Here is a 70,480-nt window from a genome sequence, read left to right on the forward strand (position 1 = left end):
TGTGTGTCAGGCATGTGAGGGCCCTCATGGGGTTCTCTGCCAGGGAGTAGCTGGCTGTCACTCAAAAACGCATGGGGTCTTGGCTCTCCTACAAGTGCCAGACAGTGCCATCACCACCTCTCAGCACTTTTTATATAGTCTCTAAATGGACTGACCCTGCACCTGTTGGCACTCATCCGTCCCCTGGCCTTCCTATCTGTGCTAGCTAGGGGACACAGTCTGTCCTGTCAGTCTTGATGATCACACTGTAGAGGAAGTAATTTCTAACTTTCCAGGCACTGTATCAGTTGAGGATCAGCTGGAGCAGCAGCAGAAGAAAAAAGTAAGATTAGCACAGAACTAGCAGTAGGGGTGAAACTCAGTAGCACTGAGTCATTCCTTCTCTGTACAAACCCAGGAAGACCAGAGAAGCCTCTTCGGCCCGGTGGGGAAAAGGGTCTCCTTCCTGAAGGCAGAGGGACAGCTACGACGACCACCAGCAGATCAGATCAGGGTCACAGAAGCATGTGTGGCTTCTCGGTTGAATTTTGCAGCCTTTTAGCCCAGCAGCCTGCAGCAGTGCCAACCTCTGGACAGCAGGGGGAGCTCTTGCCTAACCTTTCCCACGCGGAGGTTCGGGCGCCCAAACTTTGCGAGCCGCGAGGGTTCTGGTGATTTCCTTAGATTGTCCCGGTGACGACGGAGGAGGGATTGGCGAGGGTAGAAACAGAGATGACTAGGGGCTCATAATTTCCCCTTAGGCGCTCGTCCAGAAAAGGGAGTGGCCTCCTGCGGGGCCCAAAAAGGGCCCTTTCTCCCCCCCCCCCAACAAACAGAGACGTGGGGTGATCCCTTTCTCAGCCCCACCCCATACCCAATCCCTGAAAAGAACGTCGTCGGCATCTACGCGTCCCAAGGAGGAGCTCCCCCTACCCTCGCGCCCCCCCCCCCCCGCAGTCGTTCCTCTGCTCTTCCAGCGGTGGCCCTCAAGTGAAAAGTGCTCGCGTAAGGGCTTGTGGTGAGAGAGCGGGACTGTGTCCCTGTGACATAGGGGTTCCAGGTGGGGTGGGGGGAAACCGGAGGCTGAAGAACGCGCGCTGCTGTTGCGAGTCTTCACAAGTGCCGCTAGGTGGCGCTCGAAGGCCGCATCACAGAGAAGCGCAGGCTTTGGAAGACCCTGGCTCAAGTGGAGGGGGTTGGCTTTGAGACCTAGGCAAGGCGGTAAGAAGTTGCCAGCTGCGGTCCAATGAAACAGAGGGTACTTGGGGGCCTATGGAGCAGCCACGGTTACCAGGAGGCTTGGAAGCGCCAAGGAGAAGAGGGGGCCAAAGGCATGGCATGCATTTGGAGGGACAGAAGATGGATCGATCCCCTAGACCTCCCCAGGAGCTGGAGAGGGGTGGAGGATCCTTGGTCTTTTAGTCTGTCACTGGCCCACCTGCCTCTCCGGATTTATGGGTTCTATTCTGAGGCCACTGGGAGAAGAATTCGGGCTCTTAGAATCCGAATTCGGCCCAGGAATAAAAAATCCAAGAGCGTGCCAATGTCTGTCCATCTGTTCGTTTTTCTCCCAGGATTTGTAGGTCTGCGTATCACCTCCTGCTCTGAGCCTTCCAGACTCCATCTCATTCGATGGGGGAGGGGATCTAGGGAGCAGAGGGTGGGTGTAGATGTCTGGACTTTTGGCTTTCCTTCCTTTGCTCTTCCTTTGGATATCCTCAGTGGCTTCTCCTGACTCTGGGAAATTTGCCCCAATTTTTGCAGAACTGCCCCCACCTCAGGTCCCAGGAGTAAATAGGCAGGGGCTCTAAATGCCTCTGACTCAGACCCATTCCTCAAGTCAGAATATGTCTCAATGGGACACCTCAGTGCCACAAGCCCTTCTCTGCCTAGGCCTTCCCTGAACAGATCCATTGGGCCCCAGCTTGGCTTCTCGCCAACTCCTGCAAATTACTCAGATTCTGATGCCCCAAACTTGTAGGGTCCTCTCTCCAGACCAACCCGGTCCCCTGATACTTGTCTCAGAGGTCCCATCCTTCACCACCCCTCACACTCCGAGTTCAATCGGGAGCCTGTGTAGAGGGAAGACTTGGAGAGGCCGAGGGGCCGCGCTGCCAGCAGCCTCAACATTAATCCCACCCTGCGGTCTAGGAATTCGAGATCTGATGAGGGGCGGTAGAAGCCTCTCGCTGCAGTGAAGCACTGGAGGACTGGAGCTCCTTGGTGAGGACCCAGACCCGCCGACTTCCCCCTCTAAAACAGGGGCGCCACTGGGGAGGTTGTGTTCTCGTGGGAGGGGAAATGGAAATCTGGAATCTGACTGACTGGGGAGGGAAAGGGACCCAGAGAAGTGGTGCTTCCCCGCTGTCCAGGCCTACTCCAGAGGCCTCAGCAGCATGCCCGGAGGTTGCCAAGCTCCTGGGAAGGGGGTAGGTGGGCTTGAAAGGGCGCTGGATCTGCCTTTGGGGCTGCAATGTCCCCTCAACTCCCCAGGCCCTCACCCCCAGTCCACACCAAGCGCCAGCGTGGCGGGGACTCCAAGCCTAGCGCGCTGGGATGAGGGAGAGTGGGGCCTGCCGAGTGGGGGGCCCAGGACGGAACGAATCCAAGGCCCTGGGAAAAATAGGGGGGAAATGGGAGAAGTGGAGGACTGAGCGTCTGCCACCCCAAGGTGCCCCACCCTTCTCTAGCTTGAGCACCACCGGCCTCCGGGCTTCTGGGAAACGGGACCGGCTCCTGAGTGCCCGGCCCCTCCCCGAGACCCGAGGTATTAGTGCTGCTTCATCAGACCTCATTTCCTGCGAAAATGGAAACATATCCAGGGTCCTTAATAAAGTGAATGACGAGGCTTCGAGTGTAACTGGACTTCCGGTCGGTGGCTATATCCTTAAACTGACAGTGGAAAAAATGCAAACCTACAGTGTCCAGGTGGAATTATGTGATTATCAGAAAGAGGTGCAGGTTGGATTTGCAGAGACCCGGAGGCAACAACCTGAGAAATGGACACAAACGGTTACCCAGAGCAAGGGACCTAGGAATCCCGGCCCAAGGCGCGGACCCCACATCCAAATGCGAGCCTCCGCAGGCTCCGGACTCTCCTCCCACCCAGAGACCCGCCCAGCCGCCGCGGAGGGAAAACAAGGGATCCTTATTTAAACGATTGGGCGGGGTGGGGGTGGGGATGGGGGTGGGGTGTCTTTTCCTTCCTCTGCGAGGAGGAGTGTCCTCTAGCGCAGGGGAGCGGCCTAGCTGAGAGCCCCCGCACCGATCTCGGCATCTCTCCACAGCGCACGCTGCCTGCGTATTTCTGTGCATAATCCAATTTTCTCCGTGACTATCTAGTTAAACTCTTTAACAACAGCTACATAATTAGAATTTGGATTCCCATTAATTTTCCCTGGGCCTCAAACCATTTGCAGCTCACACTGGTAATTAATGCGATACATCACTAACTTTACCCAGCGCCGGCCAGCCGGGCTCAGGTCGCTCGGCCCGCGCCAGGCGCCCCTGCGCGGTGCCCTGACTCCGGACCCCGCTTCCTGAGTGGGGCCATTTCCCTCCCGAAAAAGCCAAATTCCTCGACCCGCGTACCTAAAGCCTTCTTTCCAGGAAATTTCACAATTAAAAAATATTTATCGGGAGCAGATTTACGTTTCTGGGTTTCCAGTCTCGGGGCGTCTGGGTAGGCTATTAAGAGTAATTAGCATCTTTTGTGCATGCAGATTTACTTCGCTCATTGCCACATAACTCATCCCTAAAAGCCAGCGCTGGAGAACACAGGCTCTTCCGCCAAAGCCGCGGCCAGAGCTACCGCCCGCCTGGGTGTGAGTCCCCGGCCCCGAGCCCCCAGTACGCTGCTTGCTCCTAGTTTCTCTGGTCCAGCTGTCCACGATAGGCCAGGAGACTGAATGCCGAGCGAAAATGTTCCTACCCTGGAGACGAATGACGCTAGGGCGACCTCACGCGGCGGGGGGAGGCCTAAGCGAGCTCTCCCGCTGCCCAGGCGGCGCAGATTGGACCTGAGGCTTCGCGACCGTGCACTCGTGTGCGCGAACGAGTGGGCGTGTCTGTATGCACGCTCGCGTGCGCGCCAGTGCTTGTGCTAGTGCGGGTTCCCGAGAGTGAGCGAGGGCGCGCTTGTAAAAAGACGTGATCTCTGCCCGCCCCTTCCCAGGACCGCAGCTCAAATGCCAGCCTCAGGTCACCCAGCTAGGGCACTGAGGTTCTGCGGGAAACTCTGGCCCCTACTTTGCCCCATTTCCCTTCTACAGAGCTGACCCCGTCCAGCTAGAGATTCTGGAATGCGCAGCGCCTGGCGGGAGGGAAACTGGGGGGCCCGGCGCCCAGTTGGGGCCCAGCGCAGGTTGCCTGGTGCTGGTGAGAGGCCACTAGCGGGAGGGCGATCGGAGCAGAAAGTCCCTGAACAGCGGCTCGCCGGACCGCTGGGTGGGGCGCAGCCGCTGGAGACGGAGGGACCAGGCTGGGATAGAGGTGGGGGTGGGAGTGGGGCGGGCAAAGCTACGAAGTGGTGGGGGGGGGGACCAGGGCCAGGAAGCGCGACAGTGGCTCCCGCGCTGCAGTCCGAGGAACCCACTCCGGGTTCGTTATTAACGCGCTGGGAAGTCCGCGAGCCTCCCAACTTTCTTCTCTTTAATGAGCCTAGAAGAAGAGGCTGCCCTGAAGGGGTTTGTTCATTAAAGATGTAGCTGGAGGAATATTGTCTCATTAATTATCTGGTTTTAATTACACTCCTACCCTTTGAATCCAGGGATGGGCAAAGTTGATTCCGTGGTGCCGCCCCCTTTAGCTTAGAGTCGGGCGGGCGTAGGGCCTGGAAAGGGTAGTGGGTCTGCGTGTGCCAGGAGGGTGTGAGCAGGCATTTGGGGCGTATCCAGCCGCTAATCCCCCTGCGAGAGAGAGCTTTATGCCTGGGGGATGTATGTGTGTGTAGATGAGGTCTGCCTCTGGGTCTGAAAATGTGCGTGTGTCTGAGTGTGACCACGTGCGCCTGAAAAGGCCTCTGGACGTGACTGGGGTGTCTATGTAAGCTCCCCGCCTATGTGCGGTTCTGCATGTTTGGGTGTTAGTGTGGGCAGCTGAGTGTGTCTACAGACAGACCCAAGAGCGGGTATCTAAGTGAACAGGAGTGTGACTGGGTAGCTGTGTCTACGCGTGTCTAAGAGGATGGCTTCCAGCCCATCAGCTCAAGTGACAGTGTATGACCTGTCTCTGGGTCTGTGCTGTGTGTGCATGTGCCCCTGGGTCTGTGAGTGTTGCGGGGCACTCTGTGGTTAAAGAATTGCAGGAGCTGGGACCTCTCCAAGGACATGGCTCTGTTTTCAAGGGTCCCCAGAGCTGGGGTGCCATCCAGAAACCATGGGTCTTCTGGAAGAGGGTTATTTAAGGGGGTGCTCTCCCTTGTCAGGCAGGCGCGGTGCTAAAGCGGGGGCCGTTTTCCCTTTAAATCGCGGACACTTTGACAGGGGACATTAAGGACCCGGCTGCTCAGGCTGAGCAGATCATAAAACCGGACAGGCAATTTCTGCTCCCGCCAAATAGCCGGGCAAACTCGTTCTGCATCTTTGGTTTTAATGCACTAAACTGGCAGCTAAGCAGGGAGCGAGCAAAGGGGGGTGGGGAGCCCCCACATACACCAGCTCACACACCGGCACAAGCGCAAACACCCTTTCACACCCTCTGGCCCCATGCCCCGCCCCGGACCCCCCCACCGGTGGAATTATCAACTAGAATTTGATTAATATGCAAATCGCAGGCAAACAGCTCCATATAATTCTTTCAGTGGAGAGTAATTAATCACCAGTTAAAGCAAATTAATACATATATCAATTTTGTCAGAAACATGCTTAGTTCAATCGCCCGTAAAATTGAAGTTTGAAGTATTAAGAGGCTCTGCAGAAACGCCAGGACTAAAACTTTCAAATTGATCCTATTTAGTAATCAATCAGGCTCTCCCCTCAGGTTAATCTGCCTAATTTTTCATCTCAAATCATACACTTTACTGACACGCCATCTAGCAAACAGTCGATAAAAAGTTAACAAAAATGATAACGACTCCAGCCAGAGCCATTGTGTAGGGCGGTGGGCGGCGGGTGGCTTTGATTGAATTTCTGGGGTGGTTGGGGGACTTGGTTTTTTCCTCGGCTAAGGGCTGGGAGCTCCCCCAGACAGCCTGAGCCTCCCTGCCTCACCACCCTTGTCTGCTATCCCTGCCCTCTGCTGCTGTTGGACTTCTCTCAGGACATCAGAACATTGGCAGCATTTCCCCCAAAGTCACCTAAACCAGCCAGCTCCCTCCCCACCCTTGTGGTTGCACAGAATGCCTGGAAACATGTGCATTGTATGCTTGTGGTAACTATGGGCTGTGCCTCTGTCAGTGTGTCTGTATTGTGTGTTCAATAGTGAGGATGATATATCTGTTTAACAGCAAGGATTTCTCTGTTTCACTGTTGTGTGTACTACTGGCTGCCTATATTTGCTGGGTGTGCGTATCATATATGACCGCACTGTGTATCTGGGCATCCTGTATGTCTGTGCCACTGTGGGGTGTATTGGGCTTCTGCATTGTAGGTCTGTGTAACTTGGTGCCTGCTTTGTGTGTGTTTGCAGTTTCTGGGATGTCTATGTCATACTGTGTGCCTGTGTCGTGTGTGTGTTCTGGATCAGCGGTAGGCCTACTTGAGCTTACCCTTTATTTACATGTGGGGAGGTGGTCCCAGCAGGGCCTTTGGGCAGCTGAATCCATAGGCCCCATCACAGACATCAGGAGAGAGGGGACAGTCCCTATGGAGACCTAAGCACTTCACTTTGAGCAGCCTCTGAACGATGACAAGGGTCATCTCATCCCAGCTTCTGTGTTGGGGAAGGGGTGGCGAGTTAGGAAAGGAAAAAGAAGGCCTCCATTTCTTGGCTGAGGAGACTCCCAACCCAGGATCCCTCTCCACAGAGCCCTGGTCCCACAGCTTCTGACTTGGGCCCCTGAATTTGCCAGGGGTGGGGGTGCAGACACCCAGTTGGGAATGCCTCCATCCCATGTATTCAGATGTAACAATCACAACCAGATGTGGTGACAACTCATCTCAAACCTCTATATACGGGTGCTGATAACTAAACTCACACAGGTCCCAGGATACTCACGGGCAACTAATTTCCTTTCCTGATCATATGCACCCCATCACTGCAAACTAGCTCCCTCCAGCTCTCCATGGGAAAGCCTGCACAGGTCCACATGCACACACCAGTGCGCAGCAATTCCTATGTACACTCACACATACACAAACCAGGCTCCACAGTGGGCAGGACTCATTCACTGTCAGCCCTTAGAGCAGCAGCATCCATTCACCAGCCACACATGTGCATTTTGCCATTTGTCCTCACCCCAGTTTGGGCAGGGCTGAGCAAGCGCCCCCCACCTCCCCAGGAGAGGAACTTCTCTTGAGTGAGCTAAGGGAACTTGGGCCTTCGAGGGTGACCTAGTACTCAGGCAGCCACAAGTGAGTCTGAAGATTATTTTAGAGACAAAGGTTCAGCCTGGGGGTCCACTTGAGTAGGAGGGGGCAGGCAGGGCAGCCTGGTATTACCCAATAGCACAGGAGAGAAAATCCTCCACCCCAGCCTGTTCTCAAAGAAGCAGAGTACACACCGACATAGTGTTTATTCACTGGCCTCAGCTGCTTCCAGAGTAGAGGCACGCCCAGGCTGAGATCCTCCATCCCACTTTCTGCCACTCCTCTCATGAGCCCCTTCCCTTCACGCCACATGCTCCCCCCACCCCCACCCCACCCACTGCAAGTGTGAATTTGAGTAGCCAGCTTGGTCAAGCTGTTTGGAGCGAGGAGTCTGGTGTCTGCAGCTTCAGTTCCACATCTATGCTTGTTCTCCTGGTTATCTGCTCACACCAGCTCCCAGCACACATCACACACCCCAGCGGCATCACTCACCCGCTGGTCATACCTACCCCGTGACAGCTTTACTTCTTTCCTCTCCATTGCACAAACTTAGTCACACCTAGTTGCACACACTAGTTCACAACAATTGGTTACACAAACACAACAGCACACCCCCAGTCACCCCCCAGTTGTACATGCTCTGTTTCCATCAATCAGCCACACAGCACAAACCCCGTCTCTCAGTTGCACGACTCTCTGACACACTCAGTGACACACCCCGTGGATGCACTCAAAGCTGGCCACACACACCCTCAGTCCCAGGTCTCTCCCAGGACTGGTATTGGTTAGGAGGAGACAAGCTGACTTGCTCCTGGCAGCCTTGGATCTTGGAGTGCAGGGGTGGGGCCCCCAAGGAAACCTGGGCGGGGATTCTCCTCCCTACAGAGTATTGCCCCCCTCATGTACATGCATTAGGCAAAGGTACCTTCACCTTCCTTTGCTCCAGTCCCAGGCTCCTGGGAGACACGCCTGTGAACCAGCTTGGGGGTAGGCTCCCAGCTGCCCCAGGCCTGCCAACCTTTGCCTGAGACCTCCAGTCATGCACATGCATCCTCTGGAGATGCACCCATTTCCCACACAATCCAACCACCCACTGTTCTACAGACTAACCCCCACCCACGCACCCACAGTTCTAACCCCACTCACACCACCTTAAAGCCAGCACATGTGCTTCTCCCATTTACAACAGCAACCTCCTACCTGCTGCCCCTCATGACCCCAGTTCACATGCCTTTGGCAGCCCTGGACCCTGTCCACTCTGGGCCTCTTATCTAGTCACTCCCCCTACCCTTCCAGCACTCACTTATGCCCCTTCACAGGTGTGGGTATGAGGGGAACATCTTTCTTATCAGCACAAACCGCTTTCTGGGCCCCAAGAAAGAGGGGTTGGCTATTGGGGTAAAGAGAAAAGCCAAGGTGCCCCTGGTTTGAGTGGCTGGGGACACGCGAGGCGGGGTGAGTGGGCTTCCCTGTACCTGAAGGCTCAGAAGGGTGGGGAGGAGGGGGGGTCCCCGCGGCAACCCGCAGGGGCGGAGGGGAGGCGCGCCGCCCCAGCCTGTCCCTTTCAGGGGGGACTCATGCATCAAACTTCAATTTTCCGGACGATTGAATTAGTGATTTTTTTTCTCCTGAACTAAAATACACTTAAGTCTTTGGGATTAATTACCACGTTCTGGTCCCTCAGACTGGAGTATTACTTATCGGAGCTACGTCTGACACCGGCCCGACACCTCGTAAAATAAGGAACTGCGCCTCCCGGCCTCACCCGGCGCAGCCCGCGGGCCCCGGGTCCGGGAAGGCGGAGCGGGCACGGCGCGCCGGCCGGATCGCTCGGTGGGGCCCGGCGGTGAGTCGGCGCGCTGCGGGGTCCCAGGCCCGCAGATCAGAAACGGCCCTTATTCAGGGACGCGGCCAGCCGGGCCCGGGCGCGGGACCCAGCGCGGAAGGAAAAGACAAAGCCGGGCGCTTCCCCGGGCGGCCGGAACCGAAAGCGGGTCAGCAGAGGGACCGGAGTCCTGGGTTCCCTCGCCTGCAACGGCCCCGGGCGGTGAAGCGATTCCGGGCACGGGACGCGCGGCCCGAGAGGGTCCTAAACCTTAACGAACTTCACCCGAGAATGGGCCCAGGGCCCAGGGCCCACACACGATCCACGCCGCACTCACACGCGCGAGCGCACACACACTCAGAGAATAACACGCGTAACGCACACGCCCCGCTCCCACGGCGCGTCCACAGGCGGTGCACACACCACGCGCGGCCGCTCCTAGGACAGGACAGGCGGGCACCGGCGGAGGTCCAGGCCCGCGCTTGCCTTCGAGGCCCTCTCCCGTCGCAGGTCCCTTGGTAGCGCCCGAGGCTCGGCCAAAGCCAGCCGAGCGCTGTGGCCCCCGCGCGAGGAGTAGATCCCGTCGGAGCCCGGGCTGCGGAGGGGAAGGTGGGCAGGAGCCCAGCCCCGCCCCACCCAGCTCCGCGCTCTCGCTACAGTTAAGCCCTCCGGCTTGGCCTGCGTCGCCGACGGGGACAGAAAAGCAGCCCCAAGCGGCGGTGTTCTGTCGGGCAGAGTCGGGCCGCAACGGCCACACGGGCTCCGGAAGCCTACGGGCGACCGGGCAGCCGTACAAAATTAGCGGAGCCGAGGAGACCGCGGGATGGGTCGAATCCGCTCCGCGAACTGTGCGGGACCTAGCGCGCAGCGCGCTTTCCTAGGGCCTCCCGGTTCCGTCTCGGCCCGGAGCCCCTGCGTTAGCCTCTCTCCCCCTCCCTCTGCACTGTCTGGTCCTTCTTTCGCCGGCCCTTCTTTCTGGCCTACAGACGCAACGAATTCCTTCTTGTCTTTCAAGGCCGGGTCCAATGCCACCTCCTCCGGGAAGCCCCCACTCCCCGGAGCCCAAAGCCGTCTCTCCGAGTTCTGCAAAGGCACTTTGCCTGCCCCGCCGCCCAGGTCTCCCGTCACCGCCGGGGGTGCCGCGGGGCTGGTCCGCGGCTAGACTAGGAGCTTCTTGCGGGCAGGCCCTGGGTCGGGTGAATTTCCATTTCCCGAGCCCCCAGCGCGGCCTGGCGCCGGGACGACACACCATAAACACTTGCTGGAGTCAAAGCATCTTTCCCTTTATCTCATTAACCTTCCTCTTCCCTTCTTTCTTTCCCTCCTTCCTTCCTCCCTCGTTATTTTTTATTTCTTGGTTATATTCAATTGTCATGTTTTTCAGGCTCATTAAATCCATTTAGAGACAAAAGAATAAAAGGCAGAAGAGGAAGGAGGGGGAGGAGAAGGAGGGGAGGGGAGGGAGGGGAGGCCGGAGAAGCAAACAAATAACCCGCTTTAACTAGACGGGCGGATAAATGGCCCCGTTTCTCCTCAGCCCCGATGCGCCTGCTTAGCCGCGCGCCCCGCGGGCGCCGCAGCTCGGGTGGGCTCAGCCCCGGGGCCTCCGCCCCCAGCTCGGAGGGATCCAGCAGGGCCCGGCCCGGGGCCGCGGAGCGGGCGGTGGCCGGAGGTGCCGGGGCCGCTTCATTGGGATTCATGGGCGTGTTGGGCGGGCGGCCTGGGGATCCGGGCGCGAGGCGGGGGCCTGGCGAGGGGAGGGGGGGCGCGGCGGGCGCAGATGCCCGGGTGACCGCCGCGCCGCGGTCCCTGCGCCGCCTTTGTGCCGGGGAGACGCGCGCGGGGACCTAATCCATCAAATTGTCTACAAATTGTGAAGAAAATTCAAAAACCATATGGTCGCCAGCGCCGGCGCGCTCTGGGCTGCGGAGGGCCGCGGCCGCGCCCGCACCCGGAGCCGCGGGGGGCTGGGCCGGGCTATTGTCGCTTGTCAGCGGCCGCCCGGGTCCATTCGTCCCGGCCTTCATGGTCCGCGCTCCGAATTACAGACCCATCCATCCTGAGAGAGGGCGATTTATGCCGCCCAGGAGAAACGGCCGTCCGCGGGCCCGGCTGCCGGGCCGCCTCTCCCCTCCTTCCGTTCTCGCCTCTACCTTCTTTTTCTCCCCTCCTTCCTGCTCTCTCTCTCTCTCCCCCTCTCCCCCTCTCCCTCTTTCTCTTTCTCCCCACTGTCTGAGGCTTTCCACTTTCTCGCTTTGCTTTTGGCGTGTCTTTCTGTGCTCCCTCTTTCTGTTTCTCTGTCTCCTAGTTTCCTCCCGGACACGCACGTTCCCGACTCAGGCCCCGGGGCCCCACCGCCTGCCCGAGACCAGATGCGCATTTCTCACATCAATTTTGCGGAGAAAGGGAGCTGAGCGGCCTGGAGGCGGGACCCTCCTCTGGTGACAGCGGCCACTCGCCAGCCCAGCGACAACAAAAGCCCAGAGAGAAACTAGCTCACTCCGGAAAAGTGAAAGCTGCTTGCTCCCCTGCCCCAGCCCCCCCGGGGGCGCGGGCACCCCAGAGAGTCCTTGGGAGATTGATGTCTCTGCCCTCAGCCAAGTTCGGTGCCCAGAATTTGTGAATGTCACCAGAAAATTCACCCCAACTTCAGACGCTTTGGGCTCACATATCCCCGTGCCTGTGTGCGCAATTCAGTCTGCCCTTAGTGCCTTCGGCCTCATTTTTCTCCCTCCCCCAAGGGTGAGGCCCTCTGGCAGAACCGAAACTCCCGGAGCCTTCAGGCTCCACCCTGCTGTCCAGCTGAGCTATACCTGCGGGACACCCGAGGCTGAGCCGGGCTCCGGGGAGCGCAGGAAGAATGCCCTTGGGCCCCGGGTGGGATGCACGAACTGCAGGGCTAATACCCCTCCAACCTTTGCCTCAGGCAAATTAATTTCATATCCGTGGCGCCCCCAACGTACGCACGCATTTACTCCCAGGATTGCACGCCCCACTTTTTACCCCGACCTGACGAATGGGGTAGGGGTTGTCTTACTCCCCCAACCCCTACCCCATTTGGAGCCTGCCCTGTGTTTGGGGGGCCAGAAATGCCTCCTCCCACCACTCCCCCGACCCCTCATTCTCACGCCTGCCCTGAAACTTCTCCAAACCTCCAAGGCCGGTGCAGCCGACAAGGAGCAACGGCGAGACACAGAGCTGCCACGGCTTCCCTGAGTAGGGCCCACTCATTTAGACACCGTCACCACCGCTTCTAGTAAAATGGCAAAGACTTTATTTATCGGAGAAAGAGGCCTTGGGTACAGTCCGGGGAGGAAAAGGCAGGGCAGGAGCAGGGAAGGGGCACGTGGGACCCACCCTCATCTGGCCACCCTTGTCTGGCCAAGTCGAGCTAGGAGCAAGGCGTTGGAGACTGCAAGACAGACCCAGAGCTGTGGAGGAGGTGGGGTGAAGGCTTAGGTTGGCCTCCTCTCAGTCTCTGTCACATGCAAAAAATTCTAAAAAGAGTAAAAAATAATTCTAGGGCTTTGGGTTCCTTTTTCGTTGGTTGCTTGGTTGGTTGGATTTCCCCGTTTTGTCCCTAAGACCCGGACCCCAGCAGTCAGTCCGAGGAAACCGAGAGAGGGTGGGGAGGAATCTTAAAAATAGCGTTAGTGGGCATTGGGAGGCAGAAATGGCATTGAAAACTGACTTCTCTCCGCGCGGGGGGGAAGAAAAGATCCATTTGAAACTTGCAAGTCGGGACCTGGCTGCCCACCTCAGCCCCTTCCCACGCGGGAAAAAAATGCAGAAGGAAATAAAAGAAGTCAACTGCAATAGGCCTAGGGAGGCGAGGAGGAAGCGGGCCGGTGCATTCGGCACATGCAGAGAAAAATCAAAACAGTCGGGGCGGCCCCTCCTCCAGACCGCGGGGTTCAGTGTCCGTTACCCTCGGTTCTGCCTCGCCCTCAGCAAACCCGGCAGCCTGAGAGCTTTGAAGACATGAAAATCTCCGAGATTTAAAAAAAAAAAAATTCAGGCTGCCGTGGGAAGAACCCGCTATATAGGTTTAAATATTTATACAGAAGCCATACAGAATTGCACGGCGAGGGCTCCCGGGCGGCGGAGGCCGTGCGCAGCGGCCGGCCGGGCCGGCCAGCCGGGTTTATTGCTTCGAGAGGGAAGAGGCGGCTGCTGGGAGCCGAGTCCGGGCCAGGGACGGGGGAGAAGGCGGGAATTGCAGAGGAGGTCCCAGCTCCCCTCAGCGGTCCGGTCCCGGAGGCGCAGGCCTACGGGCTCCAGGGGCCCCGGGCGGCGGAAGATTCTGCGCTCCGCTCAATCGTCCACGTCGATCTCTTCGTCTTCCTCGTCTTCCGAGCAGTCCTGGCTGCTGGCTGGCTGGTCCGTGAGCGGGGAGGCGGGCGAGAGCTGCAGGGGCCCAGCGCCCGGGGCCTGCGCAACGCCTGGAGGCAGCGCCGGAGAGCCAGGCCTCGACTTGGCCCTGCCACAGCCGCCGCCACCGCCGCCCGCAGCCTCCGAGTTCTGCTCCAGTTCGGCCAACGCCACGATGTCCATCTGCCCGCTGGGGCCCAGTTTCTTGGCGGACTCCACGTCGGCCTTCATCTCCTCCAGGTCCCGCTTGAGCTTGGCGCGCCGATTCTGAAACCAGGTGATGACCTGAGCGTTGGTGAGGCCCAGCTGCTGCGCGATTTGGTCGCGGTCGGCAGGGGACAGGTACTTCTGGTAGAGGAAGCGCTTCTCCAACTCGTAGATCTGGTGGTTGGTGAAGGCCGTGCGCGACTTTCGCCGCTTCTTGGGGGTCTGCCGTTGCCCAAAGATGGTCATCCCGTCTCGGCCTGCGAGGAAATCATAGCATAGGCTTGCGCGAGGGGAGCAGAGAGCCCACCCGGTCTCTCCCTCACCCCACCTCATCGGGTTTGCGGTTTGCCACTGTTTCCTTCTCGGTCTTGATTAAGCTTCCCGGGCTATTGCAAGCCTCCGCAATGGTAAACCCCCTTCCCCGTCTCTCTTCCACCGGAAGTCCCTAGGAAAAATTGTTTTGTTTTCTCCCCCCTACCCCCCCCCCCGCCAAGAGTTGGTTTGAAAGACCCAAGGTTGCTAGAGCAGGAGGGAGCCAGATCCTGACCGGTGTGAATGCTGGTGTTCCACCTCTTCCCAATCTCCCCAACTCTCCCCTTACTCAAAAGTTCCCGGCAAAAGGCTCGTCATTCCTCATCCTGGGAACACCGCTAAGAGCGCCCGGGCCACTGGGAACGGGAGGGAGTCAGGCGGAGCAGGCCGACTACAGAGAGATCTTGTGTTCCCGCCACCCCCTCCCGGTCACTCCGGCCTATCCAGAGGTCCCTAGGAAATAGGGTTTGGGTCCTGTCCCACCCATCTCCACTCCTAGCGGCAGCGGTTTGGGCTGGAGGGCCCTAACGGCCAGCGCGGGAGGAGGCGTGCCGAGGCACAGGGCACCAAGGGCGTTGGGCACGGGAAGCCGGGCTCTGGGTGCTGGGCGCAGGGGAAGCCAGGGGCAGCACCTACCTTCGGCTGCCTGAAGGACGCTGACCTCCAGTCCCTTAAAGGTCTTGCTGGCAAGCTCCTCCAGCGCGCACAGCGGCGAGGTCTGCGAGAGCAGCGCGCGGCCCGCCAGGGGCAAGCCGCCCGGCGCGTGCTTGTCCGCGGCCGCCAGCAGGTGCGCCGCCCCGCACAGCGAGTAACTTCTCCGCACAGACGGCTTGTTGAGGATGTCCTCGATGCTGAACGGCGTCAGCGGTTTGTTGGAGTTGGCGGGTGGCGGCAGGTGGTCCAGCGGGCTGCGCCGCCGCTCCTCCCCCGGCGCCGCCTTGCCGTCCTCCTTGGAAGTCATCTCGGCCTCGTTTGGGGGCCCGGCCGGGGCGGCTCGGGCCGCGGGGACCCAGCCCGCGGGCAGCTCGGGCGCCCGGTGGCGCGGGAGAGCGGCAGCGGCGGGCGGGAAGGAGGCCGCGCCGGGCAGGGCGCTGGCCAAGCGCCGGCCGGGCGCGGGGCCGATTAGCGCGGTGGCAGAGGCGAGCAGAGCCACACGGGGCCCCGGTAGAAGGGCGCTGACGCGGGCGCCGCCGCCGCCGGGGCTTCCAGCAATCCGGGGCCCGAGCCGGGGCGCGCCGCGCGGGGCTCCAGTTTCGCCGGCCCCGGTGCTATTTAAAGGTGTCAGGTGGCTCGGTGGCGGCTCCTGGCCCCGGGTCCTGGAGGCGGCAGTTGGAAGAGCCGAGGCGAGGGCGCCGATTCCGTACTGCGAGGGGAGGCGGAGAGATGGGGCAATTGACTATTGCTAACAAGTTAGCCTTGATCGAGGAGTAATCAATTATCTGCAGCGGCACTTCTGTCCCTCTTTCTCCTTTCTCTCTGCCTCTCTCCTCTCTTCTTTCCCTCTGTCCTCTCTCCTCCAGTTCTCTCCCTCCCTCCCTCTCTCTTCTTTGCTCCCCCCGTCCCTCTCCTTCTCTCCCTCTCCCTCGCCCTCTCTTTCACTCTCTGTCTGTCCAATGCAGGCGGCTCTAAGTTGGGAAGCTCATTAATTAGCGGGCCGGGGGTAGGAGGAGCCGCTGGAATTAGCCTGCCTAATGCGCCTGTCAGTCCGGGCGCCGCGCCGCGCTCGGCCCGAGCTGTTTGTAAATTACATTAGCGGCGCCTTTATTGCACCCGAACCTCAGACGACTGCAAAGCCGCCGCCCCCACCCCAAACTGCGAGCCTCACTCCCGGCGCACCCGCCTCCCGCCGGCCTGGCTGTGAGGGCAGCGCCGGCCCGGAGGTCTCAGGCTCTCCGACCCGGGATTTGACGCCCGAGAAGGGCGGCAAGAGCCCAGCCGGGGAGGTACGCGGCCGCCACGCGGTCCAGGTAAGACAAGGAGCTTGGATGGGACCTGCCGGCGCCCAGCGCGGACTTTGGCGAGCTGTGATCAAGGACCCAGCGCCCCTGCTCCTAGACTCTCTTGCCCCTCACCGTGGCCTTGGGCCACGCACCTGGGGAAGAGGGAACCAGGAGGTTGAAAAGGACTCTGCAGCCCTGCGTGAGGCGACCCGGGACACCGGGGTGTGGGAACCCCAGGGGCTGGGGGAGGGAGCTAGTCAGAGGACTCAACCTTCCCCAGCCGAGAGGAGCGGGAGTTGGTGGTGGCTCTAGGCACCTCTCCTCCAGTCTGATCCCAAAGGGACAGCCTTACGTCCCCAGTCAATCTTGCACACTTACCTCGGGCCGACGCTCTAGAGGCCGCCTGGTGACCGGCGTCCGCCCGGCGGTCGGGCCGGGTTCCGGGGCTAACGGGGCCGGCTCGGGGCCTCCCCGCTGCGCTGCGCTGGCCCGGGCCGTGGCCCCGCTGCCGGCCCCGCCCAGCCCAGAACCGGGCTGGAGTGCACCGCCCGGCCGACTCCAGCTGTTCCGGATGCGGGGCGGGGGCCCAGAGGGGGCCGGCTCAGGCTGGGGCTGCGCTCCTAGGGACCCGGAGAGAGGCCGGTTCGGGTCAGACTAGGGTCTGGGAACCCTATGGCCCCGCATTCTGTGTACATCAGGCAAGCATTTGTGTGCATCGGTGTTTGAATATGTTTATGTTTTTGAATGTGTATGTTTCTGTCGTTCTCCATGTGTATATCTGTGTAAACAAATGTGAACCTGTGGGCATATGGGCGCGTTTGAACCCTTACCTATGTCTTTCATTCCCTTGAGGCACCCAAGGGGGTTGCGCCCCAGGCTCTTTTCTCTCTTGCTTCCCTCATCTGGTATGTGTGAGGCCGCCTGCCCTATCACCCTAATTTAACATTTCTGCGCCTGGAGAAAGGAGGGGAGGTAAAGGGGATTGGAGCCAAGAGAGGAAGAACTGTTCCCTTCCCGCACAGCTCCAGCCCTTTCCCTGGCTTTGTTTGTAAACTCCTGGGCAGGCAGTGCCATCCGGCAGCTCTGCTTGGTAGAGAGAAGGGCCCAGAGAGGCCAGTGCAGAGGACTGTGGCCCAGTCCAGCGGTTGGAATGGGAAGAATAGGACCCTTTGGACTTCTCACCCCCCATACCTGCCCCAGAGAGGGAGGGAGCGAAGCTGGGCTGTGGGCCCGGGTGCAGGTTCTCTCCCTGGATGTCTCCAGCATAGGGACCTTAGTGCATCAGAGATGTGTTGGTTGCTTTATCTCCCTTTTAGTTATTTGTTTGGAACATGGCTTGCAGCTCTCCAGAGTAAAAGGGACAGTTTAGGGAAAAAGGATTATTGTTTGGGGCCCCAGTGTCTGCCCCTGACCTGCTTGGGAGCATTGGGAAGAGCTACTTACCTATCTTTGTCCCGCATTTTGGGGGGAAGACAGGGATTCAGAGGCAGGAATGGTGAGAAGGGGATTCTCAGTTCCCCCAGAGCTGCAGAACTATCCCCAAGGCAGGCCTGTCTCTAGTGCATTGGTGCTGTTCTGGGACCCATGAGGTGATGCTGGGCCTAGCAACCATGGAGTCAGAGTCCAGAGATGGTGGAGAGGCACCTGAGGGAGAGGGCGCCAGGGAGCTGGACTCTGCTGGCTTGGATGCTTTGGGACTGAGAAGGGTCTGCCCTCTCCCCTCACTTCCTGCTCTCAGGATTCTGCTTCAGCCTCTGGCCCCCAGCCCTTTCTGGCCATAACCCCAAAGCCCAGACCCAGGGTCTGAAGCAAGCCACATCCCCCATGCTAGCAGAGAACAGGGACTCTTGGATCCCTACCTGAGAGGGGCTTCCTCCCATACTCTTCCTCCCACATTCTTCCCCATCTGTTCCTGTATTCACACCTGATATTGGCCTGTAGGACAGTATCTTAAGGACACCCCTGCTGTGGCCCAGCTCCCAGTCCCTCAGGACCAGTGAAGTTTAAAGTTATTCTGAGGCTGCCAGGAAGAGGAGGAATGTAATTAGGGTGCAGAGGGGTGGGAGCATAGAATTTCTCCACTGGGGTACTGTTTCCTGGGACCTTTAGTCTTCAATCGCATCATGTCAAAGTGGACAGGACATTCTATAATCATCTGCTTTGTTATCTCTTCCACCTACTATCGCCAAACCTCTTCTTCCTTTCCTGGCTAGCAATACCTGCAGCTCAATCCTGAGACTTTGTATTTTTGGCCTAATTTGTTCAACTCCTGAGCCAAACAGCTCCAGCCTGGCACAGTGAGGGGTTCAAGGGGCATCTGGGGTTGCCGCCCACCCATTTTGTTGTTTAGGGTCCCCTGCCTGCATCGCTTCTTCCAGGCCATTTTCAAAAAGCAGCCCAACTGCCCCACCAACCTTTTCCATACCCCACAGTTTCCCCCCATTCCAGACACCAGTGGGTGGCTGGAATCTGCTGAACTCCTGGAAACACAAATCCACTGGCCACCCATACCCCTCCTGCAGAGCAAGGAGCTGTGCTTTGGGTTTGTGGTCAGAGTTACCCTTTATCCCACTGGGAGGTCCTTGAGGGCAGGGACCTTTATCTGGGAATTCCATACACCCCAGACCTGTGCAGGCCAGATGAGCACCTGGCAACCTCTGTGTATTGGTTGAATGAGTTTTTATTGAGCAAATGAAGTACAAATCATTGTATATGGTGAAGGGGAAAGTCTCGGGTCTTGACTGCCCCCCCTCAGAGGATTTTTGGAGATTGTGAAAATTGGAAGGAGGAGTAACTCAGGGCCAGAAGGGTGGGGTTTGGTGAGAAGGAACCCTGCCATTGCTCTCTAGGATCTCACCTTCTGCCTGGGACCCCAATGCAGGTTGGGAAGACACTGTGGGATCCCTAACCCCCAGTAAGCCAAGCCAGCGGCATCTCCTCTAGAGCTGGAAGTAGCTTGTCCCTTGAGTTTGTTCCACAGAGGGAATGCCTGTCTTTAGAGCCTGGTCTACACTGTATCCTCACTCCTGAATTTGTGTTTGCTGCCGGTACCACCAGGGCCCAGCCTTATTCTGTCTCCAGTGGAAGGGGAAGGGATTATTCTGCCAAAAATCTGCTTTCCCCCAGTCTAGTGAATATTCTAGACAAAGAAGAAGGAACGCATATTGCATGAATTGCCAGGATAAGGGGACCCTGTAGACCCAGACAAAATGACTTATTCCTTAGCACAGGAGAATAATTCAGCTAACCCCCAAAGGCTCCATTGACTTTAATCCAGATTGTTTGGGTAGCCCCATTTATTTCCAGATTATTTGTGTGAGCATCAGCATTGGCCCTCAGGCCAGAGCTTCCCTCAAAAAAAAAAAAAAAAAAAAAAAAAGGTTCTAACACCACTCGAAATAAGTTGACCACCAATCGGGATAATTTTTGTCCCCTGGGGACCTGCTACTCTGACTCTCCTTGTGGAATTCAGAGAGTGTTTCTTCTGCTATAGAAGTAGGCTCCGATAGATGGCCTCCTGCCACCCTGGCTGAACCGGTACTGCCCACTTGGTTTTTATATTCTGCCCTGGGCCACCATCTGCAGTAACAACAACAATAACCATGACAATAAACACCATAAGCCCTTACTGTGTGTGTCTGGCTTCAGGCTAAGAGTTTTACTCATTTCATATATTACTCACAACCCTGTGAGGTGGCTACTGTTATTATACTGATTTTACATATAAGGAAAATGAGGCCCAGAGAAGTTAAGTAACCTATTCAAAGTCACACAGCCTATTTTGGAGTTATTAAGATTTGAAGACTGGTTTTTCTGACTCAAGTCTTAATCCCAAAACCACAGAGGGTTCTTAACCAGAGGTCCCCAAGGTGCTCTTTGAATGGGCTTCAGGGGCTCTCCAGGTCCCAGAAATTGTGTGTTAAATTATGTATGTGGACCCAAGTGGGCACATTTTTCCAGGAACAATATTATATAACATATTGGATTCTCAAAAGGGGCTGGAGATTAAGAAAAGGTTAAGGCCACAAGCAGGCCAATAAGGGAAGGGGTAGGAGGAGGGAAGTTGCCTCCTTATAGGCCTGGAGAGTAGGGAGCCAGCTGCTCCAAAATTTAGGACAGGCCCCAAGCCTGCTTCTGGATGTGCCCTGCTGTCTCTGGCCAGGCTCAGCTCTCAGGACCTCATCTAGCAAAGGGGGCAGGGTCTATGGCCAGGGCACTCCTTTGGAGAGTACCCCATCTGCCTTTCCCCTCCTCACTTCTGTTGTGAACGGAACTTGTTCAGAGCCTATTGAAAGGGTGTCCAACTTCCATGGAACTTCAGCCCTGCATAGGGAGATTGACTGCTCTTTAGAAGTGTGTGTGCTGGGGGTGGGGGTGGGGGTGGGGGAGCATAGACAGGGCACTGAGTGATACAGTTCCTGGGAGATGCTCAAGGCCCAGGTGACCATACTCTGCAGCCTCCAGAACAGCCCTCTCTTTTGGTCCCAAGTCTTTGCTCCCCTCATCCTGGGGCAGGAAGGGTTTTTATCACTTCCCTTCTTGGCACTTCTTGCTCTGTTTTTAGTGTTCAACTCATTTGGAGAAGACTTCCCTGACCTGTTCAGTACCTCAGTGCTCCTTAGCACACACCTCCTTGGTGTCATGTCAGATTGCCAGGGATGTGCTTATTTGTCTGCCTGCCCATCTGCCTCTCTCTCCACCTGGCTGTGAACTTGGGGAGGCAGGGACCTGAATCTCCTCTCTACCCCTATGCTAGCCTGGCGTATACCAAAGTCTCCTCATTCATTTGTTGAATGAATAAATGAAATGAGAGACAGAAGAGAGCCAGGCAGGGACCTCAGTCTGCGTCCCAGAGAGAAGACCAGGGGTGTGAGAGAGGGGTGGTAGGTGCATTGTTTTGCCAGCTGTGTGCAGATGTGTGAGGCACCCCCGCTGCTCCAACACACACGGGCAAAGGAGCCTCATTCTTTAATGCTTTATGGCCATGGGGGGAGGGTCCTGGGTTCTGGACCCAGCTGTGGTGTGGCCTGACTTAGGAATGGAGTTTGTTCCCCACCCTCTCTCTTCCTCTCTCTCTTAAAAAACAGGATTGAGCCCCTATCATGTTTTGAGCCCAGAAGCAGAGAGGAAGAACAAACAGAAGATGGGGGGGGATGACGGCAGGCAGGAGTGGTAGGAAACAGACACCCCACCCCCGAAGCCCAGGGCACTGGGAAGAGGGTAAAGATTAGTGGGGGAGTCTGGTTCTGTCCCAGTGGAGGTGGCATTTGAGTTGAGCCTTGAAAAACCAGGAGTATTTGGGTAGGTACATAAGTGGGGGCCACTCTCCAGGCAGGGGGGATGGATAGCCAAGCAGGAGGCCAGAAGTGCCAGCCCAGAGGGAGAGACAGAGTGCCCCGATATTTCTTCCCTCTGTCACTTGAGCAGCATGCTGCTGGGGTTGGGGTGAAATCCTTGGACCCTTGTGCACTCCCATTGGGTCTGCAGCTTGGAGGAGGTGCTAGTGGGCTTCTGGGATGGCTGTTTGGAGCCAAAGGGCTGGGGGAGTTGGGGTGAGTATGCACTCCCAGCTCTGCCACTCCTGGGCCAGGTGGATAGGTGGATGGGCCCAAGCAGGGAGAGGGCAAAGAGAATGAAAAGCAGGCCAGCCCCACTAGGAGGGCCCAGAAAAGGCCTGAGTCGGGCTTCTCATAATAAAAGGCAGGTGAATAATTCAGCAGGGGGGGTGGGGGGTGGGGCTCCTTGCATTAGTGCCGCCCCCACCGCCCCCCAGTTCACGCTGAGGGGAGGGGATCACTAACACTCTTGAGGAGGAGAGTCGGGATAGAAGATCCCCTGCCCTCTCCTATCCTGGATTCTGCCCCGTCAGGGACCAGGATACTCCCTGGTCCCAGATCCTTTCTGGCCCCACCGGTCAGAGGGCCTGCTGAGCAGTGCTGTCCCAGCGAGGCCGCTCTCACGACACCCGAGAGAAGGCAGGTGGCAGGACCAAGGACAGACTAAGGGATGCAGCGGTCTGAGTTGCAGAAACCAACTACTCCAGTGCCCAGCCACACTGAGAACGCGGGCAGTGCGGCTCCGAGCGGAGGCGAGAGGGCAGCTTCGGGCCTGTGCTCGGAGCCCGACGCCCCGGGGCCGCCTCCGCAGGGCCGGATGGACGCGGCGCTCGCGGGAAGCCGCAGGACCGCCACTCACTCTGGACCCCCAGGTTCCCCGGCCCCTGTCCCCGCCTTTCCCGGACGGCGGATCCAGTTTTGTCGCGCTAGCAGCCGGTGTCCTGAACCTCGGCGCCCGCCAGGGCGCAGGACGGAGCCCGGGGCTGCCGGGCCGGGAAGAGAGGCGACGCGCGCTGCGCCCTCAGCCTGATTTCGTTTGAGCCGCACCGGTTCCCTTTGGTTTTTCCACTTCCCGCTTGTGCCCGGGGTCCTGACCTTGAATTGCACTGCTCCCATCTCACATTTACCAGCCAGTATTCCTCCATCTTCCCTACGTCCCTTCGCTCCATCAGGTCGGCCCCGCCCTTCCTTTAGCAGCCTGACCCTTCCCCACACAGCCCCTCTGCCCCGACGCGGTGAACCTCAGCCGAGACCCTCGCAGTGGCCCCGCTGGCCCTGCCGGGTGTCCCAGGTCTTCACGGGTGTCCCAGGCGGCCAGACCAGAAGCCCCGCTGAAGGCCGCTCAGAAGCCCTCGCCCCTCGCCGCCCTCCCCCCACCCCCCACTCCCAAAAGTCTTCCTCGTTGCTGCTGCCTCGGCCTCCCCTTCCTCTCCCCTCGGCCCGTGCGCATTGTTTCTCATTCGTTTTTCTACCTTTGGTAAGGGCGGCTGGCGCAGCCGGGGCGGGGAGGCCCGGGCTTGCTCTGCGCCTCTGGAGGCCTCAGCCGGGCTCTGCGCCCGCGGCCGCGTTTCGGGGGCTTTCACAGCCCGGCGGCTCGGGTGTCTTCGCAGAGGCAGGTGAGACGGGCTGTGATGGCGCGTCGACCTCAGATGGCCCCACCGCCGCCCGGCTGTGTGATCTTGGGTAAGTCTCTTAATCTTTCTGAACCTCGACGGGGGTAAAAGTCAGGGGATTTAGGGAGAGTGATGGGAGATTACGCCTTTTCATTCGTTTGGGGAGACGGGTTGCCTGCTTTGGGGCCTAAGGAGGAAATGAGGTTCGCGGGAATTGTAGGTCTGAAGTGACTATTTATTTTAACGAATATTTCGGGAAGCAGCTAGTAGCCGTTTTTAATTTTTATTTTTTACAGCCGATGGGGTGCCAGGCATTAGAAACCTTCTCTCCACTCCTGACAACGTCTCCGTTTTACCCAAGAGGAAACTGAGGTTAACATAACACTGCGCTGGCCAGCGCCGCAGGTGGGGCTTGAACCCAGATCCAGCTGGTAGGCGCCGTTGAGTTCAAGTAGAGCAGCCTCCTCCGGGCCTGGAAAATTGAGCCCTCGCCTCTGGCTGCGACCTAAGCGGGGGAGGGTGGGGGGAAGGGTGGGGCTGAACCTCCTAGGGTTCCCCGTTTTCCGCGCTGGGAAAGCTTTGACATTCTTATTTCCAGGTAAACGATTTGGGCGGCTCCCAGAGAAGGTTAGAAACGAGGCCCAAATGAGGCACTTCTGGCTAGTTCCGCGAGGGCACCTGGGGATGGGCCGGAGGGCAACTTTCCTCAACGCAGAAGCCGTCGCCCTCAGGTTTTTCCTCCTTCGAGCCTGTCCATCTGCTCGTGAGTCTGTCCGTCCGTTGGGGCCTACGTCCGGCAGTCAGTCCTGCACCGAGAAGGAGAATGCGCATGGCTCCACCCAGGGCAGAGGTACGGCCGGACGACCCCTCCTCTTTCACCCTCTCCAGGAGCGCCTCTGAGTTAGTCTTCCTGGCTGCAGAGGTGGGACTGGCTGTGGGGGCGGGGAGTTGGGCAGACTGGAAACCGGGGCCTGGGAACCCCTGGTCTGGCGGGGAAGGGCTGGAGTCCGGCTCCTGGGCGACCCCTTCCAGAGCTCCCGCTGCACAGTCGCTCTGTGGCAGCCCCGACAGGCCACGACACAAGTCCCTCGACACAAGTCCCATTATATTGTATTTATGTTTCACTTTATTGTTTTTTCCCTCTCTTATTGTCTCACTCTGGGGGAGGCAAAGGATATAATATATTCATCTTTATTATACCAAATCTGTGTGAAGCATTTAATAAAACGCTGTTTCCACACAGCCAGGGATATTAGTGTGAGCTCTTCTTAAGTTAATGCTCGGGTACTGCGGGCGCCTCCGCCACAGCGCCTGCTGCTGGCGGGCCTGGGGAAGCGCAGGGCCCGGCGGCACGCCCCGCCCTCTCGGAGGCCGGAGCCCTAACCGCTCAGACCTCGGGTCCCTCCGCGACCCTCGCGCCCCAGCCTGGGAGGAGGGGCCGGGAGGGCTGAGTTCGGTTTCCCCGCCGCCCTCTGCCCTGCGTTTCTAACCCGCTGTGGGCCTCGGCTTGTGCCTGTGAACACGGGGAGAAGAATTCTAGAGCCGCTTTCCGCTCAGGGCTCTTTCTTGGAAGAGGCCGTGGGGGCGGACAGGGCTTTATAAACAGGGAAGGAAAAAGCAAAGATTTGCTGGGATGGGGTCCACGAGGGCCAGAAACAAGGACGCCACCAGAGGGGACCTAGGCAACATAGACCCCCAAGCTGGACCCCAGCCTAGACTGGGGAGCAAAGCGTAACTCCAGCTTGAGCAGAGCCCAGAAGGTTTCAGCAGGCCTGGGCCTCCCCCAGCGGATACGGCGACTGCAGTTTCATAAGGATCTTGGCCTGTCTCCGTAGGCCCTCCTGTGGACCTCCCTGTAGGCAGGCAAACGGTCTTTGTAGTCCTGTTTACAGCCAGCAAATTGAGCCTCAGAAAGGTCAAGTGGCTTGTTTGAAGCGACTCAGCTGGGAAGTAGCACAGCAGATCATAGTGTATCCAGACTGATTCCCTTTCTCCCCCAGCCCTCCTCCCGACCTTCCCCCTCAACACCCACTCCCACCCCCATCCTCCAGGCTTTTCCACGGCCTATAAGCTTTACATTCTGCTTTAAAAAAAAAAGTTTTTATTGATTTTCAGAGAAAAGAAGGGAGAGGGAGAGAGAAAAACATCAATGATGAGAGAGTCATTGATCGACTGCCTCCTGCACAACCCCTACTAGGGATCCAGCCCACAACCTGGGCATGTGTCCTGACGGGAATCAAACTGTGACCTCCTGGTTCATAGGTTGATGCTCAACCACTGAGCTATACTGGCCAGGCTACATTCTGCTTTCTACACACTCAGGTGGGCATGCGGGTACATACACACACACCACACACCTCTACCTGGAGATGCCAGTGAGGAGAGTTACATGACTTTTCATGTCTAGGCCCACTGCCCAATGTCCTTTAGAAAAGCCCACTGCCTGGGTTCTTGCAGGGCCCTGATTTGGGCAAACCAGCCTTACTTTGGCCCTTGTACCACCAGTGCTTTGGGGAGAGTTGGGAGCAACTCCCCCAGGCTAGAAGGAGGTGTACAGGAAAGGATTGGAGAGGACAGGTAAGTCCCCCTAGTTAGAGCTAACACCCTACCATAATTCTCAGTCCTCCTCTGCCCTCACACCCCATCCTTGGGCACTGTACCAGGTCACCCCACAACCTGTAGGCTGCTGGTGTGAGCTTCTTTGGAGGCTAAGGATATTTAATAAATCTGAAAGCTCCTACCTGGGGCTGGCTTGGCGAGGAGGGTACAGACTCACTGTGTGGCAGGGCTGGGACTAGGGTGAGGCAAGGGAAGTGCCTAGGACACACAGTTTAAAAAGATACTTGCTCTTAGTGTGGTGTACGACCACTTAAATTTTGTGCTTAGGCATCTATTTCACAGCTCTGCTGTGTGGTCCCGGCGGTGGAATCACCACAGTTGCCAAGCAGGGATAGAGAGGTTGGTTTCAGCTTATCCTTGTGAGTGGCTTTCTGAAGGGCAGAATGTAAACAATGGAAGGAGCTGCCTTGTGTGGGAGTGAGCTCCCCCAACAGGTGGAGTATGCTTAGAGCCTGCTGAGAAGGCTAATAATCAGGGTCTTATTGCCATTATTACCATCTTCATCATTTTACTATCACCTACTTTATGCCAAGTAAGAGCTTTACCCACATTATGTCATGTAAATGTATATAAGTATGTTTGGCAGAGGATGGGATATTAGTTTCTTACTTTCTGAGTCCTTTCCAGCTCTAAGGGTCTATTGTTGCATGAGACAAAGGGCACTTTTGTTGATTTGGGGTGGTTTATTGCACTATAGTTATTATTTGGACTTGTTTAGTGGCCTTTACTTATGGTTAAGTCTTTGAGGACAGGAGCTGTGTCTAATCTCATTTTTTTATTCTTCCCACTCCTCTTCCACGCCCCACATAGGACTAAGCACATAGCACATGCTTAATAAATGTGTATTAAACAAACACATGAGTAATCAAATACTCTGTCTACCTGGCCATCTGCTTTCCAGGCTGTGACCAGCAGAGCCATTAGGGTGGCCTTTGGGAAAGCCAGTTTCACCTCTGCACATTGACTCCCTTCCCACACAGTTGAGCTAAGTTCAGGCTGACACTTCTAGAGTCTCCTCCCACATGTGCTCTCAGCCCTATTCTAGCCTGTGGGTAAGACAAAGGCCAGCCCAGTTTCCACCTGTGCAGAAGGCGCTCAAGTCTCAGACTGGACATACTCATGAGAAACCATTCAGGAAGGAGCCCTGTAGCCAGAGAAGGCTGCCTTGCAGAGCTGGGACTACAGCTAGGCCTTGAAGGATGGGAAGGACCGAGAGGTTGGAGAAAAGAAATAGAGTATTCCAGGTTGGAGTGAGAGGGGGCAGCAAGAGCAAAGGGGCAGAGACAAGACTGCTCACACAGTTTTGGGACACAGGTAGGCTGGCCTGGCTAGAGAACCAGAGGAAGATAATTAGGAAAAGACATTTGTGGAATGCCTTGAATGTCCAGGCCTGAGCCAGAGACCAGAAATTTGGATTCAGAAATCAGGTTCCACATCCTAGGGCCCAAAAACCAGAATCTAGAACTCAGTACTGAAGGCCAAAGTCCAGAACCCAGCCTTATCCAAAGTTATCCTTTTGGTTGGTGTAAGGTGCTACCATGGGAGCTCCAAACTCAAGGTGCGTGAGCTTATTGGGTAACAAGATGGACTCTTCCGATTGGCTTAGCCCAGGAAATCCAAGGCCTGGCATGAGCCCAGAGCCAACCTAGCCCACCTGAAGCCTGCATCCCAGGACTAGCATGATCAGCTGTCCAGGTATCCCCAAATCAGAACCTGAAGTCTGGCATAATCTGCACCCCAGGCACCCGGAGCTGGGGCAGGAGTTCCCTACCAATATACAACCTCCCCCCAATCCTTTCCTTCACCCTCTGATACAGGTGAGATCTAGGCTTCTAGGCTAGACTCAGCTGGGCTAAACCACAGGGGGGTGGAGCCGTTGTGCCTGTGGTGGTGCCAACCCAGCCAGCGTGTAGGCGTTGCTGTGCCGGCCTGTCGCGGAGTGCAATCCTGCCAAGGAGCCAGAGCGCTGTGCCGCGTGGAGGGTGTCAGGGGTGGTATTGTCGGCGCACAAATGCTCAACTTTATGTACTTTTAACTAGAGGTGTAACAGATGGCCCCGTTTCTGTCCAAGCCAGGGAGACTGGTGCCCATTCTGGCTGCAGCCAATCAATCCCGCCACTCTGGGGGGAGCTACAAGCTGGGCTGGGAGGCCTGGAGCCAGCAATCGCGCAAGGCTGTCTGCTTGGGCTGGCCCAGCACTGCCTCTGCCAGCCGCTCAGCTATGGGCCCAAGGAGGTAGGAGGGCAGGCAAGTGGCAGGCTTGCCCAGCAACCTAGTCAGAGGCCTGTCTGGGAAAGAGAGCCTGGAACTACCCATCAGGACCCAAATGGCCAATGAGGACATTCAAGGCCCTAACCCACCCCACTTTGTCCTTTTTCCTGTGGTTCCTGCTCAGTACCTAAGCCCTAAATCTCTAGCTTCAAAATCCATAACCCTGCAGTGTCCTGCATGGTGGACATCAGATACTGTTCAGGACTGGGGGTGAGTAGTGGTGCCTTTGGGAGAAATAGCCACAGGACCACAGAAGGCTTTTAAAAATGCCTAAGACAGCCAGAGAAGAAGAGAAAAGAGCAAGATCCAAGGATCCCAGAGCTGGGAGAAACAACTAATCTAGTGATACATTCATATAGTCACTCAACAGACACTTAGTGAAAGCCTACTATGTGCCAAGTCCTTTGCCTAGCCCTGGGATCACAGTGATGAATAGGAACTAATTCCTGTCCCTGGGACCTTTTCAGGGAAAGAGACAAATACACAAGTAATTGGTGTGTTGAGCTAGGGCTCATAAAAATCTTCACAAGGGCTGTGGAAGCACAGAGCAAGAGCATTTAACCCTGCCTGGGAGTCCCAGGAAGATTCTAGCAGGGGTTGGCTCTGAGCTGGGTGTTAAAGACCAGTAGAAGTTTTTCATTGGAGGTGATGAAGGGCACCCGAAGGGAAGGGATGGGATGTACAAAGACATAGTAAGACAGAGCATGGTAAAGGTAAGGGCCTGAAAAGATGTGAATATGGCTGAAGTTTTGGATATGCATGAAGGAGTGGAGGGGCGAGACTGGACGGGGGAAGAAGGTGGGCCTGGTAGGTGATGCCTTGGCCCCATTTTAGCATCTGACCCCACAGATCTCTTTCCTCAGTTGTCTCTCCTGTGGCCCTATTGCCCCTCACCCTGGGGTCAGAGGGAGTAAAGAAAAAGAGAGGCAAGGCCTAGCAGTATGTGGGCAAGGCCAGAACTCAGGGAGGGGAGCCTGTAGCATCGGTTCTTCAGAGTGATCCTAGTCCTGGCCTTCCTACTTTCCTGCTTTGAGGGACGAAGCCATGAACCAGGGTCTCACTCTCTCATAATTATGTACCTCATAGATTTCTGAGTCTCCTAAAAACAGCCTTTCCATAGGTTCCTTAAAGAGGACTTGGAATCTCATTCATTCATTCATTCATTCATTCATTCATCAAGTATTGAGCATCAGCTGTGTTCAAGGCCCAGGCAGGATACTGAGGTGTAGACAGAGTATTATGTTGGACTATGGAGAGCTCAAGTCCAGATCCAAGAGGGAGACAGGAATCTGGGCAGGAATCATTCCATTTGCAAGAAACAGAGGTTCACTTGAGGAAACACACACACACACACACACACACACACACACACACACAGAGGGCCTTTTTTATTATAACACATGGCTCAGCACAGGAACTGAGCCCAGAAAGTAAGCAGGGGCCGAGGCAGCTCTGGGGACCAACTTCTCTCCCATGGTAAGGTGGAAAGGCAGCCCACAAGGTCTCTTTTTTCTCTGTGTGTCTCTCTCCTCATTAATATTAATGAAATTAATAATAATTATTATAGGAGGAGGAGGATTGATTGCTAACAAGTTCTGAGCACCTACTAAATGCCAGACACATTAGTGTCCATGCTTATCTCAGTTAATCCTCTTAAGAACATTGTGAGTTAGCTGATAACATTATCCCCATTTTCCATATGAGAACACTGAGGCTCGAGGAGGTTAGGTATCCTGGCCCAGGTTCAAGCCAGGAAGTGGAGGAGTCAGGATTCTCCAGGTTGGCCTCCAGAGCCTCAGCTCGTAACTGCTTCTGATCCCCGTGCAGCACATAGAGCTTCCTGGGTTTCCTCATAATTTCTCATAACCGTGACTTGCATTTGACCAGCCGGCCTCTCTGACTGAGTCTCTCTCTATATCACCTCTGCTAACTGCTCTAGTCTCTTTGTATTTCATAGTTCAAATTCCCAGGAGAGGACATCGATTGGCCCAGCTCATCTTTTAATGCCAGGCCACATCGTAAGCAGCTGCCCAGCCAAGGAGCCGACTAGGAGTGGGGCTGAGTGCAGCCACTGATCAGCACTTTTCATAGCGCCAAGTGTAGAAATAATATGCTAAGGAGGAAATGCAAAGTGCTACAAGAGAGGGGCAAGGAAAGGATGAAGGGAGGGGAGTTTGTGGTTTTGGTCTTGAAATAAGAATAAGATTGGGGGAGCAGTGTTGGAGAGAAGGATTTCCTGAAGAAAGGTAGAGCATGAACACAGGCATGGGACTAAGGTAGCATTTGTCATGTTTAAAGGCCAATGAGTAGTTATGCTTATAAGGAGAGTGGGGTGCATGAGCCAAAAACTGGAAGGGTAGGACTTGAATGCTTGTTTGAGTTGGAACTTAATTTAATGGGAGTCATGGAAGGTCTTTGAACAAGAGAGGGATGTGATCAGACGTGTGCTTTAGGTAGGATGACTGTATGCCCAGGGCAGTCCCCTGTAATTATTATTAAAATTTATTATTATTTATATTATTATTATTTTACAGAGCCCCCTTTGCTCTCAAAAGCACCCTGGTTTGGATAATAAAGTATGTGGTTGTCCCAGCTTTAGGGTCTGTGGGCTGTTGCTCTGCTAGGATTAGTGTGAATGGGCAGGATGAGAGTCAGCATTGTCTCCCATGAGAATAGTCCCGTAGCCCGGGTAAGTCAGGCCAGAACCAGGCGGGGACAGAGAGGACAGAGCACAAAGGGGTGTGGGCAAGAGACAGGGATAATGTAGAATTGACTGGCCTGGTGATGAATAGATTTGGGGGGATAATGAAGAGGGAGAGTAGAGCTCAAGTGCCTCCTAGGTGTTCTGCTTGATTGTTGGAAAGAGCGGTGGAAGTCTGAAGGCAGGGCTTCTTGGGGAGGGGATGGAGATAATGATTGTGGTTACAGTGAGTTTGAGGTGCTCTGGGAGATCCACTCAGAGATGCTCAGCAGAAAGTTGGCTGTTCCAGACAGGAACTCAGGAGCTGTCAGTCAGGGATTCTTCTAAAGAGATGGCTAGTGGAAGCCAGGAGAAAAGTGAACTTGTCAGAGTGGGGGAGAGGGCCGAGTAAGACAAGACTGAAAACTGAATCCTGGGAGATCCCTATATTTGGGAAGTTGGAGAAGAGAAAAGAATCGGAGGAGCCTAAAATGGGGTAGTTGGAAAGGTAGGAGGGAAACAAGGGAGCGAGTGGCCTGGAGATGATGGAAGGTTTGGGGAAGGAACTGGCATTAAATCTTGCGGAGAGGCCTGTAATGAGGAGAAAGCACAGGGCCAGAGGGTTTGGTTATTTCAGGGTCACCGGCGACTGTAAGGGACTACAGGGTGGGGGGCGTGTTGCACAAACAGTGAATGGCAAAGGGCTAGAGGTGATCGAGGTGATTTCTCATTCATAAAGTCCATCCAGGACAGAGGAAAGAGGGAGAGCCAAGACGGACAAGATGTAGAAAATGCTTGATGGAGAAAATTCTGGGAAGATGCGGGAGAAGTTGGGTTCTTGGTAAGGAGAAAAGATTCTTCTTCCTCAGAGACAGGAGGGAAAAAATGGTGGGTGATGATGCAGGGAAATTCTGGGGTGGACTGGTGGGTTTGGGGACAGGTAGAGAGGACAATATTATTCTAGGAATGGGGTCCAGATACTTGGTCAAGTTAGAGTCAAAGGCTTGCAGAAGTTTGCAATGGTTGTGGAATTGTAATGATGTGTCAATTACAGATGTAGAGAAAGGTTTGTTTGTTTGTTTGTTTGTTTAACACATATAGGTGAAGGATGAGTTGAAGCAGCAAGAATGAGCCTTTTCTCCCCCCACCTGTTCCAGTGTGACCAGAAGTAGGAGCTGGAAAAGTGGATGGCAGTGTTGCTTCAGGCTGGAGGATGGCAGGAAGCACAGTGTTGGATTGGCTGACATGGAGCCAGGATGGGAAGGGAGGAAGAAAGGGCAGGTTGGGGTGATGGACTGGGAGAGGTGGAGGGCTTAAGGGACCAGAGAACAAGTGGGCAGGAATGAGGGAACGAGTGAAGTGGGGAGATAGGGGATTGGGATCAAAGAAGAGAATCTCAGATCCTGAAATTTTGGAGTTTCCAGGGGTTAGGGTGGTCATGCCAATTAGTGGCTGAAGAGAAGTAAAAGAAATTGCAGAATGGCTGGGTTCAAGACCTCAGGGGAATGAAGAGGCTGGGTGGGTGGCTGGGAATTGAGCCGCTCTCAGCGTCCCCAGTGACACTTCAGGTTTGATTTTTTTTTAAAGTATACTTTCCTTTATTTAAAAAAAAAAAAAAGATCTGAAGATCTACAGCATTGTGATTTTAGTTAATGGTACTGTATTGTGCACTTGAAAATTGCTAAGAGAGTAGATTTTAAATGTGAGAACAAAAAAGAAATGGTAATTATGTGATGTGATGGAGGTGTTAGCTAACATTACAGTGGTAATTTTATTGCAATATATAAGTGTATCAAATCAACATGTTATACACCTTAAGCTTACACAATGTTATATGTCAATACAGCCTCTACAAAGCTGAGAAAAGGAACATTCAAATGATCAAAATTAAATCAAATTAAAATTGCTCAGAATCCCACCGCTCAGATATTGCTAAAGTTAACATGTTGGTGAATATTCTTCCAGACCATGATGTATATATACTGTTAAAAAAATGGGGATCACATCACATATATATATACACATATATACATATATATGTGTGTGTGTGTGTATATATATATATATATATATATATATATATATATATAATTTCTTAAATTAGCTTAATTTTGGAATGATTTTAGATGTACAGAAAGCTTGCAAAGATAGTACAGAGTGTTTCCATGCCCCTGACCCAGTGTCCCCTGATGCTAACATCTCACATGGCCATGGTACATTTGTGAGAACTAGGAAACCAGCATTGGCACATTACTACTAACTCAGCTCCTGATTTTATTTGGCTTCCCCTAGTTTCCCACTGACGTCCGTTCCTTACTCCAGGTTCTCACCCAGGCCCCCACATTGCGTTTAGTACACATACATACTGTTTTGCAACCTGCTTGCTTTGCTCAACATCATGTGAACACCTTTCAATGATGTTAAACATTCTTCCACACCGTCATTTTAGTGGCTGTGCAGTATTCTGTTGATGATTGTGTCATTGCCAATCCCTACTGTGGACTGCTTAGATTGTTTCCAAATTTTCACTCTTATAAACCAAGCTCCAATGAGCCCCTTGAAGCTAAACTGTCTGGACTATTCCTGCTTATTTCCTTACAATAAATTCCTAAACATGGCATTGCTGTGGCCAAAAGGATGCACCCCACAGAGGCCATGGATACATCTTACTCACTGGGCCTCCTGAAAGGTTGTAACAATTTACCCTCACACCAACATCACTTGGGCTTTTTATTTTTTTTAAGTTTATGATGGGAAGGGTGTGGGTGCAAAAGCCCCTTATGAGGGGCTGTCTCTCAATGTCATAGCCCTCTCTCTACACTCAATTCTTCTCTAGGCCACGGGGTCTGGGTTGACCCAGAATGCAGCCCGCAGCTGGGATGGGGGTGGGGTGTGGCCAGGGCTCTGGGGACACCTCCTGAGCTGGGAGCTGAGGAGGGGGCCTGGGCAGCTGCCTGGGCTTTGTTCTTTTGCCAAGAGGTGAGCTGGTGGGGAGGGAAAGGATGAGGAAAGGCTGTAAGAGGAGAGGGACCCCTCCTCTTGCCCCATGAAAGCTGAGAGGCAGAAGGGCAGCTCCCTGAGCCAATGGGGGAGGGGGCAGCAGACAGATTGGGCAAAAACGTAACCTCCCTGAGATGCATGCTCCAGTTCAAGCAGGAGGCATTAAGGATGAAATATCTCCTGAGCAACAATTCATCTCTAACTGGGAGGAGAGGGACTCGCTGACATTTAGCTGTGATCAGGGGCTGCACACGCCTGTCTCCGAAAGCCTAACAGGAGCTAGCCGCCTGTGTGTGTGAGAAACACGTGTGTGTGTAACAGGGTATGAGGGACTGTGTGTGACTGTCGTGGGGCGGTGTCTGCACATGTGATAGAATCTGCACGTAATTGTGAGGATGCTTTAAGTGTGTGTCAGAGGGATGTCTGTGTGTGATGCTGAATATGTGTGGGCAATTGTGCAAATGTATGTGAGGGTGCTGTACAAGACTATAGGCGACGTTGAAATTGACCCTGAAATTGGCCTTGAGACACCATGAGTTTGGGTGTGAGATAGTAGATGTGAAACTGACCCTCAGGCTAGGCTGGATCTCAGGCTACTGCCAGCCCACGAGATGCCTCTGTGAGAATGAGAAAAGAGGACCCCTCCCTCCACAGTCCCAGTCTCCCAGATGTGCTCTCATGGGGCTTTATTGTGCAGTGTGCAATTTGCATTACTCTAGGTGGAGGCCATGGTGGGCCCCCCACTCTCTTCTTATAGTCCAGTGGAATTTCCTCCCTCGTGGCACTTACTATGATTTTAATGTCTTTAACAACTTCGTGCAAGTGTTTGTTTGCTATCTCTCTCCCCTGCTAGGATCTAAAGTCCTTGGAGAACAGGACCACTTGTCTAGGTCTGTCTTCATCATCATTGTAGCACCAGCTCCTGGCCCAGTGCCTGGGGCAGAGGAATTGCTTTATAAACACTTGTTGGATGACTGACTGACTGACTAAGTAGGGCAGGAGTGCATGTGTTCACGTGCAAGTACATATGCATGTAGAAGTGTGGATGTGTGTGCATGTGAGTGAGTGTCATTGTCATTCCCAGAAAGCTCTTCTCACCTGTTTGCTAAGCCCTCACCCCCAAATAGGCTAAGAACAGGAGTGGCCTGGAGACAGGAAGACACTGGAAGAGGAGGCGGCCAGCCCCCTCTGCACTGTGCTGGGCAAGGGGTGGAGGGAGCGGTAGGGCTGAGCCTGTTGGCTGGAGGGACAAGCTCAATCCCCCTGCCTCTAGCCTCTGCCCTCTCTCCCAAGGCCCTCCGTGCTTCTTCCTTGGGGGTGATTTCTAGTCTATGCAGAGACCAGCCCTAGCTTGGAGAAGAGGCAAAATATATTTTCTCTGTTCTGGCCATAGGAGATCATACCCTGCTTCTCCAGGGGCGAGAGATCAGGACAGATTAGGGGTGGAGGGATGGGGCCTGCTCTCCTCTATCACCATCCTCCCCCAATTTTCAAAGCTGCTTGGCTTCATAAATGACTGGAACCAATTGCAGGTAATGTCCCTGTCAGGGCATAGCTGCACTCATCCATTACCTGCTGGAATCTCACCCAGTGGCCTCTCAGGGGGTCTGGCTCAGGCATATGGTTGACCCTTGACCAGCCAGAAAGTCTAGGGTCATTTTTTCCTTTCTCTCTGTTCAGTGATGACTGTGAGCTCTTTAAGGATAAGAAGTCATTCTTATTCATCTTGGTGTTTCCAAGGCCCACTTCAGTGCTCAGCACATAGTAGTTGCTCAATAAAAAGGTAGAAAAAAATGAATGTATCAGAGGGGGAGAAGGAAAGACTTTACCTTTATTCTCTGTTGATGGACATGGGGAGGAGGCTATGTTTATTAACTGATATGACTATCACACAGGGTCTTCTTGTGATGGCAAGGGACAGGTGCTTCTTTCCCTCCCACTGGCCACCTCCCTGAGTCACTTCACAACCTGTTTCCCCAGCATTTGGAGGGGTCACTATTCATGAGCATTTGGGCTATCCCCAAAGTATAGGCAGCCTTGCTCACATATCCTGGAGCCACCAACCCCACCCTCTCTGCTGACAAGCAGTAAATCAATTCCCTTTGCCCTGGGCAGAGAGCCCTGTACCAGGCATTGGGAAGGGGTCTTGCTTCAACACATATAGAAGAAAGATCCAGTTTCCTCCTTCCTATCTCACCCCAGCCCTCTGATAAATGTTATTCAGATCTAGGGATTGGAGAGCCATTCCTTTTGGGTTATATGATCAGACCCAGAGATGCACTTTGGGATCTGATCTCAATTCAGATGCACACCCTTTCCTCCCATGAGCCATGTGTGACTGGAGGGGTCAACTACTTGCAGAAAGCCTAGGTACCTGTGGATCCCTGGGAGGGTAAGAGGAAGCCACCATAGCCAGAGTGCAGGGGTGGGGGGAGGTGAGAGCTCCTACTGTCTATGACACAGCTACCTTCCATAAAAGAGCAGTGTTCTGTTTTTTCTGGGGACACCAAGGAAATATATGAAGACAATTCTTATTGTGACCTCTATTGGACAAACCAGCAGGGGAGCAAAGAACTTATCCCCTCCCCCCAATCTTTTCTTCTGCCTCTGACACTTTGTATGTACCAGGTTTCTCTGTTGGCAAGTTCTGCCCGGAAATACGCTTTCCCAGTTTCTTCTGGGCTCGGGAGTCACCAAGCTAGCTTTTGGGACCGAAATATACAAATCCAGCCTGTTTTTGCTCAGCAAAAGTCCAAGAAAAGGTGTTGACAGGATATTAGTCCTCTGACAGAGCATGGCAATGCCCAATTCCCCAGGCCTAACCAGGCAGACCTCTGTAACTGATGGCAGAATGCCCAGGGTTAAGTGGCCATGAGTTAGAGATAAACCAGGGGTCCAAAATTCATAGCATCCAAGTGAGCAGAAAGGAATTACAAATTTCAATGGACAGATCAGGGCAAGCAAGAGTCCAGACTCCAAAAGGTCAAACAGAGCAATGGGAACTTGATCCTGAGGCAAGAATGGCTGAGTGAGGGGGATGCTGGAGTACAAAAGGTAAAACAGGTTATTTTGACCAGGTAGAAATTAGGGGTACACTCTAAGGACTTCTAGATAGGAAAAGAAGAGCTGGGGGTGACCTTACAAAATCATGTGGAGGAGATGTTGAAGGTCCTAATATTTATTATGATGATGGTGAACATGGTTGCCATAGTGAGGCTGATAATTACAGGGATTGTATGACTATGATAATAGTAGCAATGGGTGATGAGTGGTCATAGTGTTGTTAAAAATGTGTTAATGATTGCTGCCATGGTGATAAAGGGAGTAAGTGATGATAATTGTTTTCATGATGAAGGAAGTGGTGACATTTAAGCTCATAGTGACAGAAGCAATACTTTTGGGGGTAATGGTAGTATTGGTGGATGATGGTGACAGTAGCTATGGTCACAAGTGAAGGGGACTGTCACAGTGGTAGAGATGTTGAATTGCTATCCAGATGCAGGAGTTGGTGGTAAGGATTATGTTGGTAGGTAAGGACTCTTCATGTGGTATCTTTGCTCTTTCTTTAATCCCAATAAATGTATGAGATAAGTCTGATCCTTTAGGCGAGCTCAGGGGGAATGTGTGATGGCCTTGGGTCTCCCTGAGCAGGAGGGAGGACCCCTTCTCCTAATGCTGCTGTAATCGGACCTGCACTCTTTCCTGCTCCGCTGTGTTCTGATTATAGACAAAATGGAGATTGGAGGGTAAACCACACTCCAACTTTCTCTTCCCTTTCTCTGTCTTCCTAGGGGTCTACTTGCTTCCTAAGATAGCCCTTCTCTAGGGTCCAATATAGGCAACTAAGACATTGAAGGTTTTCCTTATGAGCTGGAGCCTGAGCATGATGGGTACACCAGACATCTGGTTAGAAATAGGATAACTGACAAAAGGCCCTCCTTGTAGCAGTAGGAACAGTGGTTATTGTAGCTGCTATACCTAGCTGAAGGATGGTCCTCAGTCCCTAAGTGGTTCAGCCTCTGGCAGTTCCTGTAGACATGTACTGGCCAGTTCTGTCACTACTAGCCAGACGTAGCTGCTGAGTACTTGAAATATAGCTAGTCTAATTGAGATGGGAGTATAATATATACATTGGATTTTGAAGACTTAGTATGAAAAAAAGAATTGAAACTATCTCTTTAACAATTTTTATATTGATCATATGCTGAAATAATATTTTGGAAATATTGTTTTAAATAAAATATATTATTTAAAAAACAATTTTTAAAAAATATATCTTTATTGATTTCAGAGAGAGGAAAGGAGAGAGAGAGAGACAGAAACATCAATGATGAGAGAGTCATTGATAGAGCCCACAACTCGGGCATGTGCCCTGACTGGAAATCGAACCCCGATCGCCTGAATCCCAGGTCGACACTCAACCGCTGAGCCATGCCCAGCTGGGCAATATATTATTAAAATTAACTTTTACCTGTGTCTTTAATTTTTTTAAAAATACGTCTACTAGAAAAATTTCAATAACATTTGTGTTTCACATTATATTGTACAGTGCTGCCTTAGATCATTTGCTTTTCCTTTGTTCAAGGAAGCAAAAGGAAAGAAATGAAGCAAATTACAAAATAACAGTAGGCTAAGCACATAATAAGTTTGTTTCTCTCTCTCATAAAGTCTGAGCAGAAGCATTCTAGGGCAGATATGGCAGCTTCACTCCACAGTGTCAAGGTCCCAGCTTTCTTCTTAATAATTGTTCCACTCTCCTCAACACATGGCTTCCAATTTGAGGTCTAAGACGGCTGCTCTAGTTTCCATGTCCATTTGACATCCAGTGAAAAGGAGAAAAAAGGATGTGGAGAATTAGTTCCTTCTTTTTAAGTGCAAATCCTAGAAGGTACAACATTACTTTTGCTTGCAGCTCATTGCCAGAATCTAGTTACCTAGACACATCTAGCTGCAAGGGAGTCTGAGAAATGTAGTCCTAAACTGGGTAGCCAGGTTCCAGCTAACACTGGGGGTTTTATTATGAAAAGAGGAAGGGGAGAATGGATATTTGGGGATACACATCAGTCCAGCAATATCAAAAGTGGGGTAATCCCCTAGGCTCACGCTTTTTACAGATCTGAGGAGTAGCTAGCACCATTTGGGCAGCAGGAGAGTGGAGCAGAAAATCCTGCTCCTTTTACAAAAATGCCTTTAATAAAGGCAGCCCAAGCCTGGCTGGTGTGGCTCAGTTGGTTGGGCATCATCCCCATGCACTGAAAGGTTGCAGGTTTGATTCCCCGTCAGGGCACATGACCAGGTTGTGGACTTGTGGGGCTCAATCCCTGGTAGGGGCCATGCAGGAGGCAGCTGACTGAGGTATCATTCTCACATCTGTTTCTCTTTGTTTCTCTCCCCCTTCCTCTATCTCTATAAATCAATTTTTAAAATCTTTAAAAAAGTAAAATAAAAGCAGCCCAAGTCCCAACATATTCCCAGATGTTCCTTGGTCAGGAAGGTTTTAAGAAAGGGAAGAAAGAAGACAGTCTGACAAGAGAAAGAAGGAGAGTGAGCCCCTGTGTGTGGCTGTGTGTGGCTGAGAATGATTATTTGAATTCTAAGCTCTCTTGGTTGGGACAGTGACTATGGTTCCAGTATTTTGGACATTTATATTTAAGGTCTTCACTGGTCAAATGACATAGGAACGATGGCTGCAAACATTTGTTAAGTAGGTTCTATTTATTAAAAACCTGCTTGTCTGCCTTCTTTCTTCCTACCTATGACCATTTGTACTGCTAACAGGTGCCCAGGGCTTCCATGGAGGTGGACCCAGGAGATATATGAGACCTATATTTAAGGGAATGGTCTGACTAGGGAGTCAGGAAACCACCAAGGATGCCTGTCCAAACAACCAAAGAGTTGGGAAGGGACACTGAGCATAGCTCTGACTTTCTCTTTGATCCAGGTCTTCTTAACAAAAAGATACTCAAGAAAAGTAAATTAGGTTTTCATGATGGTAGGGTCTAGGTGTATCATGGTCACTGATGTATTCCTGTTGCCTGTCAAGTAATAAGACCTTGATAAGCATTTGTTGAATGCAATGAAATCTGGGGCTAACTTTACTCTGGAGTTAGGTTTTATATTATTTGGGTTTTGAAGGTGGGGACTCCACAGCTGCCCCTTGCCCTGAACACATACCCCTCTTTCTCAGTGGCCCCTTTTCTAGACCTACAGTGCCATCATTCCCAGGATCTTCCCTCTAGGACTGCTGAGCTAATTACTCAAGTTCAATGCAGGCTGCTCCCAGGGAATGGGGCAAGTACAGACAGTTCCTAGGAGGCCTGCCTGGGGCCTCAGAACCCACCTTCCTGGTGGACCCACCTTCATTCCTGGACAGAGACAGGGCTTTCCTGGCTGCTGCCTCCTCCATGCAGCCCCTTTCTCACTTAGCAAGGGTCAGATAAGGAGACCACAATCAGCTCTAGGAGAAGGCCTGGAAAGATGGAGGGGCCCACATCCTGGACTTCCTCCTCCTCCCATACATCTTGGTGTCAAACACATTTTATTTCCTCACGTCTGGGGACTCAAGGGGCTTCCCCTCCAGGATTGCTTCCTTCTCCAGTTTGTTTTCCAGCTGGAGACTCTAGGAGCCCCACGGCAGGGGGCGGCTCCTCTGCTGTGGCCCATGAGGCTTCAAAGGGCCCAGAGTGGAATGCCAGCTGGGGAGACTGCCGGCCTGGGAAGGGGGGCCCAAGGTGTGGGGCTCTGGATGGGGTCCCCACTTATTTTCAAGTTCCCCTGAGGAGCTGGATCTATGGGTAGAAGGTAACTTCAAAGGTCAGGAATGGGGGACTCCCTGCCACCCCTTCCCACGGGGCTGAGAGGAGGGCAGGAAATACCCCCCCCCCTTCATGATGGATTAGGTGCCTAAGAGCCATGGCGAGCTCATGGCTGGGGAGACCTTCTCCCTTTTCATGGGGCTCAGATTTCACGATTTTGGGAGGGAGGAGGGGGTGAAATAATTAGTAATTTGTGATTAAGTCTTTTCATGGATATTTTGTTTCTTTGTTCTGTGATGTCGCCTGGAGCCATTTAAAAAATGACTTAATGACCAAAAAAAAAAATAATAATTGCTCTTTGTAACTAATGACTGTGTCAGAACTTGGAAATCACCAAAGCCTCAGAAAGTAGAAACCGAGACACACGGGGGTGGGGGTGCCACTCTCCAAGGAATCAAATCAGCAATCGTAAAGTGGTCAGGGATCCGTTTGCACCTGGGCGGCCCCCTGCCCTTCTCTGGAGCCAGCCAGCACCCCACACTCACCCTCAGCCTGAGGGCTTCAGGCCTGGGGTTCCCCTAGGAGCCTTTGCTCCTGGATCAAGAGGACGGGTCAGAATACCAGAGGACAGCCTAGACCATGCCAGCTGGTCGAACCTTGCAGTCCCTCCCTTCTCCACAGACTCCTCCTGGAGGGAGACTCCACACCAGGGGGGGAATGAAGAGGCAGTTATGCCCTCTCCCCCCCCCCCCCCAGCAGCCAAGATGGAGCCTCACAACTGTCCTGGGATTCTGGGCTCTTTGGGGTCTTGTCTATTGACTGGGCATTCCCTGGGGCAGAGAAAAAGCATTTCCCTGGATACTTCTGCCCCTCCTTGGGGCATCAGCCTGCAGAGCTGCTGGCCACAGGGGCAGGGATCTGCAGGGCCTGAGCCCCAAGGACTCAGCTCAGCTCATACTTCCTTCGGCCGCCCCCAGCCCCCCAGCTGCTGCGCAGCCTCTGGGGAGTGGGCCGGGAGATGGGGAATTGCTCACACAGCAGATTCGGCTCCTGTTCCCTTCCCGGGCGCTCGCTCTGATCTCTCCCAGGGGGAATTGCTGGGGGGGAAAACCCGTTAACTTGTGCCTTCTATTTGGTTTTCCTCTGGTTATTGTTTAAAATGCAGAGATTATGAGGTCAAACTCTCCCAGCCAATATTTTTCTAATGAAAAATGCAGTAAGGCAGACTGAGTAATCTAATCTATAAGTTAAGCGCTCCACGCAGCAGCGATTTCACCGACAGAACTTCAATAAATCTTGTTTTGAGAAAAATGATATGAGGCTGATGTTCTATTTTTGTCAATTTGAATGGACTCCCCTGCCCCCCAACCCCCAGAAACACTGCATTGCACCCAGCCAATCTCTTCCTTCCCTCCCCCAGAGCTGGCTAGATGAAAGGGGGGGACAAGAACACTGCAGGGGGAGGCCTAAGTTTAGGTCCAGGTGGGCTCTGGGGGTCTGGAGCCAAAGGCATCTGCTTCAGCTCACCTGGCCTCTGTGGTTCTCCTGGTGAGGGTCTGGGGCCCTGTAGGAAAAGGCAGCCTGTGGCCTAGGAGAATGTTTTCCCTAGCCACAGGGACACGGTTGCTCAGGTAAGCCTGTCTCCCTCCAGTTGTCTCAAGGCTGAGCAAAGGGCACACAGCAGGCGTCACACCTTCCCTCAACCCCCAACAAGCCATTGATAGATTTGGCAAGAAAGGCAGAATTATTTAGATCCATCCTTGCTGCCCCCCCTATAGTCTGACTAGAACAGAATGGAAGAGGCAGATATAGTGACCCCACCTACACCCCGCCCCCACGTGTGTGTGTGTGTGTGTGTGTGTGTGTGTACCTGTGTGTAGGGCTCGGGGAGGCAGGGCTCTCCTGATGAACATTTGGTTCATAAGCCTGTCATGGATGATGGCTGCCAAAAAAAAATCAGGAAAGATATTTCCAGCCCAGGGAATACGAGGGAGGCTGGGAGAAAGAGTATGGAGAGGCTATTTGAAGAAACTGGAGAAGCTTTAAGGGCAGCCAGAAAGGATTATGGCACCTCATCAGAGAGAAATCAATTAGGAGAGGTTTCAAAATGAGGAGCTCCTCCTTGCCTCCTCGCTACAACAACCCACTGAGGAGATGTATTAAGACAAACAGAAATGCCAGGACAGAGAAAGGTTTTTCTGGGTGGAGACCTAGCAGCATTTAGGTTTGAAAGGGCCAGGCATGGAAATCTGCAGGCATGGAAAGCCAGGACAGAGGGAACTTGATCTCTCAGTGTCTAAGGAAGTGGAATATAGAGGAAGGAGGTCTGAAGGCTCCACAGATCAGAGGGCCTAAGTTCTTACATTACCGGTGGTTGACTTCAGGCCTCAATTGTTTCATCTGTAAATGAGAAAATAAGACCAGTTCTACTTACCTGATAGCAATGTTAGCAGATCGAATGAGAAGATATGTGGAAATATGCACTGATTACTTTAAAGTACTGCACAAAATGAGCTACTGATAGAATTGTTACTGCATTGAGCTGGGGGAGAAGAACAGGAACAACTCTGGAAGCCTTCTTATTTTGCTGGGTTAGCTTAAACCTGGTGATGAGGCTGGGTACCTGTCACTGGCCTAGCTCTAGAGTTTGGGCTTAGAGATTTCCTCATGGAGTAGGAAAGGAGTTTTCATGCTTCCATCAGTGACCTGAGTGTGCCAAGGATCTCTGCTGTGGAGATGCTTTGAGCTGGTGAGGGCGCACAGTTAGGAAGGGACCTGGGGGTTGGGAAGAGGGCCTGGGAGAGGAGGAGTTGATGAGGGGGAAGGGGAGGGCAGGGCCCCTTGTCTCTGCTGAATTAAGTCCAGGCACCAAGGGTGTGCCCATTTCTCCCCAGGCCTCACCAATCCTTTCTCCCCCTTGTGTCACTGCAGGGGCCATTCTGAGGCTCCCCGCAGCTTTCCAAGTGAGGAGGGAAGATGGTTGTTTTTTTAACCCAAAATGTGAAACATTGGCTCCAGGTCCCCTTTTGTCTTCTGATCCCCATTGACCATTCCCTCCTCTTCAAACTCCCACTGACTGTTCCAAGGCAAAGGAGCCCAAGTCCAAGACTGCCTGAACCAAGGGTTAGTGGAGATGTAGTCCATGATGACTGAGGCTGTCAAAGTGGCCAGGAATTGCCTGGGAAGCCTCAGAAATGCTAGAAACCTGCTTCCCAGGGAAGATGGGAAGTGAGGGGAGACAGAGTACTGACTTCATGCATGACCAGAGAAAAGAATGAACCCAAAGCAAAGATTTCCCTCCGATTTCTCTGTGCTTGAGGGTGGGAGGTGAGTGAGGCAGGGTCCAGGACTAAAGGGATCTGCCCCCAGGATGAGTCGGAGAGATCCTGTGGCCTGGCCTAATCTTCCTCTTGCCCCCAGAGAGGCTGGAATAGTTGCTACAACTACAACTCCGTAGACCATGTATTAGGAGCCTTTGAAAACTGAAGGATGGACGGAAGAGAACTGTGGTTGGGGAACAGGGGAACTGGTGGACTTTATGCTAATTCATACCCACTAAAAATCAGACTTTCAAAGAACTTTTAATCACAAAAGAGCATCTTCAGGAAATAATGACAAGGAAAAAAATAAGATACAAAGCACTAGGAATAGATGATCCCATTTATGAAACCAAAAAAAATGTATAGATTAAGCTCAAAGACTAGAATAAAACCTGTAAAATACAGATAGTGATGACTTTTGGGGGGAAGAATATGTATGATTTTGTATTCCTCATACTTCTTTATAGTTTCCAAATTTCTATCATCCACATATACATTTATAATTCAGAAGTTATGAAAAAGATTAAGATTACTCTGGGGTCAAGCTGACTCCCCAAAGGTGACCCAGAACTTTTGTAGACCCCAGGCCCACTGCCTCCTCCCACAGGTCACCTTTGGTGATCCTGGGCTGGACCCCTTTTATGGCAGCCCATGGGGGAGAGGCTGGGGCCCGGCAGCTGGGAGTCAGCTGTGCCTGGAGACAATCCCGTGTCCAATGGGAGGCAGGGGCCTCATTTCCCAGCTGGACTGAGGCCAGGTTTTAGGGACTGAGTCTGCCAAGCAGCTACCTGAGGCACTGGTGGGCACAGCTCCTCCTCAATCCTGGGCCCCCAAAAGAGGGTAGAGGCCTTCGAGTCAGCCTCTGCCCAAGGGTCTCTGCCCCCTTAGGCCAGTGACTGTTTCTGCCTTTCAAATACAGGAGAGGGGGTGAAGGCAGCCTCATCCCTAGTTCTAAGGTTCAATGAGGACCCGGATTTATGGAGGTACATTCAGACTTATATTTTCCCCCTTCCTGCCCCCTCCCACCCTGGAACTCCCAAGTTCATGGACTGTGTCAGGGGAAGAGAGTGGCTGATCAGGGCTGGGAGGGGGCATCACACGGTCTGGCCAAGGAGTTTTGGACCAAGGATTCTCAATTAATCTCAGCTTGGGGATTAATAAAAATATGGCTAAGAAATTCTAGCCCACCTTCAAGTATTCGGTTGTATTCAAGAAAAAAACCACACACACATAAAGAAGGCTTTTTAGACCCTTTATTTATGAGCATGTGTCAAAGTTTTATTTCAATCTTGCTGCAAGTAAAGAGAGCTATTAAGAGGCCAAGTCAAGGATTACCTCTTGGTAGAAATATTTAGAAGAAAGAAGAGTGGTTAGAATCATTGTTAAAATGGACATACAAAAGTAATGTCTGGGTAAAATGCATCACTCTCTGACAAATGGCGAGGTACATGGGAAACTGATTTCTGAGAAGAAATCTGAATCCCACGAAAAGTGAAAATTGCCTAAGTGTTTTTTGTTTTGTTTTGTTTTTTAAAATATATTTTTATTGATTTCAGAGAGAGGAAGGGAGAGAGAGAGATAGAAACATCAATGATGAGAGACCCATTGATCAGCTGCCTCCTACACACCCCCTACTGGGGATCGAGCCTGCAAACCCCAGGCTTGTGCCCTGACCGGGAATTGAGCCTCAATCTCCTGGATCCTAGGTCAATGCTCAACCACTGAGCCATGCTGGCTGGGGGCCTAAGTATTTTTATTAAGAATGCTGATTTCGCCCGGCAGGCATGGCTTAGTGGTTGAGCGTCGACCTATGACCCAGGAGATTGCAGTTTGATTCCTGGTCAGGGCACATGCCTGGGTTGTGGCCTCGATCTCTGGTGGGGGAGCATGCCGATCAGTGACTCTCTCATCATTGATGTTTCTATCTCTCTTTCTCCCTCTCCCTTCCTCTCTCTGAAATGAATAAATATATATTTAAATTAAAAAAAGAATGCTGATTTCTTCCCTGAGAGAAATAATGAATTATATTGAGCAGAAATATCTGGGCTCCTTTTGTCTTCCAGTTGGAAACACTGGTGTGGCTCCTGCGCTGGCGCTGGAGGCTCAGGTATGAAGCAATTGGTATGGAAATTCTGGGTTCCCGTGTGCCCAAGTCCGTGCCAGACACCAAGGTGAGAAGGAGACAGTGGGAGGAAGTTGCAGGAAGCTGAATTGAACGGGAATGCAAGGGGAAACTTCCTGACAAAAGGATCTTTCCAGGTAAGTGCTTCCAGAAGTCCCAAGTTCCCTCACACTGGGCGTAAGCAAGCGGGCAGAGGAGGCCGCAGCCTCGCGGCAGAGACAGTGTAGAGCTTTCGCCCACGCGCAGAATCTGACCTCTGGTAGAACGCCAGGTGATTTTTGGTGGTGCGTTGACAAGACATTAAATCACACTGAATCCCACAGTGCGAAAGTTATTTCCTTGTCCATTTCTTTCTTTTCCTCTGTTTTCCATTGGACCTTGGGTTCACAGAACTGAATTAATTATAATCCTCAGTTCACACAATGTAATCTTGGTGTTTGCATGGACCACTTTTATTATATAGTTCGTTTTTTTCTTCGTTGTTTTTAAATAATGCTATAAGTGCCCCATGAATTTATCACCCAAAACAAAATCTTAGATCTTGACAATAACCAACAACTAACTAAATGTTCCTCTATTCCTTGCCTACAACATGAGGCAACTGACATCCTGAATCCCACAGGCATCATTCCTTTGCTTTGCTTTTAATATAGTTAACACAGTTTAATATAGCTGCTCCTATATGTATTCCAGTTTGGCTCAGTGGTTAGAGCATTGGCCAGTGGACTGAAGGGTCCCAGGTTTGATTCCAGTCAAGGGCACTTACCAGGGTTGCAGGCTCAATCCCCGGGCCTCATGTGGAGGCAACCAATCGATGTGTCTCTCTCACACCCATGTTTCTCTCTCTCTCCCCATTCCATTCTCTCTGAAAAGCAATGGAAAAAATATCTTTGGGTAAGGATTAAAAAAAAAAAAAAGTATACAGGGTGGGGCAAAAGTAGGCTTACAGTTGTTCTATGGAAAATAATACAATAATTAACAAATAATAATAATACAAGAATAAACTGTTTCGCATACTCACAACTGTAAACCTACTTTTGCCCCACTCTGTCCTTTAAATTTTAACTGTTTTTAATTTTATTGAAAAATGATATCAGGTATATAAAATTTTTGGACTTACCATTTGATATTATATTGCTGAGTGATCCATATGGTTGCTCGTCACTTCAGTCCCTCTGTTTTGACTGCAGCATAATATTCCATTGTGTGAGGATACCACAGGCTATTGCAAACATGTCACTTTTTATAGCCATGTTCATAGCAGCATCATTCACAAGTGCCGAAGGTGGAAGCAACCCAGGTGTCTATTGACAAATAAATGAACAAATAAAATGAGGTATATACATATAAGGGAATACTATTCAGCCTGTAAAATGAAATAAATTCTGACATGAGCTACAGCATACATGAATCTTGAAGAAATTATGCCAGTTGAAATAAGCCAGATACAAAGAGATAAATAATATATGATTCCACTTGCATGAGGTACCTAGAGTAGTCAACTTCATAGAGGCAGAAAGTAGAATGAATGTTGGTTGAATGGGTGGGGTGGGGAGGGAGATGGGGGGTTGGTGCTTAATGAGTACAGAATTCCAGTTGGGGAAGATGAAGAGTTCAGGAGATGGAGGGCAGTGATGGTTCACAACAGTGTGAGTGCAATGTACTGCCACTAAACTGCACACTTAAAAATGGTTAAAATGGTAATATCTTATGTTTTGTATATTTTATCATATTGCTTTCCTATCAACAGACATTTGGGTTGTTTGCTTCTTCCAGTTTTGTCAAAAGAAGAGTCTCGCTTTGGAGCTAGTGAATCTTTAACACCTCTCTAACATCTGTTCTCCTCTTCCCCTTTTTACCAAAGAGCAAGGAGGCCTCAGGCTCAAGAGCACTCAGCAGGGACTGGTGTCTAGCTAGAATCAAATATCATTGTTTGTTTTTATTTTACTTATTTTTATAATTACTTTCTATTTTTGGCAAGTAATGGTTGGCTTTCCAGTTACGTAGTGCCATAAAGTTTATTTAGAAATAATAAACATACCACCCATCTGGCATGGCTCAGTGGTTGAGCATTGACCTATGGTCCAGTAGATGGCGGTTCAATTCCCAGTCAGGGCACGTGCCTGGGTTGCAGGTTCAATCCCCAGCAGGGGGTGTGCAGGAGGCAGCCGATCAATGGCTCTTTCTCATCAATGATGTTTCTATCTCTCTCTCTCTCTCCCTTCTTCTCTCTGAAATCAGTAGACATATTTACAAAAATAATAATAAAAATAATAAGCATATTCAAGTAAAAAATAGAAAGTTAATTTAAAGAAAAATATTAAGTGGCATGCGGATGTAGTGCAAATTGTGAAACTGGTACATAAATGCTGAAGCTTAGAAAACATGATTTTAGTGGTTGATCTGACTCTGGTTGAACCAATGCTCTCTGTGGCCCTTTGAAGGTTAATAGTCCCTGATATCCTGGATATATAGAGAGTATAGATCATTAGAGCTCAGCAAGTGCTAGAATGGTCAGGGAAGGTTTTGGGTAAGAACGGGGACGTGACTGTAACCTTAAAGTATGAGTAAGATTTAAGTGAAGATAAAGAGAAAATGAGAGTTTTCCAGGCAGAGAGAATAGTGTGAACAAAGGCATGAAAGTGAGGATAATCAGGGTGTGTTTATGGGTTACTGAATTTGCTTGGTGGCAGCAAGAGTAATGACAGAAAATAAATATGGATTGGGTGGAGGAGGCTAGATTATAAAAGCCTCAACAATCTAGAGAGGATTTTAGATTTAGTTTGTGAGGTAATAGGGAGCCACAGAAAGTTCTTGAGCAGGTAAATGACATGATAAAGGGACTCAGATCTTCAGTAGGTACCATTTGGTTTTGGTAACATTTTTCTCTTTGTTCAGCCTGAGACGGCCAATTAATTCATTCATTCCTGAAATATTTATCAAAGGCCTCCCATGTACCAGACACTGACCTGTGGATTCAGTGATGCACAAAACATACTCCTCATTCTCCAGAGCTCTAGCGGGTGAACCAGACATTAATGAAATAATCACATAAGTAAATGTAAATTTATAAGTGTAATAAGTCCAAGCAAGCTGGCGTTCCTTGATGCCCTGAGTAGATATAGTAGGGGGAAGGCTTACCTGGTTTAAAAGTTCAGACAAGGCTGTTGTGAGGAAGTGACATCTGAGCTGATATTGAAAGGACCAGAGGAGCTAAATAGCTGAAGAGAAAAGAGAGAAGCATGTCAGACAGGGCAAGCAGCATGCCCAAAGCCCTGTGGCCTGAGAAGAGGCCTGGGTAGCCCAGGAGCAAGAAAACCACGAAGGTCGTTGTGGCTGAGTCTCAGGGATGCAGGGAATGTGGTGAGAAAGGAGGCTAGAAGGTCAGCAGAGGCCAGACTGTGCCAGAACCCAGTGGGCATTAGGAAGGTTTAGGCCTTTATTTTTGAAGAATGGGGAGCCATTGACAGGGTCATGGCATGATCACATCAGTGTTCTAAAAAAACAAAAAACAAACATTAAAAAGAAATCAAACATTCTGTTACCTGTGAGAATGACAGGCTGATTGTGAGTGGCACTCTCCAAGGCAGCCCCAGAACCCTCTAGGTAGGTCATAAGTGATTGGGAATTTTGTCCAAGGGGAGTCACAGGAGGCCGAGGGCTTCTGGGGGGGTATATTGGTGGAGAAGTAGCAAGGAGGAGGGACTGACTTTAAGGATCAGACAGAGGGTAAGTTCAGGAGGGGCCAAAGGGCACCTGCGTGACTGGAAGAGGGGAATGTAGAGAGGACCCATGAGCCAGGTCCCGCAGGCACGGAGAGAGGCTGAGCTGAAGTCACCGGCAGGCACAAAGCTGTGGCAGTGACTAAGTTTGCCCAGGAGAGGGCTCCACCTTGGGAAAATGGCTAAGTCTCCATGACTCAGAAGATGGCTGAGGTCCCCTAGAGAAAAGACATCTAAGGGCAGGGCACTGGGGTATCCCCTGCCATGGCTGGAGGAAAGGTAGCCGGGGACAGTGGTTGGGGGCAAACCCAATGGTGATGGTTAAGCAAAGGCACCAAGTCAGAAGCAAAAAGGGCACCGGGAAGAGCACAGAGCCCCAGCGGCCAGGGTTTGCAGTGGGGTGGAGAGGAAGCCGCAGGCCTTATGGGCAGTCAGCCACCCCGGGAGGCTCTGAAGGGCCGGGCATGCCAGTCACCAGGGGTGCAAACACTGTTTTGATTTGGCTTTCTTCTAGATGCAAAGGGGATGGGAAGTGGGGGTGCAGGGTAGGTGGAAGCAGGGAGAACATTGACCAGGATGATAGGAGTAGAGCTGACCTGGAAGTGAGAATTCCTCACCTTACCCCCACAGCATCCTCCCATTTATTTCTAAACCTCTCTAGGCTGCAGAAAAATAGAGAAACTGAGGGAAAAGTTTTTCTCTAAAAGGAACCAGACTTTGTAGGGGGGGCGAACAAACCTGAACAAAAACCCCATGATCCTTGTCAATATTTTTAAAATGGGGATTAAAGTAAGTGTGAGGAATATGAGACTTATGTGCACACACATACATTCACTCACTCAGACACTCACACACACACACACACACACACATACACGGTCATCCACACAGACACACACACAGCACTCACACATACTCACCCATGGTCAAGCAGGTCCCCCCCCCGGGGAATCCCAGGCAGCAGGCAGCTGTTCACAAGAGTCCTGGATCTCTCTGGGGCTGTGTCACGAGCACCCACTGCTAAAGTGAGTGGCTCCATAGTGTGTGGTGTGTGTTGATGTAAAGAAAAGATGTGATTTAGAGGGGTGATGTGTGGGTAGGTAGGGATGGGGATATGTCAAGGTGCGACATGTTTCTGAGAGGATGAATGTAGTGATGTGTGCATGCATTCATTTCTTCATTCATTCATTCATTCAGTCAGTCAGTCATTCACTCAACAAAGTTATAGGAGAGCCACCATGTTCCCCAAGCTCTGTGCTTGGCTAACAGTGAACTGCACAGACATGGTTCCTACTCATAATCTAATGGGCTCCAGCAGGCCCTCAGGACACAGCTGGAAAATGCCATGATGGGGAGTGTGGAAAGCTGGGAAGAGAGGAGGTAACTCAGAGAATTTCTAGAGAATGGGGTATGTACATTAGTGGGGTGAGTAGAGACACTGCTCTGCAGAGCGTCTCCAGGATATGAGCTGTATATCAGCAGGTTGGGATGTATTTTGGTGGGGATGTGGATTGGGAGGTGTGGGGTGTGATATGTGCATGTGTATATGGCAATGTGTGTGCTTGGGAAGGTGTGAGGTGTGTATCATTATCAGAATTATCAGAGCAAACCAGCTCTTTATTACATGTATAATTTCCCTGTGTCCCATAGGGTCCCTCTGTTCAGGGGGAGCTGGAGTGGAACTAAACCAAATAGGGGATTTAGCAACTTGGAGGGGCTGTGGCAGAACTTCAAGTGCCGCTGATGGATGGTGTTGGCAGACAGGGAAGGGGAGGGGGTGTCTACCAGTGATGAAGAGAGAATGGAGGGGAGTCATGGGGGAGGGGTATAGGCTGTTAGAGGAAGTCAGTGTTCTGGGAGGGCAGGAGGGGGGACAGCTTTGGCTGGGCTGGGGACAAGGACGTTCAGGAAGGAGGTCTGGGGACAAGTCAAGGGACTGGCAGTTCCCTGCAATAACCTGGGGGAAGGGTAGAGATGGGAGAGGGAATGCCCAGCCCAGCCCAGTCTTGCCTGGGGTGGGAGGTTCAGGCTTGAGGACCTGGCTGCACAACCTCCCCTCTTTTACTGGTAATTCCTGCATCAAATATGTAGAAAATGGCCTGGAGGGTTAGTGGAAAGAAGTCACCTTAATGTTGGGTTTGAATCTCAGCTTTGCAGTAGGATTTTGGCAAGTTACTTCTTAGAGGGGTGTAATAATTGGGGTAATAATATTTAGCTTGCTGGATGTGGCGATGATCAGTAGTGATATACAAAAACTCTCCACAAATGATGGTGTGTTTTTGTTTTTTTAATAAAGATGTTGGATTTTTCCATAGAGCTGTATCATCTATGTGCCAATCAGTCTACATCTCTCCCACTCTTTAAGGTTCAAACCCAGCCCCCCTCCATACCTGCTGAGTCAGGCCGGTAGGGCAGCCCCTTCTCCCCAGTTGGGACTGGAAAAGTGTTTCTGAGTAATAGAGCAGTTCTCTGGCTGCCCTTCAAGCATGCTTCCATTTCCTTCCCTCTTCTACTTAGTTTTTCCCCACTTAGCCAAGTAGTGCATGCTCATTGCAAAAAGGAAGTGTCAAGAAGCAGGAGAAAGAAAACTTTAATCCCACCATCACAAGCAATTGTACAAATTGCTCATTTTTCTGGAGTGCTGCTCTATAGCAGGCATTATTCCAGTCACTTTGGATGCTTTATTTCATTTCATTTCATTCTTACAATAACTCTGGGAAACAGGCACCAGCATTATCCCGATTTAACCGGATGGAGCCAAGGCATAGAAGGCAACTTGCCCAAGATCACACAGCTAGTAAGTGGTTATAGGAAGGAAGCAAATTCAGGCAGACTACACTTTCCCTCCAGTCTTTTAACTATTCTGTTTTCTGAGGACTTTCCACTGGCTTCCTGTAGTCACTGCTGTCTTTGTTGAGACAGACCTTTAGTCTTCACTTTACAAGTATTTATTACTCACTTCCTCCATCCCACCCAAGTTCTAGGCTTCACTGGGAGGCAGGAGGCAGGTATAGAGAAGCACTTCCAGCAGCCTTTAGGGCAAGGACCAGAGCACAGCGATGAAGGAAAGGAGAGGGAACAGCACCAGATGCCTCCAGTGTGGGCTTAGGGAGGAACCTGTCTCCCTGAGGACTCCACCTCCGCTGAGCCTAATGTCCACTTCTCCTGACTCCCATCATAGCCCTCTGGCTCCTCCGGGGCATGCATGGCCCTGCCACCCAAAGGGCCTGATGCCCAGGATCCCACAGTCCTGGGGACTGCAAAAGGCCACAGGCTGTCTTGCGGGGACAACCTGCCTCTCTCCCCTCCATCCATCCAGCCAGCCTGCTTGCCACCAGATGAATCATTTAAGCACACTCCATTACGTCCCTGTCCTGCTCAAAAACTGCCAGTTAAGTACAAACTTCCTGCCTGGCATTCAGGGATGGTCTTGCTGATCTAATCTCAAACTGCCTTCACAGCCTTCTTTTTTCTGCCCACCCATCGCACAATTACACCCTAACTGGGAAACACCTTCTTTTTAATAGCTCTTTCCTTGTCTACCTGTCAATGCCCTATCTTTTCTTCAAGTCCTATGATAAATGCCTCTTCTTATAAAACTTTTCCTGATCACCCTTCCTAAGCACAGTGAACGCCAGGTGTACCTCTTCCTTTGAGTCCTATAGTACTTTTTATTCCTCTCAAGACACCAACCTTAGGCTGCCTGCTAGCACAATTATTTTTTTTAATTGAAGTATAACATATACAGTCTAGTGAAATCATCTTAAGTGAATTTTGAATGAATTTTACATACAAACACATAACCTCTAACCAGATCCAGCACATTTCTAGCTCCCCGAAAGGACCCTTTGTGCCCCTTTCCCCAGTACCTTCTATTCTATTCACTACCATCCTAGGTTAATTTTGCTTGTTATTGAACCTTATATAAATAAATCATACACTATATATTCTTTCATGTCCAATTTATTTCATGCAACACGTATGGGATATTTACCTCCATTCTTGCCTATTTCAGGGGCCAGTTCTTTTTCCTCGCTTAGTACTATTCCATTGTGTGAGTATAAAAAAGTTTACTTACTTGTTCTCCTGTGGATGGACATTTGAGTTGTCCCCGTTTAGGACTATTACAGAACCCACTGCTGAGAACATTCCTGTACATGCCTTCTGCTGGATATAAGCAATCACTTCCCATGGGCTCATATCCCAGAGTGGATTTGCTGAGTTGCAGGATATACATAGCTTCAGTAGGTTCTGCCAGACATTAGTCCCACTTACGCTCCCAGCAATGTATGTGAGATCTAGTCCCTCCAAGATTGTCAGTCTTTTTTTTTTTTTTTTTAATGTATCTTCATTGATTTCAGAGAGAGGAAGGGAGAAAGAGAGAGAGAGAGAGAGATTGAAACCTCAGTGATGAGAGAGTGGTCATTGATCGGCTGCCTCCTGCACACCCCTGACCAGGGATCTGGCCCACAACCCAGGCATGTGCCCTGACCAGGAATCGAACCGAGATCTCTTGGATCCTTGGTCAATGCTCAACCGCTGAGCCATGCCCCCTGGGCTTGTCAGTCTTTTTAATTATAGCCATTTCAGCAGGTGTTATAGTTACTTCTTTATATTTCAAAATAATAATAACATCTACCATCTATTGATCAAATATAGCACTAGGAACAACTCTAGAAAATAGGTATTAGTACCCAGACGGGTGTGGCTCAGCGGTTGAGCGTCAACCTAGGGTCCAGGCGATCGGGGTTTGATTCCTGGTCAGGGCACATGCCCGGGTTGCAGGCTCCATCTCCAGTTGGGGGCATGCAGGAGGCAGCTGATCAATGACTCTCTCATCATTGATGTTTCTATCTCTCTCTCTTTCTCTCTCTGAAATCAATAAAGATATATTAAAAAACAAAACAAAACAAATGCAGAACTGTCAGGCATGACCCAAAAGGCCCTGTTTGCCCAAATACTTCACATTGCCTCTCTCCTGCCACATAGTAGAGAGCAAGACCCTTGTCTTATTCCTTCTGCTATGTTCTGCAGTGCCTAAGTGAGAGCTTAATAAAATATTGTTAAATTAAATGAATTGATGTCCACGAAGAGGCTGTGCTTGGAAGCAAATGTTACAAGGAAGAGATTCATCTGGCTGTTCTAAATCCCAGTGACTGACTAGATTCAGGTGGAATCTGTCAGTCTGCCCTTGGAATCAGGGGACCTGGTTCCAAGAAAGAGAGGAAGGAAGAAGGAAGGAAGGAAGGAAGGAAGGAAGGAAGGAAGGAAGGAAGGAAGGAAGGGAGGGAGGGAGGGAGGGAGGGAGGGAGGGAGGGAGGGAAGAAAAGAAGAAAGAAAGAAAGAAAGAAAGAAAGAAAGAAAGAAAGAAAGAAAGAAAGAAAGAAAGAAAGGAAGGAAGGAAGGAAGGAAGGAAGGAAGGAAGGAAGGAAGGAAGGAAGGAAGGGAGAAAGAAAGAAAGAAAGAAAGAAAGAAAGAAAGAAAGAAAGAAAGAAAGAAAGAAAGAAGAAAGAAAGAAAGAAAGAAAGAAGAAAGAAAGAAAGAAAGAAAGAAAGAAAGAAAGAAAGAAAGAAAGAAAGAAAGAGGAAAAGACAGAAGAGAGGGTAGTAGGGAGGAAGGAAGAAAGGACAGTCCACTACCCTTCACTAACTTGGGCCTCAGCTTCCTCATCTGTAAAATGGAGATAATAAGGTTTAACAACAGAATAAAAGGAAGTTCTTTCTCTTTCGTACATTGTGATTTTTTTAATTGACAGAATTTTTTAACCATAGCTATCATCTATGGAGCTTCGTAAAATTATGGATTCCAGGGGCCCACCCTGGAGATGCAGAATGGCTTGATCCTAGGCATGCACATTTTTAAAGAGCTTCTCAAGGTGACTTCAAGGCTCAGCTAGGAATGAGAACTAGTAAAGATATGTATTATTATCATTACTGTTGAAGTATTATCATCATTGTTATCTTCAGGGGAGGGCGGGGGGATTGGAAACGGGGAGACACCTTTCAGGGAAGTCTTCTGTAAAGCGAGTAGATCCACTGTAAGTGCATAGGTAAGGGCCACTGCGGTGTCTTCATACTCTGGCTATCTCTGACCTGGAGGCTCAGAGGGAGGTTCATGATGGGTGATTGGGTGAGTGTGTGTGTGTGTTCATAAATGTGTGCCTGGAAAGGGCAGGAGAAAAAAGCCAATCATGTGGGGGTTCCATATGGAAAGTGGGGGGACTGAAGGCAGGAAGAACCAGCAGTCTAATTCCTGGGGGTTCAGGCCTATGGAATTATCCTCAAGAAACAAGCAAAAGTGACCCCAGACTTGGTTCTTGGAGGAGCATGGCTGTTCCTGTCACTCTGATTTGGCCACAGCTGGGGTCTGAGTTTACCACAGCATCAGCCTTGCCTGCCCTTGACTATTGAGCTGGGGAGGCCCTGGGATCTGGCCTGAGAATCCAGCAGCCAACCCTCTTCTTCCTGTTAGCCCCACCCCCAACATCCTGGGCACCCTGGGATATTTTCCACCCCTGAGAGATCTGAAAAGGTCACAGCAAGGCAAAAACCACCCCGTCTACCCACTCCTGCCCCACTAGGACACTCTCTGTCCAGGAACAAGAGGCCAAGTTCTGGGTCTCTACCATTGTTTATACTCAAGAGAGGACCCTGGGGATGCTATGGAACTAAACTAGTGCCCCTGCATGTCCTGTGGTGGGAGGGAGTAGAGGCTCTGCCAAGGCTCAGAAAAGGATGTGGGAGAGAAAAGAGGAAATAAAATAGAGGGCAGGATTAATGAAGTGGCTTCAAGAGCTAATAGTGCATTTACCAACATTCTCCTCCTCTGCCTCCCCTCCAGGGGGAACCTGGCCACAGCCCTCAGGCAGCCTAGCCAGCTCCCAGTCCACTTCTTAGGGATCCCCAGGCTGGCGAGAGGCAGAAAGTCTCTCAGATGAGGGAGACAACCGCTCTTCTCTCACACCCCAACCTCTGGACATGAAATCCCAGATCTCAGCCACTCCTGTGAAGTACAGTTCCCTTCTCCAGAGCTACCCAAGTAGCCAGTGGGAGGTGCTTTGGGGATCACCCTCAACCCTGCCATGGGGCCACAGCCCCGGCCACCTTGCACACTTCCTTTCAGCCCGTATGCACCCCACTCCCTTCTTTCTCCCAGGCCTCCTCCCTAGAAGCTCGATTCCCAAATAAACAGTAACTAATTGGATTAAGAGCTGATAATAATTGTTGACCTTTCTTAATGTCTGCTGGCTGTCTTTCCACCACACTGAGGCTTAATTGTATGGGGTTGGGGGGAGGGTAGGGGACTTCCAGGAGTGAAATGTGACCCCTGTTAACCTCAGATAAAATGGGCTCAGCATCTTCCCAACTGCCTGTCATCCCCCATGGAGCAAGAACACACACATGCTCCCACTCTCATAAAATAATTACACAGATGATACACACATGCATAGGCATGCATGTAGAGATGCAAACACACCCAGAGACACATACGCATTCTCACCCAAACCCACACAGGGCACACATATGACTTTGAACATGGATCATGCATGTAAACAAATTCACACACGATGCTACACATGATAGACAAATATATGTATATACACAGAGATACACACTTGCAAAATGCAAATACAGAGATAACATGTAGACAAATGTAACCACATTATATTTGTAGTTATATGCAAATGCATAATAGATGTGCTCATGAATATACAGATACATGCATGTAAAGAAACACTGACATGCACACATATACTCATATACACAATGCTTAAATAAATAAGCATGCATAATACATGACACATGTGCACACACACATATGCATACCATGCACATATCTTTGCACAGCCATGGACATGAGAGCCCCTGCCCCTCTCCACATAGGCAGTCTGTCTCCCCCCCCCACACACACACACACCTCTCACAATTTCTGCTGCTCCTACTTTCTAGTTGTTCCTGGGTTCCCTGGCTGTGTTTCTGCCGTCCTGAGTTTTGGGAGTTCCTTGAAGCTCTGGCCTGGCCTTTCTGAGTGTCTCCATCTCTTAGTATCTCTGGGGCCCTGTCTCTACGTGGATCTCTCTCAACCTGGAATGCTGAAGTTGAAAAGGGCCTGGCTGGTAGGGTGGTGGGGAGGACATGAAAGAGAAGGGATTAGAAGGGGAGGGTAGGAGAGAGGGGGTCAGAGACGGTGGAGAGAAGGGTTGGGGGAGAGGGCCGGGAAAGAGGGGAGCAGCTAGAAAAGGGGAGCGAGGGGCGGGGGCGGGTGCCTGCCTGCGCACAGCAGATGTTGCCGCTCCTCGCATGGAGCTGTTAATGGAAGTGGAGTTTCTGCAATGGTAATTAGGAGGGCCCTCATTACCCTGGCGGAGCCGGCTGAGAGCCGATAAAGCCGAGGGGGAGAGGGGCCGACATCAGGGTAATGGGGGAGCGGGGCCATTGAGGAGCTGGAGCCGAGCCGGGACCGCTCCGCGCGCAGCTGGAGCACGGTGAGAGGCCGGGGAGGGGGGCGCGGCCCCGAGGAGCCGGGTGCGGACGGCGAGCGGCGCCGAGGGCTGAGCCTGCGCTGGTCTTCGCGCCGCCGCGCGGGACAGAGGGCCCGGGAGGACCACGCACGACCGCGGGCCCTGCCTGCAAGAGGGGGTGTGGGAGAGGCTTCCGGCCCGCCTCGCGGGCAGCCGTGGGTGGGGACGCCCACCAAGGTCCCTGCACCTAAATTCAGAGGCCTCTGGTGGCCTGACAGAGGTGCGGCCGGAGGACCGGGATAGGGAAAGGACACCCCTCTCCTCCAGTGTCCCCCTCCCTTCGTGCCTGGGCATCTAGGACACTTATCCGGAGTGATCAAAACCGTGGACTGTAGAATACAATAGCCAGGACGTCAGGTCGCAGACTCTGGAGGAGACCAACGTTCCGGGGTGGGATTGTAACTCTTGCCTTCTTGGGTTGAAAGTCCAGTCTGCCTTCCTCTCCTCAGGTCCTTTTTCCATTTCTCCTTGCACCCCACCCCCCACCCCCTACCCCAGGGGAGGGCCCCAAGCACTGAGAATGCTGGAAGCTGAGTCCTGAGCGGCTCCAGGCACCTTGCTTCCCTGCAGGGCGGTGCAGGGAGGGGAAGGGAGGCAGGGAGGACGGTGACAGCGGGAGACGCCTGCGGCTCTGCGCCCTAGCCGGGGAGCCAGGAGCCCTCCCAGACCTCCAGAATGGGTCTAGGGTGGGGGGCCCAATTCACTATCCTTCTCACCCCTGGGTATTCCAGGATGAGCCCCCAGTGCTTTTCAGCCTAAGGACTGAGCAAGCCCAGTCTTCTCAGCCAACTGAGAGCCATCTCTATACAACAGACCTGGTTCCCTTCTGCTCCCCCTGCCCCAGGCCAGGCGACCCTGGGAAGACTTCCAGGGGCAAGGAACCTGCCACCAGGACAGGGAGAGAGGAATTTGGGGGACCTTTGCAGCCACATCTCCTCCATCGGAAGGCTCGTCACCCCCTTTTAAAATTGCCTCTTCACGCAGCCCCTCACCTGCAGCTGTTTATGAAACCCAAGGTCATTGACTCCTCCCACTCTGGTTTGCAAACTTCTCAAGGACCACATAAGCCCCTTCATTACGGAAAGGGTGGAACAGAGAGGGGCTTCTTTTCCTTCAGGCTTTGAGGAAGGGAAAGGAAAGTCCTGCCGCTGCTCACCCCGTAAGAACCACATCTCCCAGATGACTAAGGGGATGTGGTGTCTTCGAATAGACCAGGGCTGAGGGGTGTTCCTGGGCCTGGGGACAGCCCCAGATGCCCCTCCCCTCTTCAGTTGCGCGGCAGAACAGGGGTTAACTGGAGAGGCTGTAAGGCTGGAGCAGGCGGTGGCTCCTGCCCCCCCCCCCCAGAGTTGCTGACTCTTCCTTTTTGTTCGGGCTGACAGCGAGCACCTGGTGTGCTCCTGCAACAATATTGTTCCTGCCTCCCTCCCCTCAGGCCCCAGGCTCCCCTCTCTCCCCCCTCCCCACTCGCCTGCAGCCTTTCCCTCTGCCTCCCCTTCCCCTAGACCCCTCCTGCCTGTGGCCTCCTAGGCAACCCCCCCAACCACCACAAGCACCGACCCTGCGGTGTCAATAAACACAACATATGCTGCCATTAATGTGAAAATCGTGCCCTCTACTCCATTCATCCCCTCAGCCTGCCCGCCTGCTGGGGGTGGGGGTAGGGGGGTGGGGAAAGAAAGGTCAAGTGGGAAACATTACCCTCTTTTTTGATCTGCTTAGCCCCCACCCCCACCTCAGGCCTTGGGAGAGGGAACTGGAGGAGCTTGGATGGGATGAGGGTGGGGGTGTTCTGAGACCCAGGTTCTCTGACATGCCCATCGAGCCTCCCCAGAGGGACCTAGGCGAGCACCTCATCCAGCCCATATGCTTCTTCAGCTCCAGGGGGGTTCAGGGTGAAGCCCGTTGGCCCTCCCACGGACAGCCATGTTTCAGACATGTTTCTCCTCGGGACAGAGGTGGCCTTAGGGGTTCCATTCTCTTACAAGCCCAGCTTTCCTCTCAGCTCCTGGGGACTGTCTATCTGTCCACCCAGGTTATAAAAGACGAACCAGAAGGGTTCTCCAAGTAGGGTTGAGCTTCAGAAAACCCTTATGAAAGGAGCCAAATACCTGATGGCTAAGGGAGTGGCCTGGACTCAGTCTCCTCAGCTAAATCACCAGTTCCAAGACAGTGGGGAATAATAAAGATAAAAATAATATAATAACAACAGCTAACATGTATTGAGGGCTTATTTATGTACCAGGCATTGTGCTAAGCACTTTATAGGCTTTATCTAATCTGCTCCCCATAAAGCCCCTATGGGGAAGTTACAACTGATATCCCCATTTTACAGCTGAGGAAAACATAGTTAAGAAGGATAGCTAGCATGTACTGAGTGCTAAATGCCAGGCCCTGTGCTGAGTTCTCTACATACAATGTCAATGACCCTATGACATTATCACCACTATTAGTGCCATTTTACAGTTGAGGAAACAGGCTCAGAGAGGTTCAGTAACTTGCCCAAAGTCACACAGCCAGTAAGCAGAACTTCGCCAGAAATTCAGGTTTGTCTGACAAAGCTTGTGATCTTAACCTCTGCACTTTCCTGCCCTTTTCTCTATTTTCCTCCATCTCTAGTAGCCCCACAGCACCCCTGTCAAGCCTACCCCAGTGAGATTGGATGCATGTAGGGCAATGTGAGACAGAGTTGAGACTTGTTCTTTGCCCAGCTCCTCACTTGTTCCACTGTCACTCCTTGCTGCTGGCTGAGCTGTGCCCGCCCAGCCTATATGCTCCTTGTCCCCCTACCTCCATGCCCAGCCCTATTCTGAGGATTCACTGTGGACAGCAAAGTGCCCCTTTAGGCTCCCAGAGCACAAAGACATTGTGCTTGGCTCTGCAGCTTCTCACTTCTGAGACTCCAGTTGCTTTATTGATATTAACTCAATACACACGCCCCCACTTCCCCACCCGCCCCAGCCCAGTCTGCCTGGGCACCACCCTGACCTCTCTTTTCCTCTTTCATTATCCGCTCCAGGCACCAGGGAGCCAGCACCAAAATTAAAACAATAACTAAGCCCGAAGTGGACCCAGCAGCCCCCACTCCCACCCCAAGGGAGGAAAAAATGCCACAAAAACACCTGGAGAGGAGAATAATCAATGGAAAGGGAGGGTTTACCCACTCCCATGCCAGAACCCCCCAGGCCCCCATCCCACCTTAACCCTTTATCCCCCAAATAGTACCGGGACTCCCCTATCCCATCCCTCACGCTTCATTCTATAAAGCAGCAGCAGTTTCTGGCAGCTGCTCAGCCATTTGGTGCTTTGGGATTAGAATATGTAAATGTGGGATGGTGAGGTCCCCAGAAGTCCACAATCAAGGGCTAAGACCCTAGAGGACAACAGTGCCATCACAGCAGGAAGTTCCTCCTAGGGTAAATTCCTGAAGAATTGGTTGATCACTTACTTAGTGCTAAACACTTTATAAAGTGCACTACCTTATTTGATCCTCACAACAACCCCACAAAGTAGATATTATTGTTGTTCCCTTTTTTCAGATGAGGAAACTGAGGCTGAACAAGTTAAATGACTTGCTCAAGTTCATATCAGCTAATACGTGGCAGAATCAGGCTTCAAACTCAAATTCAGGACTGTTTGCACAGACTACAACTTAAGCATCTTACACGGATCTCTCCCAAGTGTTACTGGAGTCTGGTTAAATAAGTAGACCCAGTTCAGGGATCTTTTGGCCTACATGGCCCAGACTACAGAATGGGCCTGCTGTGACCTCTCAACTCACCTCACAACTGTCTGGAAGGAAGGGAGATCATCTGAGACAGGGTCCAGTTTTAGTCCTGCTGAGGCCAGCAGAGGGGGCTGCTGTAGCTGAGGTCAAGTGGTGGGGGAGGGAAGTCGGGTGGGCCTGTCACAGAAAAGCAAAGATGGTGATTACCCTGTGGCGTTCGGCAGGTCTCCCCATGCAGCCCCCCCCCCAGATGTCTATAGGCTAGCAGCCCCAGAAGGGGGTGCCCTTCCAGAGAGAGGGGGGCAATATTTGCAATATTGAACTGTCCTAAGCAGCCTGGGCTTTGCACAGAGGACCTCTCTCCTCACCCTCCCCTTTCTGCCCTGTGCCTCCTCAGCCCCAGCTGAAGAAAGAGTGTAGCCAGGCCCGTGTAGTTCAGCGGTTGAGCATCGGCCTATGATCCAGGAGATTAAGATTCAATTCTGGTCAGGGCACATGCCCAGGTTGAGGGCTCGATCCCCAGTGGGGGACATGCAGAAGGCAGCCGATCAATGACTCTCTCATCATTGATGTTCCCCCCCCCTTTCTCTCTCTGAAATCAATAAAGATATATTTTAAAAAAGAAAGAGAATGTATCTCAGCTTCCCCATCTGCCCAAGCCAGGATTCCCACATTCCCCAGCAAGCCCCATCACTACCCCACCCCACCCCACTCTCCAGCTTCTCAGGGTCTTCTAATCACCCATTATCTTGTCCTTTTTTATTTTAATTCTGCTGACACAGAATGGGACTTTTCCAAAGGCACTAGAAAACTGAAGGAAAGACTAGAAAAGCCAACACGTATGTTCTTGTGTCCAGGCACTGTTCTAAGGGCTTTGCCTAAAATTTGCACAACAATCCTAAGAAGTAGGTACTCCTATTCTACAGATGGAGGAAAGGAGGACCTAAAAACTCATCAGCTGATAAATGGCACAGCTGGGATCTGAATCCAGCTGTGCCACACTATGCAACACTACTTTTTCCAAGGAAGGAAGGAAGGAAGGGAAGGAGGGAAGGAGGAAGGAAGGGGGGGAGAGAGGGTGGCGGAAGAATTTAAAGTCTTCAAATTCTTTATTCTGAATTAGATTGTCAGCTCCCTAAGTGCCCATCATTTCATTCCTATAGGGTAAGGCAGAGTGGGACATCCATAAATGTATACCAGAGGAATTCTAAGACAATTAAAAGCCACAGAGGATTACCTGAGACACCCCATAGTCACAGACAACATGGTGCTTCCCCTTGCCTCAACCCTGGTTTGGGTGTTAGGACCAACCACACTGATTCCTAGCCAGAGATAGGTTCAACTGACACAAGAGCCAGATCTGATGAGATCCTTGGGCCTTTCCAGAACCCCGTCCCATCTTCTCATTGGTTTCCCTTGACCCTGTAGGTACTGACCCAGTCTCGGCTTCTCAGCTGATCATTACAGTCCTCCTCCCCCCCCCCCCCAATTCCTGCCTCTAGCTTCCTCTAAAAACTAGTCAACCTTTATGAGGGCCCCTCATGGCCCTGCCTTTCAGAGGTCCTGGCTACCCCAGTCCAATTCTCTCTGCTCTGCCTATTATCCCAGAGCATATTTGTGGTTAGGGCTGCCTCTGACTTTCAGAAGCTCAGCTCCCTGGCCCCAGGAGTCCCTCGGCTGCACACCTGCCCTCTGCCCACAGCTGACCAAAGACTTTCCTTTGCCACCCCCTCAATACAAGCCCTCTATTGCTCTGTTCCTGACATAAGAGTTTCCTCCAAATCCCCATACTGCCTCCCGTGACCCACTTAGAATCCTAACTCTCCAGACTTAAAATAGAAAACACTCAACACAAGCTTTTACACTTCCTGCTACCAGCTGAATAAAGGTTGCATCTTTAGCAAAAACAAAATAACCACCTACTACTACTAATAGTTGCCCACCAATTCAGAGTGAATGGCTGGCCATTCATTTGCTCAGCTCTCTGAACCCACTTCCTACCTGTCCCCAGGCTGTATAAGTACATGTGGGCCTCCCAGGGGTATGGGACATGTGTGTGGCAGTGTGCTATGAATGGTGTGTACTGTGTGTTTTCCCCTCACTGGGAAAAATTCCAAAGTGACTCCTAGCCCTGGGCTCATTTGTAATCTGGGGCATTGATCAGGGCCCATTGGTAGCTGATTGTTTTCACACGTGACTCAGTCACATTCCTCTAATCTCCATCCTTCTGCTCAGTTTGCATGACAAGAAGCACCGGCCTCAGTGGGGAGAGGTCGCTCACCTCTGACCAGGATATAATTGGAAAAAGAAGGTCATTGCTGCCTTTGCTTCTGGGGCAGATCAGCTTCGTTCCATTTGTGTCATGAGCTCTCGCCAGCACACACTCTCAATGACATGTAGACAATGGCTGTGCCCCACAATGGAGCCCACAGAGAGATGTGCTCGACATGAGACAAACACACCACGGGACCCACTCTTGCTCTCATCAGGACAGGCATGTACAACAACACACACACAATAGGTGCTCTCAATAAATGCTGATGATAACACCAATGTCACTCAGGACAATGAGTGTGACAGCTACACACAGGGGACACACACAGAGATGCATAAAACAATGCTTACCCAATGATACAGGTATCCAATGGCATACACACATAATGATACTCACACAGACATATCCATGAGGGCAAAGCCCGCAGGCTGTGCCTCCAAACCCAACATGAAAAAAAGGAGGAAACCTTTCTTCAAGCACTGCCCATGTGGGAATATATCAGAATTACCTGGGGAGCTTTGACAAAATGCATGTTTCCAGGAGCTCCTGCAAGCCCACCTTACACTATGAGTGCTTGTGGGTAGACCCCTGTATGTTGAAAAGGCCCCTAAAGAAATTCTGACACGTCCCCCCAGGTTGAGAACCATTGAACTGATACCACCAGTCTCCCCTCTACTCCGTGGCAGAATTTGCCAGCAGGGGTGCTAAGCTGTTTTATTCTCTCACTCAGTTTGGGAAGGGAGAGGCAGGAGCTGATAAAAGGATGTCTGGCCCAGGCCAGTTGGTTGGAGCGTCATCCGGTGGACTGAAGGGTCACGGGTTTGAGTCCCCCTCAGGTTGGGGGTACAGATCCTGGTCTGGGCACATATGGGAGGCAACCCACCCACTAATCCATATTTCGCTCTCTCTTTCCCCTTCTCCCTTCCCCTCTAAGAAAAAAAAAAATCAATAAAAACATATCCCCAGGTGAGCATTTAAAAAAAGAAAAGGATCTGTCTGTAGCCGGTAGATTAGGGGTCAGACAGTGGCCTGGAACCGCAAGAGTTAACACTGGGCATTGATTCCCCCTGCGACTTTGGCTGGCTTAATTAGTTTCCATAGAGCACATACACAAGGACTCTTCTAGTGGGGAGTGTCCCGGAAACTCACTTGCGCTCCACCGCCAGGATACACAGGCCCAAATCCCAGGCCACTTCTGAAGCCGCGTCTGCCGCTGCTTAGGTATCTTTGGGAATCACTGGCCAGCCCCAGGCCGGGAAATCCAGTCCCTAGGGCACTACTCCGTTCCCAGGTCCCAGGGTGTCATGCTCAACACTATGAAACCCAGAAGGTTCCTTCTATACGGGGCGCGGGGGGAGGGGGGGGTGAATTGCCCCACTCCCACCCCGCCACGCGGGGAGACCTCCAGGAGAGGGCAGAGGGAACCGCGCAGGGACCAGGTGTCAGAGGCAACGGGTCACTTGAGCCTCGGCTTGGAGGCGCGGAGATCCTCGGGGACAATACAGGGTCGCGCCGCCCCCTGGCGGCTCAATAGCAGAGTTGAGGCCACAGGGGCGGGCGGCTGCGGGGTCCGGTTGCTCCCGGACAGGTTCCTCCTTCCCAGCGTTGGGGTTGAGGGCTGGAATGGAGGATATTGGAGAGACACCCCCTCAAAGCCTGTCGGGTCCTGTCCCTTCCTTTCCGTTCTCCCTCTGTTTCTTTCAGCTTTTCTCTTCCTCCCCATTTCTCCCACTCTTCCTGCCCTTCCCCCATTCCCTGTCCTCACTCCCTCTCCTGCCCCCTCCCTTTCTCTCGTCCTTCGCCCACCCCCCTTCCCGCCCCCGCGGGGCAGCGCCTCGGTGCGCCCGCTTGGCAGTTAGCCCATTAGATCTCGTACTATTGATCCGCTTCTGAGCCGAAGCTGACAGCCCCCCTTCCCGGTCTCCCTCGGCCCGGTTCCCGGCGCCCCCCTCCCATCTCCAGGCAGTCCTGGCCTGAGCCTTCCCCGCACCCCCCATACAGGCCGCGCCGAAGTCTCGCCCTCACGAAGGACAAGAACAAATGTAATTAAAGCGACCGGCGAGGGGGGTGCGCCCCTGCCAGCACCCGCGCGAGCTGGGGTCCCAGCGGCCGGCTCTCTGCCCGCGCTCTCCCTCCCCCTCCCCCGCGCTCCCGCCCCCCAGAGCGGGAGCATTTGGGTTGAGCTGCGCCTGTCCTATAAATCCACATATAATTCTCGCCTTTCCTGTTCAGCTAAGGAAAATAAACGTGTAAGGCTGTTTCTGGGAGCCCAGCTCAGGGACCGCTCTAAATTCTCCTCTTATTGAGTCCAGGCTGGAAATCATTCAGCTCGGCGGCGCGCCCCCGCCCCTAGTCCGCGCCCGCCGCGCACACGCGCGCGCGCTCACGCGAGGCAGGAGCCGGGTATATAAATATCTCCAGCTCTCCCCATAGCCGGGCAGATTTATTCCGCTGCCAAGCCTGCAGAAAATTGACTTGTTCATGGAGGCGGCTATTGACACATCACCGGGGGGAGGGTTAGGGGAGAAAGCAGTGGAGCCGGCGCCCCTCCATTATACGTTAATGTAATCAGCAGTGTGCGAAATGACTGCGCGGAAAATAGCATCACTGACATTTATATTAGAGGATATTGATGGCAGGAGCTGTGACCGCATCACTCTGCCTCCCGTTTCCACGGATTGACACAGGAGCCTCTTGTTGGCTCCATCCACGCTTGCCTCCCCTCCCCCTCTCCCCCTCCCGTCCTCTCTCCACCCACTCTCCCTCTCCAGCTCTCCCCCTCTCTCGGCCTCACTCACACCCTCCCAATTCACTCTTTCACTCATTTTTAAAATAATTCTTGAGCACCTACTGGGTGCCATGTGCAGGGGTCTCTCCCCCATGCCTCTCTCTAGGTTTCTCTCCTTCTCCCCACGGTGCCCTTGCCCTCTTTCTCCCTCCGCCCAGCTCTGCCTGCCCCCTCCCCCTTATCTTGGCTCGGTGGCTGGACCGCTGCTGTCACAGCAGATAGATAATTGAAAAATGGGCCTCACCTTTGCAGCCAGCAGGAGCGGTTCAGGCAGTTACCACCGGGGTTACCTACTCCATCTCAGGCCCAGGCTCCAAGAGAGATTCTGAGGAAATTGGATTTTACATGGATGTTTTATTCGGGCAGAGGCTTTAGTGTATATAAATACAGTGAGGCGGCCTCGGTGCAAGGATGCGCGCCAGGCGCGACAATCCCGCCTGGGGCCTGGAGGCTCAGGGGAGGCAGGCAGGCCATGTGCTCAGCTCTGGGTCTCAGGCCTGGACATCAGTGCATGTTCTCCCTTATCATCTGGCACTAAAGGAGGTTAATGCCTCTGAACAGCTCCTCAAAAGCTGCCTTGGGAATAAAAAAAAGCGTAATTGTTGGCAGGACTGTATACTGAGAAAAGAAGGAAATATACTGGAGCAGTCTGAGGACTGATTCTTTCAATAAATATTTATTGAACTCTTAACTTGTGCAGTCTTGTGTTTGGAGCAGAGGAGTAAGTTAGTCATGGCTTGGATGAAGCAGCAGAAGGGAAATTGGTCAGGTTGGGTGGGTGAGGGTCCTACGAATTCTTCAGGCCCTCCCTCTTGGACCTGGTTACCAGAGCATCCAAGGAATGTGTAGACAGTTGTGGCCATTGAATCTATAGGCAAGTTTACATCCCAAATGGTTGTAAGGAATCTGGGTGAGGGTGTCTGGAGGTTTAGGATGATGGATCATTGAGGACCAAGATGAAGCCTTTCAGAGAGATCAGGTACAAGGTTGAAAAGGATCTGAGTCAGGAACCCTTTGGAGGCCTAAATTTGAAGGCACCAGGGCAAGTAAGGGGCATCAAGAAGACCAGGGAGGTGAGATATAGGTGTGGGAAGGAGGGAGTAGATGCTTGGGGGCTAGGATGAAGAATCTTCCAGTGTCTGAATGGCCCCAACCTCACAGGAAGACCTCCATTTCAGTCACAAGCAGGGTCTTTTCTGAGCCCTGTCTGATCCCTAATTAGAATCTATGTGGCTGACCACTGCAGCTCAAGTCATTTTTGTTTCTTGGAAGGAGAGCTCCTCAGGAGCTACCCCACGGCTGAAGGGCTGGAATTAAGGTGTGTGTAACCAGGCTTAGACTGTTCACTGTAGGGGCAGGGGCTCCTCCTGAGTTCAGAGCAGGGACAACAGCTGCCTTACCCCAGTCACATCTCTGAAAACTGGACCAGTCCTCCCTTAGATTCCAAAGCCCCCACTTGTCCTCTCTCACATTGTTATACTGTTACATCATCAGCCTGCGGGTGCAGGACAGGTGCTGGATAGATCATAGCCATCTCCCTCACCCCAGGCACTCCCAGATGGCATCTGGGAGCTCCAATCCAGCTGTAAAGTGGAAATATTCTGGGGTAACTGGACTCCCTGTCTGACCTCCATCAGCATCTGCCCTCTCTCCTAAAGATTACATTCATCCTAATAGCCATGAGGGCAGGGATACCCTCCCCAACTATCTGGAATCCAGGACACTCCCACTCACTTTAGTTAACTATGCCTCCTGCTCACCTCTAGCCTCAAAAAACACAGGGACTCCACCCCCCCAAATCTGCTCCTGGATTTGTTTTCTATTTCTTGTGTCTCATTTGACATATGGGCCTGAGATTCTGTTCTCATTCTGGCCTAGAACCCTTGAACAGGTTGGTGATGAGAATATGAGTTTATATGTGTGTGTGCGTGCAGTTGTGCTCACTTAGGCATTGCATACCCAGGGCAGAGGGGCTATCATTCATGGAGCCAGACTCAGTCCCACCCTGCCTTCCAAATTAGGAAATTGACATTCAGAAGTAAAATGAAGGACCAGCCAGAGAAGTGACTTCCCACAGTCGGAGGGATGCCTCTCACTCCTCTAGGAGTTATCAAGATGGGATTCTGGAAAGTCATTCCTCCAGGATCATCTGCCCAGTAAGCCATCAGAGAGGACCCAGGGAAATGGTGAGTTGAAGGTATTAGAAACAGAGGACATGTAAGAGGACAGCAGGAGGTGGGGTTCATAGGAGAATGGACCTTTGAAAGACAGAAAGCCTGTTTTAGAGGCAGGCACAAAGACAGCCATTAGGAGCTCTAAGTGGGAGGTCTGGCTGGAGAAGCCAAGCTTCACAGAGGAGCATTTCCAGCATTAGCAACAAAGTCAGTGTGACTATGATGAGAGTCACCTAACTACAGATGAGTCATCTGGGGTTCAAATTCCTTATCTGTAAAATGAAAAAAATTAAGGTCTTTATCGGGTCTAATTTCTATGATTCTAAACTGGTAGGTCAATATGTTTGGAGAGCCCAACTTGGGATGAAAGAAGGATTATCAGGGCTGAAGTTCCAGAGTCTTTTAAGAAGGATAAAGAAAGGTAATTGTGGGGCCAATGGGACTTGAAATTGCTGAGAGGACTCTTGGAAGGGGCCAGGAAAAGGTCAGCGCAGGAAAGCAGCACAGTCCTGGGGCAGAGGGAAGGTAGGGATAGATCCAGAAAGCAATGCCACCTAAATTGTCCCAAGCTTAGGGTTTCTGCTCAGAGTCCAGCTCCTACAGTCCAAAGATCCTTGGTAGAAACTTTAAGTGGCCAGGACGCTGTTGATCAATCCAAACCACAGAAAATCTATGCTTGAAAATCAGTGTGCTCTTATGTGCTTTTGAAGGGAATGAGTGGGTGGTCGGGCCTTTGCTTTGTTTCTCCAAGGTTAGCATCCCTTGCACGGAGAAGGCATCAGGGCGCCCCTAGTGGCAGAGCCTGATGGTTGGCAGTCGCAGCACCTCCTTAAGACTTGCTGGAGTTGTTGGGGACAGAGTGTGACGCAGCTGGAGGGGGACAGTGGGGGAGCACTCTGGGTAATGGAGACACCCCGCTCCCATCTTGACTCAGAAGAAACAAGGCAGGTGACCAGGGAAGTCTTTCAGCAGAGAGCCACCTTAGAGGTAATTTCCCCAGAGAAAAGACTAGAAGCCCAGAATACAGACAGCTAGAAGCCAGAGGGCAGGGGAGGAGAAGGGAGGGAAGATATCCCTTTCCACGGTTGTGCCTTGGCCCCTGCCCAGGCAAAGAGGGGCAGATTCTCTGTCTTGTCCCAAGCCCCTGCATCTGCCACCTTGTTTACCTCGTGCCTATTTATAGCTGCAGGCTCCAAACCTGGCATGGGACTCTGAGATTTATATGACTATAAACCTCCAAAGGGCACAGAGGGCTGGCAGGGCATGGATAAAGCCACAGGCAGGCTTCCCAAGGTCAAAATTGCTACCCTCCCACCCCTGCTGACCTCATACCCTACTACAGGACAAGAGTTCATAAGGCCAGGATCAGGCAAAGAAGAGATCTGTGGGAAGCCACAGTGGCTTGGCTCTTCTTAGCCTGAGCTTGCCCAGTTTAGCATTTGCAGCAAGTTAGAGAG

General features: G+C 52.1%; 1 protein-coding gene and 1 long non-coding RNA gene across 2 annotated transcripts; one reads left to right on the top strand and one right to left on the bottom strand.

Moving 5' to 3' along the window:
- Positions 1-12,523: 12,523 nt before the first annotated feature.
- LBX1 (ladybird homeobox 1) lies at positions 12,524-16,606 on the bottom strand. The gene is made up of 3 exons (XM_081158465.1): positions 16,479-16,606; positions 14,797-15,523; positions 12,524-14,105 (listed from the first exon to the last, which is right to left on the bottom strand). Exons 2-3 carry the CDS (start codon positions 15,119-15,121, stop codon positions 13,585-13,587), a joined length of 846 nt encoding a protein of 281 aa, XP_081014591.1. The 5' UTR covers positions 15,122-15,523; positions 16,479-16,606; the 3' UTR covers positions 12,524-13,584.
- LOC308567156 lies at positions 15,868-24,294 on the top strand. The gene is made up of 4 exons (XR_014000275.1): positions 15,868-16,127; positions 23,047-23,119; positions 23,346-23,454; positions 23,648-24,294. It is a non-coding gene; the product is annotated as an uncharacterized lncRNA (long non-coding RNA).
- The last annotated feature ends 46,186 nt before the right edge of the window (positions 24,295-70,480 follow it).

This window comes from Miniopterus schreibersii, assembly GCF_964146895.1.
Source record: "Miniopterus schreibersii genome assembly, chromosome: 14".
NCBI lineage: Eukaryota > Metazoa > Chordata > Mammalia > Chiroptera > Miniopteridae > Miniopterus > Miniopterus schreibersii.

What these genes read in the sequence shown, in the direction of transcription:
- LBX1 (XM_081158465.1), bottom strand. Translation starts at nt 15,121, where the DNA reads ATGACTTCCAAGGAGGACGGCAAGGCGGCGCCGGGGGAGGAGCGGCGG. An exon ending in CGTCCTTCAGGCAGCCGAAG is followed by an intron (nt 14,106 to 14,796) that starts GTAGGTGCTGCC and finishes ATTTCCTCGCAG; the next exon opens with GCCGAGACGGGATGACCATC.